General features: G+C 45.9%; 1 protein-coding gene and 1 long non-coding RNA gene across 2 annotated transcripts; both read left to right on the top strand.

Annotated features, from left to right (window-relative positions):
• Nucleotides 1–25241: 25241 nt before the first annotated feature.
• On the top strand, nucleotides 25242–31592 carry LOC142798913 (uncharacterized). The gene is made up of 3 exons (XR_012893903.1): nucleotides 25242–25416; nucleotides 28121–28376; nucleotides 30949–31592. It is a non-coding gene; the product is annotated as an uncharacterized LOC142798913 (long non-coding RNA).
• Nucleotides 31593–38513: 6921 nt separating this feature from the next.
• On the top strand, nucleotides 38514–46639 carry LOC142798897 (uncharacterized). The gene is made up of 7 exons (XM_075887404.1): nucleotides 38514–39596; nucleotides 40496–40930; nucleotides 41388–41447; nucleotides 41519–41578; nucleotides 41642–41746; nucleotides 41802–41915; nucleotides 42212–46639. Exons 2-7 carry the CDS (start codon nucleotides 40756–40758, stop codon nucleotides 44371–44373), a joined length of 2676 nt encoding a protein of 891 aa, XP_075743519.1. The 5' UTR covers nucleotides 38514–39596; nucleotides 40496–40755; the 3' UTR covers nucleotides 44374–46639.
• The last annotated feature ends 25450 nt before the right edge of the window (nucleotides 46640–72089 follow it).

Raw genomic sequence — 72089 nt, 5'->3', positions numbered from 1 at the left:
ATACCATACCATTTTTGCAACATGCCAAGTGAACGAAACCACCACAAGAGCTGCAAAACCATGAAAAATAAATTATGACATTCATGACATACATATTATTTTCGTGTTTGACTGGTCAAATATGTTCTTCATATGGTCATGGTATGCCATACTAAGTTCGGTATCGTTACCATTATCGAAACGGCCAGGAGAGCCAAAAATTATTGGCGTATAGATAGATAGATAGATAGATAGATAGATAGATAGATAGATAGATAGATAGATAGATAGATAGATAGATAATTGGCACATCCCACGTACAGTCGGAATCGATGATATGCGAAGCATGAATGAGAAATGCTGATATGTCACTGTAAATCAGCACGTTACGTGGAGGAAGTGAAGGACGCCGTACATGACTTCCATGTCATGGTTATCATGTTTGGATGGGTCGTTTGCCGTCGTCATCTAATCACGTCATGTCACACAACATTCAGTATGTGTGGAGCTATCAAAACGGCAGCGAGCATGCTATGAGCATGGTATGTTGTTATGTTCTAATATGACACGCGTGTCAGGATTAAAATGTTTGCACCAGTCATATATTTCGTCATCGATTAACGTCCCGTAACACCAAATTGGTATACGTGGAGCTAGCAAAATGGCCGCGAGCGCATCATAAAGGGCCCAGTATACCCCATTGTAGCATTGACGCGCGCGCACTATGGACAGCGCTGCATTAGCAAAACGCGAGCACTCAATAGTTTGACGCCAGACGCGCCCAGCGTCCGTCGGCGCGGCCCAACGGCAACCAGCGCTAAATCATACCTGCTGCATTTGGCGCTGATGCGTTACCAAGACAACACTGCGTCTCCCTCTTTTCGTGACGCAGGGACGCCGGACGCACTGAAACGCGCATGCGCCAAAGCAACGTAGTGCGGCGCGCGCTTGCGAGTATACGACAGGACCGGCGCCGGGCGTGGCATCGCCAGCGTGACGCGACGAAATGAACGCCGGCGAGCACGCACCCGTGTAACTGCGTAATGTATTAGCACCTTGTCTGTGGCATGTAGTCATGTTCTCACATGACAAGCATTTCATGATTATCATGTTTCCACCAGTCACATACCTTCGTCATCTATTCATGCCCCGCAATACCAAATTTGGTATAAATGAACCTAGCGAAACAGCCGCCAGCGCATCTGAGCGCCACATGTAGTCGTCTTGTTACATTACACGCATCTCATCGTTATCATGTTTGCATCTGTCATATACCTACGTCATCCATTCACGTACTGTATTACCAAATTTGGTGTATGTGATGCTAGCGAAACGGCCGCGAGCGCATCATGAGCGTGACATGTAGTCATGGTAAATTACACGCATGTCACCTTTTCATTTTAAGGTCCATCGCTTGTGTTCGCCATGCAATCATGCCATACCATACCAGTTTTCCAACATGCAATGTGAACGAAACTACCGCAAAAGCGGCAGGACCATGAAATGTAAACCATGACATTCATGACATAGGCACCGTGATTTTAATGTTATTACTAGTAAAGATGTTCTTCCTCAGTCATGTAATGTCGCACCAAGTTTGGTATCGACGCCATTATCGAAACGTCCAGGAGAGCTAAAAGTCATTAGCAGAATGATAGATAGATAGATAGATACGCTCAAAGTCACCGTAGTTCGCTAAGAAATGCTTCGCATTCAAAAAGGACAGCATATCCAAGGGGTGAATGATGGAGAGTGGAGCGAAGCTTGGCCCACACGACGCTGCTGCGCCGCTTCGGCCTCCCGTTGTCGAACGCCGGGTCTTGTCGGCGCCGCCGCGCAGATTCACAGCACGCTTCTTCTTCACGCGCTCACAGATCAGGGTCCCATCTTCGAGAACAAGCCACGGCCACCTTGCACGCACGCCCTCTGCAGCTTTGGTCATCTGCCGACCTCCAGAGTGCGCGCGCCCGCCTAGACGGGCTTTCACTTTACTACGCCATGCCCGCTAGCATACGGCGTCGCTGAAAAACATGCGATCGCCAATGCCTTCGTGTGACGTCATTCACACTTTGTCGCGTGCTCGAACATCAAAGTTCCGTCTTCGAGCGTGAGCCGCCGCCGCATAGCGTGTATCTTACTTTTTATCGGCAAACAGTGCATCATCCGCTGGCCACGTTCGTCCGTAGTCTGTCTGTCAGTTTGACGCACGGAAGGATCAATGGCAGCATGAACAACGCAAGGATGGGTGCATGGATGGATGGACGGACGCGCGGGTGGACGCACGAGAGGACGGTTGGACGGACGGATGCATGGACAGTTGCACGGATGGTCAGATGAACGCAGATGGATGCACAGATAAACGGAGAGCACATTGACGAACGCCGGAATGGACGCACAGACGGACTGATGAACGCATGGACGAACGCAGGTACAAATGAACGGACGCACAGATGGGCGCATGGATAGGCGCAGGACAGGACAGATGAACGGATGAATGGACGCACGCATGGACGGATGCACGAATGAACGGATACACAGACGGACGGACGAATGCACGAATGGACAGAAGCAAGAACTAACGGAATGACGGACGGAAGTGCAGAACTACTGATGGACGCTTCGACCCACTCATCATCCCTCACTTTATGAACATACATTATATTTTTATTATTTATCATACTCCAAGTAACGTTCTTTAGTATCTTACCATATGCATTTTTCAGCAGATATGTATATCGTTATATGAACGTGTACAGCCCTCTACGGCCGGTTCAAGAACTATGAGATGTGGCTGCATGCGATTACGACGGGATGCTTAGCCCACGCTTTAAGCAGCTTCGCTACTAAAACGATGTTTTCTCTTTGCCGCGTGCATCTTGGCACATCTAAGTACGAGGCCATCACCGCTGGCACTCGCCGTCCACTGACAGGTCAAGTACAGCGCCGCGGTATGCTTGCGGCAGATGACTGTCGTTGGCCTTGGCTCCTTCCTTATCTTTCGTTGATGCTCACTCACTCTATTTCCCTGCATTTTATTATCCTTATCTCTATCTCAGTCTTTGAGCAGCGCTGTACTCTCTCTTACTTTCCCCGTTCCTTTCACCACTTCTCGTTTTCCGCATCCTCATTTTCCCTATGCTCTGCGGGCGTGCCTAAATAAGCAAAGGCTTTCAGTGCACGTCTTCTGAAAGACAGTATGCGGGTTAGAATGCCGCCTCGTGAAGAATTTCATTGGCGAATTTTTTTTCCATTTTCTTTCGTTATTATGATTTCTATTTTCTGTGCAACCTTGCCTGGACACTGCTCGCGTTTGGTGACCTGGGATCCCTCACGTTGCAAGACATCGTTTGACACCAGACTCATCGCATTGAGTGTATTTTTTACTAGATATTGAACTCTAAACCTATTGTGCCTGTTCGCTGGAACGCAATATTGCCAAGGAATTCAGAGGACGCGCTGTACGTGAACGCCGCTGTGGCACGGAAACGGGCCTGCGAAACAAGCTGGACGCCAGCGTCTCGTAGGTGCACGAGCACGCTGCTCGCGCAACACAGAGACGCAGCGTCTGAGGTAAAGAACGCTCTCATGAAAACGCAGACGTCTAACCCACGTCAAGAAAACCCGAGTATGATGCAAGTGGACAACACGGAGGGTAACTCAAGAACAGCTTCACAATGGACGTTTGATGAAAATAGTGGCAAAACGACAGGCAAAGCCCACATTGAGTGCCTTCAAGCTGGCCGTAAAGGCAGGACAGCCAAAGAAGAAAAGTCAGCCGAAGAACGAGCTACGCAACCTTTGAAGCCAGACGCCGAATCTCAACCGCAACGTTCACGCAGCACTAGAATGCGGCCAATCCCTACTGATGACTTCGAAATTGTATTCCGCCCGCAACCAGGACTACATCTTTCAATACGAACACTCATCGAGGTTAAACATGGCATCGGAAGATCCAGTGGCTTGGCCCAGCAGGACTTCTATGACCATGTGCGAGTGCAGGTGCAGAAAGTAGAGAATGAGATCATCGCAAGCACAGAAACAACTGAACGAGCTTCCAAACTGCAAAGTATAAATGCTATACACTGTAGCTCGGTGGAGTAATATATCAAGTGAATCCACACATTCGACACCCCGATGATGTGTGCCGCGGAGTGATCTACGGCCTCGAACCAGGAACAAGCCCCACGGAGATTGTTGCACGGCTTCGCGTAGACCCAAGATACCACGTCCTTGGCGCGTGCATGCTGGGATCTTCCACAGCTGCAGTTATCACTTTCGACGGGCAGCACGTTTCTTTTTACGTGACGTACCTCAGTGGAGACCACCGATGAAAGCCATACCGGAAGTTCATCCAATATTGCCGAACCTGTGGCGCCCTAGGTCACCGACAAGACATCTGCCCTCAGCCGAAATTGAACTTCTGCTACAAATGCGGCCACGACAAGGACACAAAACCACATGACTGCCAACCGATGTGCAAGATCTGCAGAGAAGAACATGAAACTGCTGGAGAGGAATGCAAGAAGAAACTCCGCAGCAACCCCCCTCCTTATCAAGTAAGAAGCCAGCAGCTCGATAACGCCCGTGCCCGTGAGAATCCCTGGAGTGCTTGCACCAATGATTTACCCGGGTCAGTTATCACACCAGAAATTTCACGAGTCCCAACTTTTCCTCAAAAATTTGACCGAAGTCGCTCTCGCTCTAAGAAAAAAGGTCGCTCTGGATCCAGCACGCCATCACGGTCTCGCTCCGTTAGGGGAATCAGTTACGCCGCTGTGGTGACCGGTAGTGACGGGCCCAGTTCTCTAAATACTACAAGTGCCTCTACCATCTCGCCTGCTCAGGCAGCGACCATCCGGGGTCTAGAAAATTATGTCCAAGATCTTCAACGGGGGGTAAAACAACGCCCACCTGCCGAGTGTAGCACACTAGAACTTGACGACAGCATACTAAACCGATGGAAGCCAGAATAATGAAGCGGGTAGAAGAAAGGCTGCAAGCACATGAAGCGAAGATGCTCGACCTCGTTGAACGACGCCTTGAAGCTTTTGAGAAAGGCCTCACTGCGAAACTTCTCGCATCCATAGACATAACCATAGAGAAAGTGGTTACTAAAATTATGGAAGAGGTAGACACACTGACCCGTACTGTAAGCACGCTCGACGCCAAGCTTGATGGCTTCATGGCACAACAGCATAACTTCATAACATATCCATACAAAAATTTCGTTACCCATGAGCAGCTGGTGGAACAATCAGGGACCAAACAGAAAGAGCGAAAGACTTTAGGGGATAAAACTGCAGCGGAAATTTGATCGACTGCATCAAACGACTAGCACCAGTCGGGAATCAACTGCACACACATGCTCACCCAGCACTGCAATTCTGGTCAAGAAGACTCTAACAGCACAGACTCTTGAAATTGAAGACATTGGCATCGAACACACCATCGTGGAGATTATCCCCATCAGAAGACTCAACAAAGCTTATACCTGGCCAACCTTTACAGCCCCCCGCGGTAGCAGTTACACCAATATGACCGCTTCGTCCACGATCTCGTCAAATGGTTAACGGCAACCGATTCGTCATAGTTGGGGACTTCAATGCTCCACACGCGGCCTGGGGCTATCACAGCACCACCAAGAAGGGGGTGCGTGTTCACGACGCTACACAGCAACATTGTCTGACGCTGTGCAATGACTTGCTACATCCAACCCGAGTGGGCAACAACGTATCGAGGGATACTAATCCTGATCTCACGTTCACTAGAGACGTGCACAACGCAACGTGGAGAAGGCTACCAGACACTCTAGGAAGTGACCATCACATAATTTAAATAGAGGTCGAACAGGCTCACTGCTCGCTCAAGACAGGGAGAGCTCGGCTCATGGACTGGACCGGCTACACGAATGACCTTGATGATGATTCGACTATCGAAGACATTGAAGCCTGGTTAAACAGTATTGTAAGTGTTGCTGACAGACATACCAAAACGATACACTTGAACGAGGACAATCCGGCAGTTGATAATCATCTCCTTCACCTATGGGAAGCTCGAAGATTGCTTATTAAACGATGGCAACGGCAAAAGCTCAACCGCAAGCTGAAGCGCCGCATCGCCATACTCACTAGACAGGCACAGGAGTACGCCGAAAACCTTGCGAGCCAGAACTGGCGGTCCTTCTGCGACAAACTTCAAGAGATATTGAGCACAAAGATAACTTGGCGCATTTTTCGAGCCCTGATCGACGACACCCACACCAAAACTAATGAAAGAAATACAATTAAGCAGCTCATACACAACTATGAGGACACAGAGCACCAGTTACTCCAAGAACTTCAAGCAAAACTGCGTGGCTCGGTTAACCAACAAGCTACCTTCATCAACAATTCGACACCCAGGGAGTACCGAGGAGCACCGAACGAAGAACTAGATAAGCCTTTCACGCTGTCAGAGCTACGCGCGGCCCTTGCTAAGCTTACGCGCAACATGAGCCCAGGAAAAAACGAAGTGACCAATAAGCACCTACGACAGCTACCGCCCCGGGCGTTGACGGCGCTCCTTCGGCACTATAACGACTGCTGGAGGAAGGGCGAGCTACAACAAGCCTGGAAGCACTCAGAGGTGACCATGGTACCCAAGCCAAACAAGCCAATCTCGATTGCGCCCCGCCACGGTGGTCTAGTGGCTAAGGTACTCGGCCGCTGACCCGCAGGTCGCGGGTTCGAATCCCGGCTGTGGCGGCTGCATTTCCGATGGGGGCGGAAATGTTGTAGGCCCGTGTACTCAGATTTGGGTGCACGTTAAAGAACCCCAGGTGGTCAAAATTTCCGGAGCCCTCCACTACGGCATCTCTCATAATCAAATGGTGGTTTTGGGACGTGAAACCCCACATATCAATCAATCCAATCTCGATTGCAAATCTTCGTCCCATTTCCCTTACATCTGGCGCTGGGAAACTCTTTGAGCACATGGTAAATGAGTGGCTCACCACACATCTCGAAGACAATGGTCACTATCTGAACACTATGTTCGGCTTCCGCCAAATGCTCAGCACACAAGACGTCCTCTTGCAGATAAAGGAAGATATTCTTCTCCGCTTGAGCAAGCACAGTAAGTCATCTGTTCTACCTTTGGACGTAAAGGGCGCATTTGACAATGTGAGCCACGAACCATTCTGCTTAGCCTGGAAGATGTCGGCTGTGGTGCCAAGATGCTGGCTTTTCTCACCAACCGCACTGCCACTGTAGAGATTGCCAATATCAGGAGCGAGCTTTTTCAACTCCTTAACAAAGGCACGCCACAGGGCTCAGTGATATCACCAGTGCTTTTCAACTTGGCCCTCCCTAAGCTCCCACGTCTCTTGGACGCTGTCCCTGGGATACATCACGCGTTATACGCCGATGATATCACTATGTGGACAAGAGGTTCAAGCACGGGTGAACAGGAGGACCGACTTCAAGAGGCGGTTAACATCAATGAAGGATATCTCAAGACCTGCGGCCTCCAATGTGCTCCCGAAAAGTCGGAACTGTTAGTACTTGCGGCACACACCCGGGGTTGACCACCAAGCTACGACACTCCTGACCCACAAGTCTTTCTAGAGGGAGTCAAAATACCAAAAGTTGATACGCTTCGAGTCCTTGGACTACACATAAAGATGGGTCTGGCTCCGCTGCCTTAGCCCGGCTGCAGAACACTGTGACACAGATCACCCACCTAATCCGAAGGGTGGCTAATCACCGCAGTGGCTTCAAAGAGCATGACACCCTAAAATGTTACAAGCTCTCCTTTATAGCCGCATAACGTACGGAACTCCCTACCTCAACCTGAAGACAGCGGAGAAACAATAACTTAATCTGCTGATACGAAAGGCTACAAAGCTTGGCCTAGGACTGCCGCCAGCCGCCTCCACTGACCGACTGCTTCGCATGGGAGTTCATAATACGTGGGAAGAACTCACCGAAGCACACCTCACCAACCAGGTCAAGAGACTCAAGCTGTCACTCACAGGGAAAGCCGTCCTTCGACACACAGGATACCAGACCACCATAGAACCCAACGAAGAACGCAAAGGCAAAATACCGTCACAGCTGCGCGAAAGCCTTGAAATTCAGCAGATCCCTCGGAACATGCATCCTCAACATCACCAAGAAAGGCGGCTCGCCAGAGTCTACATGATCCGGAAAAAACATGGCAATGACCCGCAGGCGAGATACGTGGACGCAGCCAAATATCCGGGACGTAATGCCTTCGCGATTATCGTCGCAGATTACAAGGGCGCGGTACTGGCATCTGCGACTATCCTCGCCAAACATGCGGAAAGAGCTGAAGAGGCTGCTTATAGCACTCGCCACACAGACTAGTGAGGATCCCATCTTGCTGTTTACCGTCTCACAAACAGCGGCACGGAACTACCTGAAAAGCAGGGTCTCCACGGTGGCGATTAGGCTTCTAAAGCGCATGGACAATCCTCGTCCCTACACATGCATTGTGTGGATTCCAGGTAATGAAGGTCTCGAGGGAAACGAAGCGGCACACACCGCAGCCCGCGAATGCGTCAACCGGGCATTCCCATATGAGATCCGAGGCACCTCCCACTCAACAACAAAATCAGAGGCAAGAGAAGTCATACCACTAACGTACCACGCATTACTGCAACCTTGTCGGCTCGAACGCAGGTTATACCCTCCGCCACATCCAAAACTCACAAGAGACGAAGAGACTGACCATAGGCGTCTTCAAAGCAACACGTTCACCCAAGGCGTACTATTGCACCATATGAGGCCAACGTTGCACACACAGACACTCTGGCGCACCTCCTACTGCAGTGCAAAGTAAGCGTCCCAAGACTACGAACAGCAGCACCAGATGCGGACCAAGACCTCCTCAGTTAAGCGTGGGAGGCTGCGATCTCCCTGCCGGACCTGGTCGAGCAGCGTCAACTCGTCGCTCGAGCTCGGTGGGCTGTCCAAGCCAGAGGGTTCCTGGAATAAGGGAACCTCCCACCTTCACTCACAAGCTTAATTCACAAAATGTTTTCTCTCTCTCTCTCTCTCTCTTTCGTTATTATACTCCACTTATTGTACTCACTGTTCTGCGCTCAAGCATTATCGTTAAATTTTGAAAACTGCACATTTCCACAAGCTACACATCTAGTTGGTTTTAGAAAAATAAATAATTATAAATTTCTGCTATAGAACATTTAAGACTGAAGGAAGAACGTGATAAAAAAACCATTTTATGGTAGGAAGGATGGGAGCCTAAATTCAAGGGCTCAGTTTTCATAGAAGACAAACTTGTCTCGACCGCAATCATACAAGGATGCCAAGTAAAGTAGATGGGCTGTTGTTGTGAATGTGAAAAGAGAGAAGTGGGCAAAAGCTCAACCTTGCCATTGGCTGGGACCCAACCTGTGACCATCACACGTAAATTGAGGAGGCGTTCTTTTACCCAACGCGTCATTTTCCGGGTGCGTTCAAGCACCGCCTTCCTGGACTGATAACACTGCCGTGTTGCATACGTATGAAATAAACTGTGACGTTGAACTCATGCGCTAGAGAACGCTTGGGCCAGTAAGTTCAGCGTTTCATGAGCACGTTATCATTTTACGACATAGGAAACCGGCAAGACAATTCCTTATCAGTCAAAATGGCTGCACCCTTGAATAAAAAATTATCACGTTAGAAGATCACCGCCGTAGCTCACTCGCAGAGCATTGGAAGTGTCTTTCAAAAGCTGCAGGTTGGGTTCCTCCGGTATCAAGTTATATTTTTGTACACTTCTCTTGTTGCACGTTTTTACAATATAACTATTCTGAATGTGTGCGAATGTTCTTCCTAATCCAGCACTTGGCTTGTTTTTTCTTGCTGGCAAGATCTCAAAATCAAAAAGACAATTATCGTGAAAATATAATAATAATGATAATAATAAGAATAATTTATTATTATTATTATTATTATTATTACATATTATTATTATTATTATTATTATTATTATTATTATTATTATTATTATTATTATTATTATTACTATTATTATTATTATTATTATTATTATTATTATTATTATTATTATTATTATTATTATTATTATTATTATTATTATTATTATTATTATTATTATTACGTAGGCTTTACCACACAGCCAAGGCAAAGCAAAAAACTGCTTCGAAATAAAAAAACACCATGAATGTGGCGTAGTGGGAGAAGTCTTCTTAACATATCTAGTGTTGTGTTGCAGAAGTGTAGAATAGCGCGAGGCGTGAATATAGAAAGAAAGGTAAAGGAAGAACAGGAAGGTTAAGCAGGTCAAGACACCGTTTGCTACTGCGTGCCTAGGAAAGTGGGAAAGCATGTATGCAAAAGCAGAACAGGAGTTTGGGACAACAAGAAAAAAAGGAAAAACAGGAGCACTATCCAAGTCCAAGATTGCAAAATTGTCCGCCAACAGACACAGTATGTCTCTCAGTGTGGTTGCTTGTAGTCATCGCAAAAACAACTTCATAGTAGCTCGCAATGCAAACCAGATAGACCAGGGCCCCAGGGTTTTGTCATTTGTCAAGGGGGTCATTTTCCAGCTGGCCTAGTGCAGTCGAAAAGGTTGCTTTTTCTTTGTTGAGGCGGGAGAAGTCACAAAGAGGGTGCATCCCTTTTTCGCTGCACCTGCATACCTTAATGACAAACAGGCGTTCAAACCTGTAAAAAAACACAAGGAGTAGTTTTTTTTTTGTAAGCCCACCCCTTAAAATCACTAAGGCTTATTTATTCATAATCAACAGTAAAAGCATTAACATTTTGAACAGCTCTGTAGGTTCGTGTGTTGCCTATAGTGGTCAGTATGTCCACATTTTGTAAAGGTAAGAAGTATTGCGCAGTGGGCACTTTGCAATGCCACTTACAGTAGGCATCCTAGAAAAATTTGGAACTTCCAATGTTTCACGCACAGACATTTATTTCCTTGCGGCATGATTGAAGCATCGCCCAAGAACCGAGGTGAGGATAGAAAAGTGAAAAGCGATGTGCATGGTGCCCGATCACGCTGCCAAGCGTTCTTCTTTTTAAGCTCAAGAGTTCTCTATAATTTCACTAATATTGAATTGGCAGAAATTTTGGTATCGGATAAACAGCGGACGAGGTGCGTACGACATGATTAAAATACCAGCTATAAGCTGCAGAGTTGTGGCACATTCTTTTGTGCATTAGTTTAAAAAATTGGCCCAATTCTGCATGTTACACTGCATATGTTGTCGAAAGATGATAGTCTTGCGTCTGTAGAGAGTGAAAAAACGTTTATTTGATGCTCTGCGCAAGAAAGCCAGTAAATTGTATTCTGGAGGCGCCGCGTTAGAGTGCCTCGAGCGTGTAGCGGAGAGGAACGAGTGCATCGAGGCACGTAAGACACGAGTGCCATCTGGCAGTTCTCTTCAAAAACGAAGGTGTGCGCGCCCGCGGAGAAAGATGCGCGCCAGCCTCGGAGATGATAATGTGTAGAATGCAAAGTGACGGGCAGGTGCCACCCCAGTATCATAGCAAAGCGTTGGAAACACACACCTTTTTGAGCATCACGTTGCACTGTCAGCGCAGCGCGATAAACGCTACAGTCGTTAGGGTTACTTGTGTGTTTTCTTTCAGTATAAAGGAAGACATACGAAACATAGACTGATTGTTGTGGTGCTTATATATGCACTATATTTGCTTTTTACTGACAAGCGCACAACTATGAACGCTAAACCTTGAGGAATATTGGTGGGCACTGGGAATTGGGCTGGCCTTTTAATGACGTTTCAGGTATCGTTAAGGGTGAACAAACAGACAACAGTGCAGACATAACGAAGGACCCAAATTTTTCTGTCGCAGGTCCGCAAGAAAGACTATTGTTTTTATTATATAACGCGAAGAATCGCGACCACAGAGGAGCCACGCCAGGTGCCACGATTCTGCTAATATGCGTAATATTTCAGGAAATTTTGAATCAATGCGTCACTAAAAGAAAACAAAAAACCCAAAGTTCACTGTGCCTATAGCATTCAACGAACCTATAGCATTCTGTGAGGCAATGAAATATTAAACTACAGAGCCACACCAAATGTTCATGTAACGTCGATTGTGGTTTCAGTGCCAGCATAAATTTTTTATAAACATTACACATGTACTCCTATGATACAGCTGTCATGTCGGGTTAACCCAAATTGTTGTTAGGCGCCACGCGCTCAAGTTGATTTACGTGGCAGTGTTAAGGGCTACCATCTTTGCGTGCACCAGAGCAAGCCCGAGCGCTTCATATCAGCTTACCGCTGCTGGTGTTGCTAATATCCTTGTTGCTGTTGGTATTCTTACGCAACTGCAAATAAGTTTTAAAATAAAGTCTGTGTGGCTATTTCAAGAGAAGATAAGGAAGAGAGCGAGGCATAACATAGAAAAAAAGAAAAATCAAGAGAACGAACGCTAGCAAGAGAAAAAAGGAGAAAAATAGTGAACCAGTGAAATATAAACAATTTGAAAGGGCTCTGCCACACTTTTTTCATATACACATGTAACATATAAATAAACGAGCTTATTGCCTCACGAATTCACCACCGCAAATATTTTCCTAGGCTTCTATTACAGGCGGAGCTCGAAGACTCATCGCACGCTGTAACTGCATTCTCTCTTCTCACGTCCCAATGGTACCGCTGGAAGCATGACAGAAAGGGATGAAGCACGACAGAAGAAAATACGTCACGCTCGCCTTGCGACCTTGGGTAGTTTTCTTTTTTTATTCTTCTTTGAATGAACGGCTTCGCAGTGCGCTGGCGCGCGCGTGCGTGAACAAGTCGCGGTTGTCTGCAGGCGCCCCAGCAACAACCGAGAACGCCATGCTCAAAACAGCCAATGGCTGACGCTTGGCCTGTGACGCGGTTGTTTTTGAGCTTGCAGCGTCATTTTTTGAGATGTCGAGAAAAGAGTAGAAGGCGAGGAGCTGTTTTTGTGAATTTGTTTTAAATTCCAAGCATCGTGCTGCGCTAATACGTTTTGCTCGCTAGTTCTCCGTGGTCTCGGCTACCATTCGGCAGTGTTTCCTGATCATGCTCAAAAGTGTTACAGGGCTTTAAAGAAAGCAGCCATGGAAAACTGTAGAGCGAAAGACAATGTGAAAAATATTTATTCTCAGTTAAGGTCACCGAAGAAAGAGAAGAAAGGAAAAAAAACACCGATAAACGACACGAATAGAGACACAGAGCAAACTGTATATTAACAAAATAAAGAAATATACAAGAAGGAAAGAAGACAGAAAACAAAAGAAAAAGAGAACTTGTGGTCATTTTTACTGTAGTTTTTTATCACAATTACTTATCTCGATGCGGTCACTTTGTCGGAAATGAAGACGCATTCATATTATATTCAGTGTTTCCTTTTTATTGCCAGAGCAAAACCTCTGGATCTGTTGACGGCCACAGACGCATAAACCGTAGTTCCCTGTATGCCGTTGTGCCAAGCACTGACTTCCCAATTTAGGCACTGAAAACGCTTCCACTCATAAAAAAAGCCAAGGCCCCACTTCTTCCTGTGGGGGAAATTGAGTAATTGCGTTTCTGAGGGGTTGAGGGAGGAAATCACGTTAACGTTGCTTATGAATCGGGATTGCCTGATTGTTAATTTGAAGTTATTGTTTCTATTTATTGAAAGAAGGAGCAGCGTTGATTTCAACATAAGGAGGGACGGTGATGTTGGGTTTTGCCTCACGACTGGTACTGTTGCTTCCATCGCATCTACTCGAGTCAAAGAAAGCGGCAAGCCAAACAAAAGCCAAATAAGGGCACCATTCAGCGAATTCCAAACGTGCGATTGAGTGCCTACATGTACTGTGTAGCCAGTTTATGGTAGTGCAGCACGAGTACACTATTTTGAATGCAGACGCTGGCTGCGTTAGCCTTGTGAGGCGAGAGGAAGGAGGGAGCGGCAGCAACAGTTTGTAGGAGACGTGAGTGTGCGCACTTGAGTTGCCGACGACATCGCCGACACCGAGTTTGGGAGTAGACGCGACAATAAAATGTTCCTCATTTAAAAGGAAACGTTTCTTCTATACTCTAGTCTATAATTACTTTACGCCATCTGAATGTACTGCTGATATTGATGACCAATTCTTGATATACATCAAATAGATGTCTGTGGTAAAAAAACACTATCATTAACATCATCAAGGTATTGACGCACGAGCTTGCCCCAGCGCGAGCGTCTCGAGACCACCATGAGCTGCTATCAGGCTCCCAAGCATAGCCATTCAGATGGTCCTTTTGTATGGCCGTTGCAGCGTGACAGTTTGGGAACGGCCACTGCTTCGTCGATAGGAGCATCTGTACGGGGCCTTGCCTCGACCGTTGTAGTTCTCAAGGAAGGCCTGGTTGACGAAGAGCCTTGGATCATGAGACTGTGTTCACGCAGCCACCCGTGTCGAGGGTCGTTGATGGACCTGGTGGACATCCCACAGCCATTGATTGTTACTATCCAGGAGAATATCACAGGTATAGTTTGTTTATTTACATATATGAACTACGTGACTGAGACACTTCTTACGAATGGGTCTATCTTTAAATTTGAGAAGTTGAATGTTACTCTCAAGGAGAGTCACATGTATAGTTTGTTCATTTACATATTTGAGCATACGCTAACTGAGACGCTCCTTACGAATGGGTCTATCTGTAAATTTGAATAGCAGTTTGACAAGTATGTTGTAATAGAGATGGGTTCGTGACCTCACCTTCCCTTTCTCACCTACACAATTTACGCACGCACCTGAGGACGATGGCGTTTTGAAACAACGCCGAACTTTTCCTAAAAAAGTTTTATCCGCGAGAGGACGCTGAGTGTCTTAGCGCGCTTTCCCAATGACGGCAATATTTTGTGGACAGCATATGGCCGTATGATCGTCCTTAATATCCAGTTCAATTCAGTAGAGAGAAATATTTCGCATGTGTGTTTTACATAATTTAAAGTGTTCGTAGTGCAAGTTTACGCAGACTATGGCCACCGCCAGTGCGGTGCCTCGTTCGAGCGGGTCCTGTTAGCCGTATTCGACCAACGTCAAGGAAATATCCATTCTCTTGACTGCATAATACACGTGGTCATATTGCTGGCTTTTTTTCAAGCTAGCATATTGCAATCACAACATTGCAGGAAGGAAGCCAAGACCACCGCAGCTTGATGGCCGATGTTTATCAAAGCCTCAGCCACAGTGGAGAGCGCACAGAGTGGTCAACTGTACCGGTGAACCAAGCCTTCGTTGGCCCTGGCTGAGGCATCGAGATGCAGATGGCCATGCCTACCGCCGTGCATCGCCGTATGGCGAAGTTGTTGCTTTCTCACCCAAAGCGTAGCCATTTAGAGTGTGAAAATGGCGTTGGCCTTGCGCCCGCTTGTCATGCCCAACGTCTATTTTCTGTGCTATTCACACACGTTATTCATTCGCCTAATTGTATTTCACATCATATTTACTTAGGTATTGTTAATAATAAAATTGTTCAACGTTTAATTTATTGCGTTTTACTAATCTCTCAAAAACAATTTGTTGAATATGGAGAAGAGTTCTGAAAGTTTTGTGGTGTGAACACGTTTCGAATATTGGCCTTGAGAACAAGCATGAATAAATGTGGAATTTTAAATGGAACAGCATGCGTCTACATTATCGCGTAAAGGACAGGTTAACCCACAATGTTGTTGCGTTGCGTTTTGTCATAATTCTATAATAATTTCTCTTCAAGTTGCATGTGACCAATGTTCGCCCTGTAGGAAAGTGCAGCGCAGAAAAGCGTTTTTTTTCTCTCGTTCACTGCCTATAGAGCATTTCAAGTTTGTATTCTCGCAATGTGTTTAAGGTATTCAGTGATCTCATTTATGAATAAAAGGAAAAAAAAAACCGACAGTAAACCATTACGGAAACCTCAAAGTATGAATAAATGAGGATAGACTGGTATATGGAGGTACAAGAAAGTTATCTCTGCGGCAAAAAGAAAAGGGAATGCTACAATAATACAGAGCGTTAAGGGGATACTATAGGCACAAGGTGTTTCGAAGTGCGTGTAAAGAGGTAAAGTTCCGGAGTTACATTTGAGAATTAGTGACGTGTATGAGGTGAGAGGTGCAACCAGGAATGAATATGAATCGAACTAAAGTCCCTGAAAAAAAACTAAAGAAGCATCATTTGTGTAAATTTATTGTTCTTGTTCTTCTTGCCCTTGTGGCTCATACCCACTGTGGGGGATCGGCCTCTAACTGAGTGGTCTTATAAAGTATTATTCTTTACTAGAGCAAAGGAACTTCAAAATTGAAAACCTTACAAATTTTCTAATGAAATTTTGATCATCACTGATCGGTACTTACTATAGGGTTTTTGTATCAACAATAGATAATAACCTAGATAAAAACCAACCTTTAAAAAGAAGAAAAAAACGAAGAAGTTTTGCGTATGTCACAACAGAAGAATATTATTAGTTTGTTAGTCTTTTCGTTTCATTCAGATAGTTCCGTACTGCCTCGCAAACTTTCGCATTGGCAAGCCCAGAAATAGAGGCTCAGAAAAACAGAATCACGGGCATGGATAAATTCATTCCAATAGCACGTAAAGGATTTTCTCACTTGGCTCTACGAGCTGTAGTAAATCGTCTATCTGACAAAAAGTAATGATCCATAGTTTCTGGCTTGCCACAGAAAGCGTACAAGGGAGAAAGAGCCTGACCAGACCTGGGTTGATGGAAATTTTGTTTAGGCACTCTAAAGCTCAGCCTGGAATTTGCAACATCCCGTTTACGTGTGTCACAAGAAAATCCGCGCCAGCGCAATAATAAGTGCCAATATTCAGTCGGATTTGCGAGCGATGTACCTGTGGAGCTTTCTATAATTGTACACCTGCGAAATAGCGCAGCCGTTACATAAGCGAGAGCTAGAAAACACGGTAAAATTGGCCCACTTATTGCTGACTTCGCTAAAGAATCGCCTATTTCGTTTAAGAGCAAGCTTTTATGGCGCGGCACCCAAACTAATCTAAGTTTTCTCAAATGGGGAGGGGGGGGGGTGTTGGTGCATAAAACGCATTTATTATGTGCGAGTCAGCACCAACCGAAAGTGCAGCGCAAAGAGACAGAGAATCTGTAATTATAACAGCCGATGTATTTTCCGCGTTTCATTTTCGTAAGGCCAGTACCACTGCCAGAAACTAAGCCACAAATAATTGGCGGATCCCACGTGCTGTGGTAATCAGTGATATGTGAAGCACGAATGAGAAATGTTAATGTGTCACTTTAAAATCAGCCCCACGTTATGAGGTGGAGGTATTTAAGGCCGTACGTGACTTCCGTGTCATGATTATTAAGCCTAGATAGGTCCGGTACCTTCGTCATCTATCCACGTCGCTTGATACCAAGTGTAGTATATGTGAAGCTAATGAAACTGCCTCGAGCACGCTATGAGCGTGGTATGTTGTCATGTTCTTAGATGACTCGCGTGTCAGGAATATCATGCATTGCCCCAGTCATATATTTCGTCATCCATTGACGTAACATAACACTAAAATTGGTATATGTGGAGCTAACAAAACAGCCGCGAGCAAATCATGAAGAGCCCAATATATTCCTATGAAGCGTTGACTGGCGCGCACACTGGGCACAGCGACGCTGCGTTAGCAAAACGCGAGCTTTCCATAGTCTGACGCCAGGGGCGACCAGCGTCTGTCGGCGCGGTCTGATGGCAACCGGCACGAAGTGCGACATGCTGCATTTCGCGCCGATGCGTTTTCCAGACAACACTGCGTCTCGCTTTTTTCGGGACGGAGGGACGACGGACGCGCTGAAACGCGCATGCGGCAAAGAAACGCCGCGCGAGGCACGCCTCCGAGTATATGGCAGGACCGGCCCCTGGCGTGGCAACGCCGGCGTGACGGCACGAAATGAACCCCGGCGAGCACGCGCTCCGCGTCACATCAAATGTATTGGCGCCTTAACTGTGACATGTAGACATGTTCTCACATGACACGCATCTTATGAATATCATGTCTGCAGCAGTCACATACCTTCGCCGTTCATTGGCGTGACGTATTACCAAATTTGGCATATGAGAAGCTAGCGAAATGGCCATGAGCGCGTTATTAGTGTGGCATGCTGTCATGTTGTTACATGACACGCATGTCGTGATTGTCATGACTGAATGTGTCATTTACCTATGTCGTCCGTTCTCGTCGCGTAATACCGAGTTTGGTACATATGAAGCTATCGAAACGGCCGCGAGCGCACCATGAGCGTAGCATGTCTTCATGCTGTTGCATGACACGCATATCATGTTTATCATGTTCTAACCAGTATCATACCTTGGTCATTCATTCATGTCCCGTAATACCAAATTTGGTATAAGTGAAGCTAGCGAAACGGCCGCCAGTGCATCATGAGCGTAGCATGTAGTCATGTTTCTTGATGACACGCATCTCATTGTTAATATGTTTGCACCAGCCACATACCTTCGTCTTCCATTCACAAACTGTAATACCAAATTTGGTATATGTGACGCTAGTGAAACGGCGCAAGCGCAACATGAGTTTGGCATGTAGTCATGTGGGGACATGACACGCATGTCATAATTTTCATGTTAGGTTATGTCGCTGGTGTTCCCCATGCAATCAAGCCATACGATACCAATTTTGCTACATGCTATGTGAACGAAACCACTTCAAGAGCTGCAGGATTATGAAATGTAAATAATGACAATAATGACATATATATCATGATTGTCATGTTAGGACTCTTCAAGTAGGTTCTTCATACAGTCATATTATTTCATACCAAGTTTGGTATTGATACGATTATTGAAACAGCAAGGAAAGCTAAATGTCATAGGCGGAAAGATAGACCGTTAGATAGATAGATAGATAGATAGATAGATAGATAGATAGATAGATTAGATAGATAGATAGATAGATAGATAGATAGATAGATAGATAGATAGATAGATAGATAGATAGATAGATAGATAGATAGATAGATAGATAGATAGATAGATAAGCTCAAAGTCGTAGAATTTCGCTAAGAAATGCTTCGCTAGTAAAACGGGTGTGATATCAGGTAGTCAGGGCGAATAGGACCAATCAAAGTTCGGGCTGAATATACTACCAGCTGGCTTTTCGAATGCATCTGTAGCAATAATTACACTTGTTTTGATGTCATGCAAGTGTTCTTGCAATAAACCATCTAGAGTGTGATGGGTGAGCAACTCTGCATTGTTAGGAAAATTGTCGTCAAATGGAACATCCACAAAGGGTGAATTATCGCTAGTTTGCTTATCTCACCGCTATGTACATTCAGCGGGTTAAGTAAATGTGGTACATATATAATTTGTGGGGTGTGAAACTGTGGCCATCTAGCACCAAAAAATAATTACGAAGAGGACATAAATACTGTCTGCGATGGCTGGAGTGGTGAGTCATAATTTTTTTAAAAACGTCTGAACGGTCAAGATACGAGACCCGCACGAAAGAGAACGAACTCACGATTCTATGTATAAAAGCGTTAAGAAACTGTTTTAGAGAGACGAAGGGCCTAACGCAGGGCCCTTAAGGGACAATAAATCCTGATGATGATGATGATGCTGATGATGAAGGCATAGGCGTAACGATTCTCTTATAGATGGCGCTGACTGTCACTCCTACTTCTAAATTCACATATAAACCCAAAAAAGTGGATGGAGGAAAGGCCGCTGTGGTAGCTCAGTGGTTAGAGCATCCAACGCGTTATTTGAAGGTCGTAGGTTCGATTCCTGCTTACGGCTGGTTATTTTTTCATCCACTTTTCTTTCTTCTTATTTACATTCCATTGGTTCTAATAACTCCCCCTGTACATTCCTCGGCATTACTGTCTGTTAGATGTCATTAATATTGTGTTAAAACACGGAAAAACGAGCCCTTAGGTATACACTTCTTTCCCTTATTTCATTAAACGAGGGTCTCGTACAGGCAGACTTGGTGTGCTTAGGTTGTATAAGAGGGACAATTAATCAGCTTCCCGCTCATGATAAGTTCACGTGCTACGTGACGCCAAACATGCGCATAAGAGTGTTTTCACACTCGTCGTTTGGCTTATAAATGGCGCTGACTGTCACTCCTACTTCTAAATTCGCATATAAACCCAAAAAAGTGGATGGAGGGAAGGCCGCTGTGGTAGCTCAGTGATTAGAGCATCGAACGCGTTATTCGAAGGTCGTAGGTTGGATTCCTGCTCACGGCTGGTTACTTTATTATCCACTTATCTTTCTTCTTATTTATCTTCCATTGGTTCCGATAACTTCCTGTGTACATTCCTTGGCATTACTGTCTGTTAGATGTCATTAATATTGTGTTAAAACACGAAAAAACGAGCCCTTAGGTATACACTTTTTACCCTTATATATATATATATATATATATATATATATATATATATATATATATATATATATATATATATATATATATATATATATCTGGCTGTTGCGTGACTAGCGTCATTATTACTTGTGCGTGTCGAAGGATTTGGTCGGCAGAAAGATGACGACAAACTCGCGCTGCTCGATCGAAGCTGTTCCGCTGTTTGCTACACTGTTACTTGATGATTTTATTGCCGTGACAAACTCGTGGAACGGCTGGGTACAATCCCCATTCAATAGTTTTACTCAAGCCGCTTCAAGCTTCTGCCACCATTTCGAAAATTCCGGAGGAAAACCTGGCACTTCGCCTCAGCCGCCCCTTGCTAGGACTTCCTCCTGAGTTTGGTTTCTTGAGCTCGGCAAGAACTACCACCACAATGGCAAGTCAAACGCAAGAGAGCAACGTAGACCAACTCGCATCCACCCCAAGCGTCGTCTACACAGCACACACCCCGAAGCGGTTTCATGGTGATGTATTTGAGGACGTAGATGACTGGCTAGACCACTTCGATCGGGTTGCAGCCGCGAACAAATGGAACGACACCAAGAAGCTTCGCTACGCCTATTTCGCACATGAAGACTATGCTCGTATCTGGTATGAGAACCATCAGTCGTCGATCACCAATTTTCCAGAATTTCAGCGACAGCTATCCCAGGCATTCAGAAATCCCGAAAGGAAAGAAAAGGCCGAGCAGGCTCTGCTGAGCCAGGTTCGGAAGCCAAATGAAAACGTGGCGATGTTTATCGAAGACATTTCACGCTTATTAAGCGCGCTGACCCAGAAATAGATTAAACAAAAACATGTACAGCGGGAATCAATGATAAGTGAAGCACGAATGAGAAAAGGTAATATGTTACTTTACAATCAGCACAACGTTACGAGGTGGAAGTAAATGATGCCGCACATGATTTCCGTGTCATGATTATCATGTTTGCATGTGTCGTTTACCTTCGACATCTATTCATGTCACGTGATATCAATTTAGTATATGTGGAGCTAGTGAAACGACCGTGAGCCAATTATGAGCGTGGAATGTTGTCATCTTACACGACATGCCTGTCAGGATTATCATTTTTCCACCAGTCATATTTTTTCGCTATTCATTGAAGTGACGTAACACTAAATTTGGTATATGTAGAGCTAGCAAAACGGCCGCGAGCGCATCACGAAGGGCGCAATATACTCCAATGTAGCGTTGATGCGTGCGCACGCTCGGCACAGTGACGGTATAGGTTAGCAAAAGGTGAGCAGTCTATAGTCTGACGCCAGGCGCTGCCAGCGTCCGTCTTTGCGCCACGACGGCAACCGGCGCGAAATGCGACACGCTCAATTTCGCACCCATGCGTAAGCCAGACAACACTGCGTCTCTCTCTTTGCGTGACGGACGGATGCCGGACGTGCTGAAACGCGCATGCGTCAAAGCAATTCAGCGTGGCGCGTGCCTGCGAGTATATGGTAGGACCGGTGCCTGGCGTGTCAACGCCGTCGTGACCTGAGGAAATGAACGCCGGTGAGCACGCGCACCGCGTCACGCCTAATGTATTGGCGCCTTGACTGTGGCATGTAGTTATGTTCTCACATGACACTCAACTTATGATTACCATGTTTGAACCAGTCACATACCTTCGTCATCCATTGACGTCACGTAATACCAAACTTACATATGTAAATCAAGCAAAACAGCCACGAGCGCATCATGAGTGTCGCAAGTAGTCATGTCATTACACGATACGCATGTCGTGATTATCATGTTTGTATGTGTCATTTACCTATGTCGTCCGTTCGCGTCACTTAGTACCGAGTTTGGTACATGTGAAGCTATAGAAACGGCCGTGAGCACATCAACAGACATCGCAAGAACGTCCTCAGAGTAGCTCGCTATGCAAACCAGATAGACCCCCACGGCCCCAGGGTATTATTCTTCTTAAGGGGGTTATTTTCCAGCTGGCCTGGTGTAATCGATAAGGTTGCTTTTTCTTTGGTGAAGTGGAAGAAGTCACAAGGAAGGTGCCTCCCTTTTTCGCTGCACCTGCATACCTGAATGACAAACAGGTGTTGAAACCTGTAAATTACACGAGAAGTAGGTTTTTTTGTAAGCCCACTTATTTATTTATTTGTTTGTTTCCAAATACTGCAGCCCAATACAGGGCTACTGCAGGAGTGGGGTACATTTAACACTGATTATACCATGAACATGAACAAAATACACTGATTACAAGGTTGACATCAAAAAAAATTATTATAACAGTGTGTCTACAAATTCCGACAACGATAGTTCACGAATACTACCGGGTAAGTCATTCCACATTTCAATACCTCTAGGAAAAAAACTGTTGTTGAAAATATTCGTGTAAAGAAAGGCTTTAAGTTGAGGCTGTGGTGATGTCTAGTTGAAAGAGCATCAGCATATGAGATGTAATCTTCTGAAGATAGTCGACAAGATGAGTGAAGAAATGAATGCAATAGCTTCATAGAATCGGTATCCCGTCTGGTGAATAGGAGAGGGAGTTGCAAGGAAGTCATTGCTGATGAACGTAAAAGTTATAATCGTAGCGATGGCAAATGAAACGAACCGCCTTGCTTTCAACAGATTCAATTTTGTTGACATTGCATGTTATATACGGGTTCCAGAAACATGAAGCATATTCTAGTATAGGGCGTACGAGCGTTTTATACAAAAGTAACTTGGTGCATTTCGGAGATTTAGATGACGTAAGACGCAGGTAACCTAATTTTTTCAGTGCTTTGGATGTGATGTAATCAATACGCCGCGACCAATGTAAGTTGTGTGATGAGATAACCCCAAGGTATTTATACTCTTGTGCCCGGGGAATTATTGTATTCTCGGAAGTGTAAGCTTGCAGCAATGGAAAACGGCTGTTTGTGAATGATACCACTGCAGTTTTCTGAAAGTTATAGCGCATCTGCCAAAGCCTGCACCATGTGCAAAAGCTGCTGAAGGAATCCTGAAGTAAGGCATGATCGCTAGGAGAAGAAATTACTTGATATAAGACGCAGTCATCGGCATAAAGACGGACCTGAGACTTCAAATTGTTCGGAAGGTCATTTATAAATATTAAAAGTAATAAAGGTCCTAGAACAGATCCCTGTGGAACACCCGAAGTTACATCGACATTTGAGGACGAAGTGGAGTGGAATGACACATATTGAGATCGAGATTTAAGAAAGCTAGCTATCCAGTTGGTCAATCGAGGGTTGTTTAAAATAGCATCAATTTTACTTAGCAGCTTATTGTGTATTACGGTGTCGAAGGCCTTGGAAAAGTCTATGGATAACGCCTCAATCTGATTGCCAATATAAATATTGCTGGATATGTCATGTGCAAATTCGACCAGTTGTATTAGTGTGCTGAAACCACGACGAAAGCCATGTTGAATGTTCGAGAGTAGGTTATCTGACTCAAGATATTTCAATATATGACTGTGAATGACATGCTCAAGCAGTTTACCAGAATTTGAAGTAAGCGATATCGGTCTGTAGTTAGACAGAAGTGGCTTGTTACTAAATTTATGCAAGGGCAAGACTTTGTCTAGTTTCCAGGACTGGGGGCAGTGCTTGAAAATACGGATTTTCGAAAAATGATTGACAAATAACGTGCACACCACACAGTAAACCGATTCTGACCCTTAAGGGTGCAAAAAGGGTGCCGACACCCTAAGCACACCCTTTGAGCACCCTATTCGCGTCCCAGCACCCTACAAGCGGAACCTAAAGGGTGAACACATCAAAAGGGTGGAAACTAGGGTGCAAAAAGGGTGCAACAACTAATGGGTGCTGATGAGCACCCATTAGGGTGCACAGTCGCCGACAAAGCTTTGTGAGTAACGTGGTCATAGAGCATAACCAACAGCTTTTAGATGTCTAGTGGTTAGACACCATGGTCTCATTAATAGCCCCACCGCAGTAACTGATATCTGAATAGCGATAGTGCCCGGCTGAACGTAAGTTCTGCACTGGTTCTTACATTCTTGCTGCCTCTTTCTCGTCGCCTCACGGCCGGCGCTGACCAAGCCATGCGCTACAAGCTCCTTAGCCAATGGCGGTGTACGCAGCTTGTAGAGCTACAACAGGATTGTGACTTACACATAGCCTCGTTTGCGCCTAACACTGAAAACAAAGCTTCGTCCATGACAGTATATATAAATCATACTTTTGTTGATGCAAAGAAATACAAACCAACAAGACCGTGGTAGATAAAACAGTTTTTGTGTTGTACAAATATTTGTTAACCTTACAATGTATCAGTTGACACGTGTTACCAATTTTTATGGCGGGCTATGGACTTTGACGTTCTAATATTATAACATTAAAGAAACGTTTTCTTGATTTTGTTCATAGAAATATTCTTCAAAGCAAGTTAAAATGAGCCTTGACTAAAACATTTTCCTAAAGAAAGTTCACTAAAGACAGCTAAAATATTGTTTGCCAACTAATACGCTTATTTTGATGTGACAAATTTTGCTTGCTGCCTGTACTTTGTACTAATATACAACCGCTTTGACACTGTTTTTAACAGCCAGCTTAAGCACTCAACCAATGTACAGATGTTAACAAGGTATCGGTATAAGAAATACACAAGCAAGCAAACGTTTCAAATTTCGCGCGCTCTTTCACATTTCAAATTTTGCGCAATTACGCGTAATGTGATTTTGTCATTTTCAAAGGTAAAAAAATATTCTATGCAATACGCACTAGCGTATCTTCTACCTTCACTATTTTTTACTTAAAATTTAAGCAGAAATAATCTATTTACTCATCATATAAAAAGTTATGTGCGCAAATGCGGATCGGTGGCGTCAGCAGGACAAAAATGGCGGTATCTTCCTGGAGGCCGCAACGGCCGAGTGCCGAGCGTTTAAAGTCGATTTTTCAAGTTGTTCAAAGTGTGCTTGCGCTGTCTTTCGTGTTCTGTCGGTGCTGCTTGTTACGAAGATGCACTATACTCAAGAGAGGACCGGCTGCTTTGTACCGTCGAGCGCTCGCCAAACTAAAAAGGTAGGTGGATGTTTCTGCTGTCGACGCTTTGTTTTTTGCTTCTCCGGCCAGGCCGCGGCGTGCCCGATCCAGGCTGTTATGCTCCTCCCGCGGTTAAAACCGAAAGCGCTATAGTATAATAACGTTGTGAACTAAGGTTTTTCTAGCTGGTAGACGATAAGTGAGTTTTTATTAACGTAGAGAGCCTGCTGGCGTGTCTGATTTCATTAGGCTCAAGTCTAAGCTCAGGGACGTTACGCGCGGATGAGTTTTTTCTGTGAGGAAGGAGGTTAAAGCAATGTGCGCTGTGATGCTGTAAGTCGGCGGGCGATGCTCTTCACGCTTATTTTTGCAATGCCGTCGGACGCCGTTCGGGGACGGCGCATGGAAGCCGTAAGCGTCGTCTGTGTGTCGCGTGCGTTGGAGTATTCTGGTGATTCGCGTTGAATTAGATCTTTCCGTATTTAATTTAGAAAAATGGAGAAGAATAACGTGGTGTCCGCGTTGGTATTTACGCGGCCTTGTTCGTTTTCTGTGCCAAAGAAGTATATGAAGAAAGTTTTATATGTTACTCGTCCTCTTTTCAACAGCTACATGATCATTAAATGTGTGTGACTACTATAAGGTAGATGTGTTTTCCCTTGTGACCAAATTTGTTTGCATCCACCGGGCACGTATAACATTGAATTACCATGATATTCAGCTTAATTAAGTGTGCGTAAACTTGACACAGCGTGCTGTAGGTGCGGTTCTCAAAGCGTGAAAATACGCCTGGGTCAATACACTTTCTCTATGAGTGGCCGAATATACGTACCTTAGCTGTGCAAGCGCTAGGTTGAGCAGTAGTTCACTCGTTCGAGTGCAATTTTGGTGGTACTGCTTGTTCCCCCTTGCTCACATATCATTGCATTCTTCTGGTTTGTAAAAGAATTGTGGGCCCTGCAGCCCGCTTTAGAGTTAAAACTTTGCCGAATACCTATATGTCTACAAACATTCTAAAACTAAGTTATACCAAAACTTCCGATGACACTTTCGAATACAAGTGTAATGCTTTATCTGATATCATAAATTCTTTATGACCTCGCTGCAGATTTACAAGTGACCTGTGATATGTGCAGTGTATGAATGCCTAATTTATTGCTCAAAACACAATAAGGTTATACACCACAGTATGCGTGCATATGTTGCTGCTGAAATGCAAACTTAGACATTGTATTTATCTAAGAATGAACAAATCTAAACTGCCGTTTTTTGAAGATGTACGCATCAGACCAATTGAATAATATCAAAAATAATGTTCACCAAGTGATTGTTGTTTACTGCCTTGCACCAACGTCACTAAAACCGCCTTGTTGGTACTTAGACCACATGGTAGGATGCACGATTCATGACGTCATATTGAATGTTAATGTCACATGATATGCAAGGTAAATTGTTATTAGCATACAGAGGCCAATAACGTTATTGTCTCATCGTTATCATAATGAAGCAGGTTAGGCAATATGTGATTCTGCTGCCTTTACGTCATGTTGGGAAACCATTACGTTATGTAGCTATCTGCAGTGTCTGAGATCCTGGTTGCCGGTCAATATTGCAGAAGATTGCCTGCTTCATTGTGATGGCATGGGGTTCAAGATTGATGTTTTGTCTTAGCGTTTCCACTTTTCCTCCCCTATGGTCATTAGACAGCTTGTGCTGTTTGATTAGAAGTGAGGAGTAGTGCCTTTTTAGCCAACTAGAACAATTTAGATCGATGATCACTATGAAGCAGCACACAATATTCATTTAGTGAGCTCAATTTCAGGCAAATTATAAACGTTCGAATGTTAGCCATTTGAAGGAAGCTTCATTCGTTGAACTCATGAGAATAAATGGTAGAGGAGGAAAGGCAGGGAGGTTAGCCAGACCAGCAAAGACGGTCTATCATCCTACATGGGGGAACAGGGAGATTGAAGTCCTGTTGGAGTGGTCTGGTCGCTAAGGTACTCGGTTTCTAACCCGAACGTCGCAGGATGATATTGCGGCCTTGCTGGCTGCTTTTTCGATAAAGGTGAAAATGCTGTAGGCCTGTGTTCTCGGATTTGTGTGCACGTTAAAGAACCCCAGGTGGTCGAAATTTCTGGAGCCCTCTACTACCTTGGTAAAAAATTCATGTGTCAGTATTGCTTTAATTTTATGCTTTATCTGCAGTGGATGCATATGCGCATATGGACATGTATATGTAGTGGTATTGCAATTTTACGGAATAAAATATTCATATGGTGCATATTGCATGGCATTTACTTAAGAAACACATCACATGGGTATCATAACTACAGAAATGCAAATGTGCCTCTATGGATGCACTCGTGCATATATTTGGTCAGCTTCAAGAAAAGAATTTATCGATTGCAGGCAACAGCATTACTCACGCATGCTTATCTCTTAATTACGTGCAGTCGATACAGCTAAAAGGGGTCTTCATCTAAAAGTTCTAACTTCATCTTCGTGCATGAGTGAGCTATAAAGGTGAATGAAAATTCACATGTATGACATCGACATGAAAAGCTCTGCAGCAGCATGTTTTTCGTTGTATTTATACTGCAGCATGCCCTTTTTGTATTTCTCAGTTGCGTGCCACTAAATATATGTTGGCCATGCGTTTCTAGCCATTCACTGCAATTCGGCAAGCAGCGCATGCAGTCTAGACAAACCTCACTAAAATAATTTTTTTGCACTGGTGCAGAAATTCTTCGGCACGGTCTGTCATTTCATTTGAGTGAGGCTGCTCAAGGAAATTTCCTGACAAGGTCAAGGAGCCCAAGCACTAGCGAACTCTGAACCATTGTTTCAAACATCAGCTCTGTTCAACCTGCTTATGCGCTGTGCCTCACCAAGCTACTGGACGCTGCCTCCTTATATGAAGTGCTCTTCATATTCTCCTCAGTTTGGCAGCAGTGTGTGTGGTCTTCACAGTGCTTGTCCAAACAATTTTTGCACAGGTGAGACACTTATTTCCTGCTTTAATTGTGTTAGTATTACTGCATGCACTCCTGCCAAGCAAGAGTACCAATGTTTCCTGTGAATTGTTTGTCATGGTAAACAGAGGATTTCAAGCATAAAATTCATACTGAACTTTGGTCCTTCAAGAAGTGTGGAATGAAGGTGGTGACAGTGTCAACGCGCTCTCTTTAGAAATAAAGGCTTTGCATGAAAAGCCTGTCGCACCTTGAAACAGGCACAAAAAACTTCCAGGTGAAAATAAGCAACTTCAGATGAAAATTGAAGAATTTACACTGTATTCAAGGTTGAACTATCCGACATCAAAGGCGTCCCAGATGAGGGTTTTCTTTTGACGCTGTCCGAAATTTTTGGGCGATGATGAAAAAACCATTACTCGTGATGATATTGACACTGCAGACAGAGTAGGAACAAACAAGCCTAGTTTGAAAAAAATAATAGTGCATTATGAACGATGTTACAAATGAAATGTTCTGGATAAGACAAAAAACTTACGTCTGTCTACAGTGGCCTTTCCTTTTAGATCAAGTAGTCCTACTTATGTCAACGAACACTTGACAAGACAAGGTAAGCAGTTAGTGAGAGCACGAATGCAAAAAAAACAAGTTGGATGGAGGTATATTTGAATGCAAAGCACGAAATTTATAGCAAAAAAAAAATGGAAACATTAGCAATTTTAAAGACTGCCTTCTTAAAAGATCTGGCAAAATGCTGTGTTGATGCCTTCAGAGCCACACTTTTCTTGAGCTTGCAATGTCAGTAAACTATGACTGACATGGCAGAATTTTGATACCTAGATAGTGAAAAATTGATACCTAGATAGTGAAAAAGGCCACCAGCTATCTTCAATGCCTTTACCTTAAATGCTCTTAGCTATATAAATAAGACTAGTAGCCTGTGTCTCTATTTCGATGACATGCCGGTAAAATTTGATGCCATTCTTTTGACATAATCCTTGTATTTTTTGTGCGATATAGCCCACCAAAAATACCAGGGTACAATTATCATGGCATTGTGTAGTTCATGAAATGGGGAAATGGAATAGCGCTGTACATCTAACGTTAATTTTTGGCCGATGTCAATAGACTTCCGTGTGTTAAGCCCTGTGTTGAGTGTCTAGTAGTCAACTTGGGGGTTTCGTTTTGCAGCAATTAGCGCGTCTCCATTAGGTCATAAGTAGGAATTTTGAGTTTCTGGAAACTAGGTAACTTGATTTTTCGGTCACAGATGCACAGTCGATTTTTCGCTCACAACCAACGGGGCAGACGTCGGCGGCGGGTTTTCTGCGACACGAGCTCTTCAACGCTATCATGTTAAAAAGCTGACATAGGCAGCATTGACCAAATGAATGCAAAGAATAAAGTCAAGTGTCCTAGCAGGAATCCAAACCTAGTATTCCGCTTGGTAATTAAGTATTCTACCACAGAGCCATGCCCGGCCTCGGTTATACTTTCCAAATAGTCTCAAATGTTTGTGTAACCTCAACTGCCGTTGCAGTACTGGCTATCAAATTTTATAACTATCACATGTGCACTCCTATGATGCAGCCGTGAGGTTGAGTCAAAGTCAATTGTAGTCGGGCACCATCCTGTGAAGTATTTGTGTAGCAGTGTTGAGGGCTACCATCGGCGCGAGTGCCAGCGCAAACACCAGTGCTTCATACCAGCCTACCACTTCTAGTGTGGCTAATATCCATGTTTCTGTTGGCATCGTTACGAAACAGCAAATAACTGCTAATGTTGTCAAAGGTGTGACATCTCCCCATAACAAATGAAACATATGCCGCTGTTTAACGTATGTGTGTGCGAGACTTTGTACTTATATTGAGCTCCACTTCATAAGATCGCTCAATAAAAAAATTAAAATACATGTTATGCATGTTTCGCATAACATCGATTACCAAAGTATGTGGGGTCTGCCAAATTTTTAGCATCAATTTTGTAACCTAAATGCTATCATAAACAATTATTTATTGAACATGAACAGCTGGACTGCAATATAATAAGTTTTAGGTATTAGGAAAACTGAAGATGTTCATGACTACAGCATACCTAACAGGCAAATACTAGTACTACATACATGACACACTATTGTAGAGCTAGACTAGAATATTGCTTATTGGCACTTTACAATTCTTTAAAGACCCTAATTAACTTCAGTGCCTTCTTCGATTTGTTCAAATCGGATGTGCGCAATCACTTGATGAATAGCTTTTTTACTCAAACCTAACTCATGTTTCACGTGTGCATCATGCTGAATCATTGCTCAGATGTTTCTTGTGTATAAATTTCCTTTCTACTATGCTGTTTGTTTTTTATGTGAAATTTGTTGTACGTGCTACCCTCTGTAGGCCCATAGGTACTGTCATGTTGTTTACACAGTTTTTTGCCTGGGGGACCTCCAACAAGCATGTTTTCCGTTGAAAACAAAGCGAATTTTGATGCTGACTTCTACTCACATCGAACTAAGAACACTCCAGCATGACAACGCATATTGTATCTTGGACAGTCTGTCTTGTGAAACTCTTAGTGATTACTTCTGTCTTTATTATAGGCTTCCGGGTGCAGATGTGCTGTAGAGAAGGAGCACCCTGACCACACTTTTGTAAAAGGAACCAAAGTCGCCTGGGCAGCTGAAGATGGATTGTGCAAGTGTTTGAATGATCACATTATATTAATCCAACACCACTTGCATTACTTTGCCAATATTTGTGATTTTGTAACACACAAGTTTAGAAACACACACACATATATAAAAGGAGAGCTGTAAATAGGCCTTGAGCAAGTTTGTAGTCAAGGCTTTTAGCATGATGACCAAAGCATGTTATATAAGCCCACATGTTTTACCACACACCTACTCTCCTATCTATTTTCTTTTTCAATTTTGTGGGCACCGGCAAAACCCTCAATAAGCGCCTTTGGACTGCTGGTGCCTCTAACTTATATTTTGTTGTTCTAAATAATTTATTTCTTACATACTATGCAAGGAGGGAAGTCAGAATGCTAAAAGTTAAAAAAGAAGTCTCGTCACAAAAAAGATGTCTACTCGTAAGAAAAAAGATTTGAAAAAACAGAAGATTGATCCTTACTCACAAAGATCTCACCATTACAATCGATGCAGAAGGTCATGGCTCATGTTTACTATTGTCAATCTTTTTTGGTTGTATGCTATGTACAATAAAATAGTGACTATTGGCATCATGTAAATTTATTTTTCATAAATTTTTGTTGGGGCCTAATATCTTGCATTCTCACATGCATAAAAGCTCACGTCTGCTACACATAATTTAAAAGAGCGCAATGTGGTAAGGTTCTGTATTTAGTGCATATTATCTGTGTGTCTTTCAAAGTGAGTATATGGCATTTGAAATAATCACCAGTATTCGAAACTTGTGAATTTTTAATTTGCAGGCATGCATGTTTGTATGATGACCAAGCATCCATAAATTGTGCATGCATGTGTGCAGCAAGGGGCCTTGGAATAGATTACATTCATTCTGGACCAAAAATGCGTAGCACAGGCCATATATGCACTCTGGGATCAATTTCATGATTATTAAAACACACATATTTATTCAATATAGCTTGCTTTAAGGTATATATTTACATATTGTCTACTTCCACCTTGAACATTGCACCATGCATCCGGCACTCTGCCGAGCGCTTCTCGAGGGCACTTTGGTAACTAGTACACAAACGTACAGACAGCTGTAAGTGGGCCTCCACTTTGTTGACTGCTGGAGAACTTGGTTTCGCCAAATCACACTTCCTTTGTGGTGAAGCTAACTTTGCTCTTGCAACAGTACCAGCTTATCTAAAATTTGACACTGTTCTTTAGAAGTGCAGCTTGTTCTATCCAGAGCAGCCAAAAACGAAAACATGAACAGCACCTGGACAGGGTAAGGCACAATTGCAGCACTTCTCGATAACAGTGCCGGATTCTCTATTTGCCTACACATAGAGAAAGCAAAACACTGGAGCCAACTTACCAGTAGCTTCACTGCAGAGACACTGTGTTTTAAAAGACGATGATGCAAAAGCCCCACCTAGAGCTGTCACTGTGTTTCAGTGCTAGTTTCATAAGCGCCTGCGGAAGGCACTCTGTGGAGGGCCGGCCGCGTGCATGGTGCACGTGTTCAGGGTGGAATGGACGACTTAGTACATGTGTTCAAGTACTAACAAACTGTATGTGGGCTGTCACTCAGCATGGTCTACAGAGTATACAGCAATCTGCATTTTTAGCCATGTCCAGCGTCAACCCTAGATTTGGCCCACTGGTACGTCGATGTGGAGCACCTTTCCAGCACCCATTTGAAAGGGTGTTATGACATCACAGCACCTTTTTTAAAAGGGTGCACTCATTACACCCTTCAAAATTTTTGCTCTGCACCCTTTCCTTAAGGGTGCTGAGCTCTGCACCCTTTCTCAGCACCCTTTTTTGAACACCCAATAGGGAGCAAAGGGTGTTCGTCTGGCGACAAGCTCATTTACACCCTTAAGGGTCAGAATTGGTTTAGTGTGCACCGAGAGTATCGTACAAGAAATCTGTTTGAAATGTCGTCGGGACCAGTACACTTTGTTGTGTCAAACTTAAGTATTATGCTAAGGATGCCGTTCTCGTTAATCAACACATCATCAATAGCGAGCTCAGGATTAGGGCTTCTGAATATTGGGAGAGAACTGTTGTCGTGCGTGAATACAGACTGATAGTAGACATTGAAAGCGTTAGCTATTTCAAGTGGGTCTGAAATAGCCTTACCGTCTAGCATGAACGATATGGTATCAGTTTTAGTTGGTGATATGGAAGTCCAAAATTGCGTGGGTTGGATCGAAGTAATCTTGGAAGCTCAACTTGAAAATAGAAGTCTAGCTTTTTGCAATTCGGTACGTAGTTGCAGCGCGGTAGTAATAAATCGAACGATACTGTCAGGATCTTGCGGCTTTTTTTTTGCGCCGCAAACGACGAACGCGACGTGATGTATGCAGTGGAGTGCGATTCATTCATGGGACTTTGGAATTTCTTTTTTTTAGAGTTAAGGGGGACAAAGTTATAAATGGATAGCTCAACGATGCGCTCAATTTTTTCAACTAGTCTATCAACGTTTTGTCTTCGCGAACAACAAGCGCTTGAAAAGAATCAAAATTAAATGCAAGGGTGTCCGTTATTGACGCGTCATCAGCACGAGAAAAGTCAGAGAAATGAGTAAAATTGGGCTGTACTTTAGTCATTGGAGAGGGGATTGAAACGAACACAGATTTGTGGTCAGAAATACCATCGATTACTTCGTACTGAAAACCAGTTTCAACTAGATGAGAACTTAAGAAGACCAGATCAAGGACAGATGTGTTTCGGGTAAATGTTTGCACAATTTCAGTAAGGTCAAGGGATAATGAAAGAGATAAAAGTTCCCTACAAATGACTAGATCATGGCCGGTGCTACGCCGAGTTTGCCAATCAATACCCAGAGCATTGAAATCCCCCATGAACACAATCTCCGAGGTGCCAAAGTCCTGTTCGTGCATGAACAAGCTGAGCTTTTCTAAAGTTTTTATTGGAGAAGCAGGCGCTCTATAGCACACACCAACAATCATAGACAGCCCTTTTAAACATAGCTTACACCAAGTAACTTCGACATAAGGCGTATTAGGGAGCACAGGAAATTTTATTTCCGAACGAAGAAGAAGAGCGACACCACCCCCTTTACCGCAAGATCGGTCGTTCCGTATTGGTACATAGCCTGGGGGTGTAAATTCGAAATCGTACACGTCGCTGTGTAACCAAGTCTCTGTTATCGCAATTACATGGGGTGAATATGATGATACAAGTATGAGTAAAGGTAAAAGCTTGTTCACAATGCTTCTTGCATTCAAACACAAAAAGCTGTTACATGGCTGCAGTCAACGCGAACTTTCTCCAGCCGTAGAAGTAGAAGTGTTTTTAGCAACTTTGTTGGTAACGCGTTTTAGCGTGTCTGTACCAGTGTCCCACATGTAGCGTACATCATCATTATAAGCATGATCGTAGCGTAGTTCAACTCTGCATCCCTTATCACGTAAACTTCCTCCTGTAGCGTCCCACAGTTTCTTACGTAAGGCGCGCATGTTTGGTGATAAATCCCCAGTGATATAAAAACCAGAACCTTTCAGTTTCGTGACGTTTTTTATAACCCGCATTTTTTCCCTGAAGTCAAAAATTTTCAGTATAACAGGACACGGTCTCCCATCCCGTGGTCGGCCCACACGGTGACAGCGCTCAATATCTGGACATGTTAATTTAAGATGCCTCGTTAGTATTTGCGAAACAGTATGCAATAAAGAGTCAGTATTTTCGTCGCGAGTTTCTGGTAAACCATGCAAAAGGATGTTGTTCCGGCGCGAACGGTTTTCTAAATCGTCGGATTTCGAAGCGAGTATACAGACTGATTGCCTAAGAGAGAGACAATTTCAGAGTTAAGCTTGTCGTACACTGCACTGCAGTCAACAGCAGCTGTAGAAGATTCCAGTAAAGATACGGGCACTTCAAGGACATCAAAGCGAGATTTAAAAGACTCTTTTATATCTGCAATGTCACTAGCAATTCGCTTTTGACCAGCCAACAATTGCGCGAGGAGATTAGCCGTTTCTGGAGTGGGACTGTCTGAGCAGTCATTGACACACGTATTATTTGCATTAGCCCTCTGTGCCTTTGATGTATTTGTTGAAGGCACCCCCCTAGGCCCCGGGTTAAGCTCAGCGTCCCCACTCAAGAGAAGGTTATCATAGCAATGCAACATACGAAAACAGAAATCAACAAGACTGCTCGGGCAGAACAGCAGTAACAAAAAGCGGTCATCTGATCGATAACTATAGGCATGCTGGATGTATGATACCTGCACGAAGAACAAGCAGTGATTAGGCATCTTTCCGGCGTCACCGCTGTTCTGCCCACTGAAGGAATGTGCTGATCGGATGTCCTTTAGAGTCTCCCATGTAGACGTCGCTGTCCGCAAGTGACCGGTACTTGGCTAAACAACAATGGCCTCAATCAATATTTCAGCACGTGGCAGGCCGTTCGAAAAGCCACAGAACACGCCATGGCCATCACCGAGACGAGTGATGGGGCAGTCCGGAGGCACTCTATCGGCAGGTTCCACGTGTCGCAAAAAAGGCACCCTGGACGATAAGGCAGCGCCGTCGCAGAAGAAGCCATGGAAAAATCCGAGGAGCTGCACGAGAAACCAGCAGTGATTGGGCATCGTTCCGTAGTCACCACTGTTCTGTCCACTGAACGAATGTGCTGACGGGATGTCCTTTATAGTTTCCCATATAGACGTCGCTGTCCGCAGGTGACCGGTAATTGGGTGAACAACAATGGCTTCAATCAATAATTCAGCACGTGGCAGGCCGTTCGAAAAGCCGCAGAACACGCCATGGCCATCACCGAGACGAGTGACGGGGCAGTCCGGAGGCACTCTATCGGCTATGTGTTTATCGGCTAAATGCACTCAAACCTATTTATGCATAAGCAACAGTAAAAACATTGACATTTTGAGCAGCTCTGTAGGTTCGTATGTTGCTCATAGCGGCCAAACTGTCTACGTTATGTAAAAGTAAGAAATATTACGCAGTGGGCATTTTGCAATGCTATTTGCAGTAGGCATCCTAGAACAATTTGTATTTTCCAATGTTTCACGCACAGACGAAAGCTTTCCTTGCGGCATGATTGAAGCATCCACCGAGAACCGAGGCGAGGATAGAAAATTGAGAAAGCGATGTGCACGGTGCCCGATTGTGCTGCCACGCGTTGTGCTCTTTACACTCAAGAGTTCTCGACATTTTCACTATTATTGAATTGGCATAAATTTTGGTATCGGATAAACAGCGGACGAGCTGCGTATGAAATGATTAAAATACCAGCTGTAAGCAGGAGAGTTGTGGCACATTCTTTTGTCCATTTGTTTGAAAAATTGACCTGAATCTGCATGTTACACTGCTAATGTCGTCGAAAGACGATAGTCATGCGTCTCGAGAGAGTGAACAAAACGTTTATTTATTGCTCTGCGCAAAAAAATCGGTAAACGGTATTCTGGAGGTGCTGCGCTAGAGTGCAACAAGCGTGTAGCGGAGACGAACGAGCGCATCGAGGCACGTAAGACATGACTGCATTCTGACAGTTATCTTCAAAAACGAAGGCGTGCGCGCCCGCGAAGAAAGATGCACGCCAGTCTCGGAGGTGATAAGGTGTAGAATGCAAACAGACGGGCAGGTGCCACCCCCGGGTCATCGTAGCAAAGCGTTGGAAACACACACGTTTTTGAGCATCACGTTACACTGTCAGCGCAGTGCCATAAACGCTACAGTCGTTAGGGTTACTTATGCGTTCCTCTTTTAGTATAAATGCAGACATACGAAACATAAACTGGTTTTTATGGTGCCTCAAGTATGCACTATATTTGCTTTTTATTGACAATCACACAACTATGAACGCTAAACCTTAAGGAATATTGGTGGGCACTGTGAATTTGGCTGGCCATTTAATGCCGTTGCAAGTATCGTTAAGGGCGAACAAACAGCCAAACGTGCAGGCATAGTGAAGGACCCAAACTTTTTCGTTGAAGGTCCCCAAAAAAGACTATTGTCTTGAATATATAACGCAAAGAATCGTGACAACTCGGGAGCCACGCCAAGTGCCATGATTCTGCTAAGGTGTGTAATATTTCTGGAAATTTTAAATCAATGCGTCACTGAAAGAAAAAAAAAACAGAGTTCACTGTGCCTATAGCATTCAAGGAACCTATAGCATTCTGTGTGGCAATGAAGTATTATACTACAGAGCCACACCAAACGTTCGTGTAACGTTAATGTTGGTTGAAGTACCAGCATGCAATTTATAAACATTATACAGGTACTCCTATGATGCAGCAGTCATGTCGCCTTAAGGTAAAATGTTGTTAGGCGCCATCCGCTCAAGTTGATTTACGCGGCAGTGTTGAGGCTACCATCGTCGCGTGCACCAAAACAAGCCCCGGCGCTTCATGTCAGCTTACCGCTTCTGGTGTAGCTAATATCCATGTTGCTGTTGGCATTCTTACGCGACTGCAAACAAGCGCTAATATAAAACTTATGTGGCTGTTTCAAGAGAAGAGAAGGAAGAAAGGGAGGCATAACATAGAAAAACAAGAAAAATCAAGAGACTGAACGCTAGCAAGAGAAACAAGGAAGAAAAGAGGGAAGTGAGTTAGCAAACTTTATTTAACCAGCGGATTGAGGCGTGGGCCTAAGCCGCCCCAGGGGTGGTGGAGAGACCCTGTCTCTCAGCCGCCTCCCGTGCTCGCTGGCAGGCCCATATTTGATCTGTCCGATCTGAGCTGATCAGCGCGGCTCTTCACCGCGCCCCAAGCTGTTCTGGGGAGAGGGAATCAGTGAAATATAATCAAGTTGAAAGGGCTCTGCTATCTTTTTTTTCAAATACCCATGTAACATATTTATTCAACAAGCTTATTGCGTCACAAATTCACCACCGCAAATATTTTCACAGGCTTATATTACAAGTGGAGCTCGAAGACTTATCACACGCTGTAACTGTATTCTCTCTTCTCATGTCCCTATCATAGCGCTGGAAGCAAAGCAGAAAGGGATAAAGCACGAGTGAAGAAAATACGACACGCACGCCTCGCCACCTTGGGTAGTTTACTTCTTTTATTCTTCTTTGAACGAACGGCTTCTTAGAGCACTGGCCCTCGCGTGCGTGAACAAGTAGCGGTTGTCTGCAGGCGCCCCAGCAACAACCGAGAACGCCATGGTCAAAACAGCCAATGGCTGACGCTTAGCCTGTGACGCGGTTGGTTTTGAGCTTGCAGCGTCATTTTTTGAGATGTCGAGAAAAGAGTAGAAGGCGAGGAGCTGTTTTTGAGAATTTGTTTTAAATTCCAGGCATCGTACTGCGCTAATATGTTTTGCTCGCTAGTTCTCCGGAGTCTCGACTACCATTTGGCAGCGTTTACTGATCATGCACAAAAGTGTTATAGGGCTTTAGAAAAAAGCAGCCATGGAAAACTGTAGAGCGAAAGACAATGTGAAAAATATTTATTCTCAGTTATGTTCGCAGAAGAAAGAGAAGATAGAAAGAAAACACAAATAAACGATACGGAATAGAGACAAAGAGCAAAATGTATAATAACAAAGACTAAAGAAATATACAAGAAGACAGAAAATAAAAGAAAAAGAGAACTTGTCATCATTTTTTACTGTAGTTTTTTATCACAGATACTTATCTTGATGCAGTCACTTTGTCGGAAACGAAGACGCATTAATATTATATTCAGTGTTTCCTTTTCATTGCCAGAGCAAAACCGCTTGATCCATTGGCGGCCACAGACGCATAAACCGTAGTTCCCTGTATGACGTTGGGCCAAGCACTCGCTTCACAATGTAGGCATTTCAAATGCTTCCACTCATAAAAAAAGCCAAGGCTCCGCTTCTTCCTGCGGGGGAACTTGAGTAAATGTGTTTCTGAGGGGTTGAGGGAGGAAATCACGTTATCGTTGCTTATGAATGGGGATTGTCTGATTGTTATTTCGTATTTATTGTTTCTACTTATTGAAAGAAGGGGAAGCGCTGATTTCAACATGTGTAGGGACGGTAATGTTTGGTTGTGCCTCACTACTGGTTGAACGTACTGTTGCTTCCATCTCATCTACTCGAGTCAAAAAAGTGGCAAGCCAAGCAAAAGCCAACTAAGGACGCCCTTCAGTGAATTCCAAACGTGCGATTGAGTGCCTACATGTACAGGGTGGCTTGTGAATGGTAGTGCAGCACGAGTACACTATTTTGACTTGCAAACGCTGCCTGCGTTAGCCTCATAGAGAAAGGAAAAGACAAGAGACGACACTCCGCGAAACCTGGCCTCAGGAAGTGCGTCAAGACTACGTAACGAACTAGTGCTCTCACCAAACGTCAGAGAGCGCAAGCGCAAAAAAAAAACAGTTATAATCAATGCAACAGAATTGTTTTTACAAAATAATAATTATACGCCCGAATTTGGTATGTTTTTTATACATATAAACAATTTATTCAACACACCTTACGCGATTATTTTTCTTCAGCCGTACTGTCATAAACACCACCCACCCAGCGACAAGGCCATGCATGACTGACAGCGGGAAGCTTTCGTCGCTTTCGTCAACGTCGGCTGCGTCGGCGTTTTCGTGCGTGAGATAACAGGTGAGGCACGTTTTCAAGCGAAGCTTGTTGAATGACATGTTGTTGGGCTTGTTGGGTCATTGTTTCAGAAAACGGTTACACCTGCACGAATAAGACACTATGTGCAACAATCATAGAAAGATGCACACACACACGTTGCGCTTCGTGTGTGCGAGTTTGTTTCTTACCTGGCGTCTCATTCACGCAGTTGTATCCTTTTTCTGAAGCTTGTAAGGACGGGGAGGTTCGCTAAATAGAAAGTTTGCGGCTCTATGCGGCGGCTAGACGGGAACATTGTGCAACGTATGCAGTATAGCAAAGGCGACGCGTGCTGCGTCTGCCACGGACGCGAGCGTCTGTGCGCTGAGCATAGCTGGGCAGCTAGGTCATAGGCTCGGTGGCTCGGTGCAAAATATTGAGAAGCGTTCGCTGGGCCTCGCAAGCTTAACAACGCGTTTCCCGAAGACTCGGAACACGAATAATTCTTGGTGTGCCGGAGGTAAATCTGGACTAGCCAAGTGGCCACCATCTTCGTTTCTTCGCTAGCCTTATGCCACTAGTGCAAGCTGCCCACAATTTTTTTGACGTTTCCAATATAATTTTACCGCACAAATTTCAACAACGATTTTTCTTCCTAATTTACTGCTGATACTGCGTACGCGCGAAGGTGTTCTAAAGTTCCCAGGCCGCGATACCATTGCATTACAAGGGATAGCGGCCTGGAAACTTCTGAAGATCTTTGTACGTGGTCTTGACGTCTATCTTTGTAAGTCAGAGTTTTATGGGTCAGAGATGTATCACTGGTTTTGTATTGTGCATCGATTAGCTAATCATTCAAAGGGGTTTGCTGGTACACTTATGACGTGCACATATCTTTTTCGTAATTTGACAGCGAAGCATCCACTTACTAACATTTTCAGACCGCGCTGATGCCATGCCATCCAGCGGTCCAAGCTACGGCAGCTACTGCTGTGTTTCGTGGTGCTTCAACAATGGCAGAACCCACAAGAAGCCTGGGACGAGTTTCTTCCGCATACCACGGGATGGCAGGTGTGTTAAAGCTTTTGTATGGTTTGCATGTCTTTAGGCTTACTGTTCGTACTTGCTCAGTGAGGGTAACAATAAAAAATCACTATTCAAGCACTTCCCCTTTCAGCTGATAGTTCATTGCCAATGCAGGATGAAAGCATGGATGCAGTATGCTGGACGCGATGATCTCCTTAGTAAGCCGGCCAGCCTATTGTACGCAACGTACAGGGTTTGTAGCGACCATTTTACTGCTCAAAGTTTCATGGACCCTGGGCACACAAGGCTTACAAGAATGGCTGTTCCCAGTGTGCAACCAGCTGCACCATGTAAGTGATTGACTGAAACTCAAATATGTGCAATAGCAGCCACTTGTATTGAATAAGTGGCGACAGTTAACCGTGAAGATCTTTGTAGCCGATCGAAAAACCTCACTATAAAAGTAACACTTGGAAAGTCTTACATTTTGTGAATTGTGGGCTATTACCTTCCTAACAGCAGCTTTACATTTCTGTCATTTTTTGATGCTTTTGACCTGCGCAACTTGTTTTGAAAGACTTTAAAGGGCTATTTCACGTTATCTTCAAGCCTGAGTGCACATGTACGTATACCTTTCATCAGTGAAAGCTAGAATTGTTGATAATTCCAAAAATCACAAATTACTTGTTTTCTAGTTGGTGCCTTCTCTTTTCTTCCACGTTCGACCAATTTATGCGTTTGAAAGAGCTGTTTAAGTTTCCCCATGCTACAAGCTTTATAACTTGTACCAACTGCACATATATGCAGGTTCTCTGAGCGTCGCTTCAAGTAGTGACTGTGACATAGCTGCAGAAGCTGCACTGCAAGGTGCGGATGAGCTTCAGTTTCTGTTATTTTAAGCCTCTTACTGACACATTGTCGTAATTTCATTTCTTCAGGACATGCGGTAGAGGCTTCAAAAAGCGGCTCCCACACATTGAGGTGCCCCGATGAACAGGGTGCGTTCAGTGTCGCGATTTCTTTTTTTTTACCCAAATTGACTGTTGACCAAACCTCTGCAGGTGGCAGCTCCCTTGTAGCTGGTGAAAGAATTTCTGCTGACTTCGTCTTGCCGGAGAAAACCTTAACCAGTCGTTCAGCTGTCACAAAAGGAACTTGTGTGACCGGTAAGTTGTATGTTCACTTCAACACCAGAGTGCATTGATATAGAGACTTCCGCAGGCCGCTCGCAAGATTGTTCCGACAGAACTTTCCGAGGCACTGAACAAGCTTCACAAGACCCTCCAGAAGACGTCTCTGCCAACAGCTCCACGCCTGAGTGCCCTAGAGAAAATGGTGACTATGCTTTTATTGCAGCTGTTTTTAATGTGCTATTTTATGTTTAGGACACTCTGAGGAAACTATCCTCAAAAGGACACTACGTGTGCACTTACAAAATGTAAGAGTGGGCTTTCAGTGATTTTTATTTTTTTTGTGCATTGTCAACATTGTGAATGGTTTGTTTTTAGGTAGTGGAATCGAAAACTTTGCACCGCAGAAAGTTGTGCACCTTGGGTCTGAAAGAGCGAGGAAAGTGCTCGTATGGGATTAATTGTTCTTCGCTTTTACACCCATTTTTTTGTTTATTGCAGTGCGTTCCTGTTTGCCAGCGACAATGTCTCCATCAATGAAGTACAAGCAAACCATTAAACATCTGCAAGCCAAAGTAGCAGCACAGCGGAAAACTATCAAAAGACTGCGGAGACACCCTCACCAAGCACCGTCATTGACTTCAAAAGCCCTTGGAGTTATCCGACCGCACGTCACCGAGGAGGTTTTTAAACTTCTTTCTGCACATGTTCGCTTGAGGCCCAAACGCAAGGGCAAGCGGTTTCCCGTGTGGTTCAAGAAATTCACTCTTCACCTAAACTTCCGAGGTCCGCGAGCATACCGATTTCTGGCTCCATATTTTTCTTTGCCCTCCCAGCGTTCATTAAGGAGGTGGCTAGCTAATGTAAAGATGACTCAAGGCATAATTCTAGGAATCCTTTCTTCCATTGCAACAAATACTCAAGCTTGGAATGAACGGGACCGAGTGTGCGCTTTAGTTTTCGACGAAATAGCACTCAAAAAGAATGTGTACTATGATGCTGCAAGAGACGTTGTCCAAGGTTTTACAGATGATGGCACTCATCGCACTTCAACCATCGCTGATCGAGCACTGGTTTTTCTTCTTGTTGGCGTTTCGAGAAAGTGGGTTCAACCGGTTGCTTTTACTATAGGGCACACATCAACACCATCATCTGTTATGCATACCTTGCTGGTGTCACTCTTTTTGGAGCTTAGGAGCGTTAGTATTGCAGTAAAAGCAGTCATTTGTGACCAGGGCAGTTCAAATTTAAGTCTCGCTAACCAACTAAGAGTGACTGTAGCAAAGCCTTTTTTTGAAGTTAATGGTGAGCGGGTATATTACATTTTTGATGTTCCGCATTTAATTAAAACAACGCGCAATAATGTCCAAGCACACAAGTTATACATTGGGGATGACATCGTTAACTGGTCGCACATTGTAAGCCTTTACCGGTCCTCACATGAGTTGCGGTTGCGATTGGCTCCAAAGTTGACTGAACGGCACGTTCATCAGAAACCTTTTTCTAATATGAAGGTCAGCAGAGCAACTCAGGTCCTCAGTGCATCAGTTTTGATTGCTATCAAGGCAATGGTGTATGCGAAGGTGCTGCCTGCCTCGGCCATCACTACAGCTCATTTTTGTGATCGTATGGACAGGATTTTTGATGCCTTGAACAGCTCGAGTAAAAAAAGAACTTCGCAAAAGCTGCGGCATGCAATCATGAAAAATGATTCAGAGCTGATTGACTTCCTCCGAGGCCAGCTTCCCTGGATTGCATCATGGCAGTTTGTTGGCAGACGTCAACCACAAACCATCGTAGGTTGGCAAATTACAATTCAGGCAATTTGTCAACTATGGGACGGCCTCTTCAAAAATTACAATTTTGAATACCTGTTAACACACAGGCTTAAACAGGATCCTCTGGAGAACATATTTGGCCACATTAGGCAAAAACAGGGTTGCAACACCAACCTAAATGTAGCACAATTTATTTGTGGCCTGAAGCACATCTGCATAAGAAAACTCTTCAAGCTGTCAGAATACGGAAATGTCGAGGATGATGAATGTGACCTCCTCCAGGAGCAGCTCTCGCCATTCTCCCTCACCAGTCCGTCTCTTGTGGATAATGAGGAGTGTGCACAGCCACAGCCTGACGACTTTCCCGCTCTAGACGATCTCTCTGAACTTGCGACCAACATTCACTCCCATATTATCGATGACTCCACTGCATATTATGTAGCTGGTTTTCTCATCAAACACTTCCTTCGAAATGCATGTGACGGTTGCAGTTGCCCACAGTTACTGAAAGACGACAGTGAGACGCTTAAGGGTACCCACCAGTATTCCACAATGCTCAAAGCATACCACGTCCCCAGCAAACTTTTTGGGAATCTCACTGTGCCATCAGAAGCAGCTTTTACATACGTACAACAACTTGAATCTCACTTTCTTGCCATAATTGAGGCCACTGCACATCACCTGAAAGTGTGCGATGTTTTGTATCAACATCTGTCAAGTGTTGGCGATTTTCATTTCTGCTCTGCTGGGTGTCGCGCGAAGTTTCTGAAAATGTTTTGCCGGGTTCGTTTATGTTGGCATGTGCGTTTTGTGAACCGAAACTTAGATAGGGTTAGGTTCCAGTCTTCAATATCAGGCATACAGCTTGACAAGTTCAAAGGTTAGCAATTAGCGGCGGGTTTACACTAAAGTATTCGATTTGAGCCGAATCCTGCAATAGCTTTGTTATGTTATTACTTCGTTACAGCAGACTTCATTATGGTCTTATATGCTTATATTCAGTTCAACTGGACTAACCACTCCTTCGTTGCATACATGGTTTTGGTTACCCGCTATGAGGAGTAGGGACACTCTGTATTTGCTCGAAGTGATTTGCATAACCTTAAAAAGAATGTTGGGTATCCTGTTTGTATTTTTGTAGCAAATGCGGGCGAACTGTGCACTTTACTGTGGGTCGCTTGGTCACTGTGTATGCTTTATCTCTCCTGCTCAAGTAATATATCGATAACAAAACCGCTTGTTGAAATGTCTTCGAGCGGGTAAGGAACACAGTATGAAGTGGGCACGGTTCACGTTATCACGCTTTTTGTATTTTAGCTTCTCATCAACCTCCTCATCTCACCCATCAAAATTTTCAAAAAAATACCCAAACTTGTAGCGTTTGATGGGACTGCGGACGCTGCCATTTTATTTTTATATAGCTTGTGAGTGATAACGTACGATGTAGAGCCTTTGTGAAAAATAATGAACCAAAGTGGTTTCCTTCTGCTATTTATTAGCCCTGTAATACCGCTCTCGTAGCACCAATTAAGGTCCACAATTCTGGATAAGTGATGACTACAATCTATTTTAGCTTGCAAGCGTCACAGCAACGCCCACACGCAAATCACTTGGGATCTTAAGTTTTTGATGAAGGCGACGCATAAGAAGAGCCACAAGACCTGCCAGTGTTGTAGCATAAAGTTGCTTTCACGTAGTGAGCAAGCTGCAAATCCCTACCTTTCTGAGAACAAGCAGGCATCAAGTCTGCTTTTTTTCATTTTGGGCTAGCTGTTCTTAAGCACAGCCAGCACACTGCACCTTTGCCTTTCTGCTATATTGTGTTGTGTGGTTTCTGTGCGCTCTTTTTTCTATGCATTATTTCGGTTAACCCCAGGCGTGATTCGCGACTTCATTGCTGTGTATAAGTCACTTCTTCCTTCTTCATCAGCATTGTGCGCTGTGTTTTTGCCATAGATTTTTACTTACCCACTGGCCCGGTGTGTCATACCTCACCAGCTTCTCGGCTTCTGCCAACTCTAGCGATGTGTGCGTTGCCTGTGTTCTCTCTGTATTTGTTACAATATTTGTTACAATTTATTTGTAAGGCGAGATGCATTTGTTGTCTACCTTTGTCATATTGTGCTTTTTATATTCTCGGACTCTACCTTGCCTTTGAATAAAACATTGCGGATACTCTGTCTCTTTGACTGATATATACATTGATCACTTGTTCCAAAAGAAAAACACAAGCGCGATGAATAAAACCCTAGTGAATTATCATTACCTGCATGTCTTTTTATTATAACTTAATCGAAATAAAAGTTGCGTCACGACTTATTCGCACGAACCACTGAACAAAACAAAGCAGGAAATCTCTAAATCAAAACGACCTACAAAAACTATTCATTTGGGCGATGAAAAGTGGTCTGAAATTATGAACTTTCGTCAAAGCCAAACGTCGGTTACGCCAAATAATTCAAAATTTGCGCCAGTGAAACCGAAACAGGAAGCGCACGCTACTTGCTCTCACCAACCACCAGGTGTGCTAGGGTCGATTGGGCCGCTGGGGTCTATGGGAGTGTCCGCTCTTAAGCTTTTTTTTATTTCTCTATGTTAGCCTTGCAAGGCGAGAGAAAGGGGGGGCAGCAATAGTTAGCACGAGACGTGAGTGTGCGCAGTGCAGGTGTCGACGACATCGCCGACGCCGAGTTAGGGAGTAGATGCGACTATAAAATATTCCTCATTTAAAAGGAAACGTTTCTTCAATATTCTAGTCTATACTTTACGCCATCTCAATATACTGCTGATATTGATGACCAATTCTTGATATACATCAAATAGATGTCTGCGGTAAAAACCACTATCAATAACATCCAGGTATCGACGCACGAGCTTGCCCCAGCACGAGCGTCTCGAGATCGGCATGAGCTGCTATCAGGCTCCCACGCATAGCCATTCAGATGGTGCTTGTGCATGGTCGTTGCAGCGTGGCAGTTTTGGAATAGCCACTGCTTCGTCGATAGGAGCAACTGTACAAGGCCTTGCCTCCACCGTTGTAGTTCTCAAGCAAGGCCTGGTTGATGAAGAGCCTTGGATCATGAGACCCTGTTCGCTCAGCCACCCGTGTCGAGGGTCGTCGATGCACCTGGTGGACATCCCACAGCCATTGATTGTTACTCTTCTGGAGAGTATCACAGGTATAGTTTGTTCATTTACATATATGAGCTGCGTAACTGAGACGCTTCTTACGAATGGGTCTATCTTCATATTTGAGCAGTTGATTGTTACTCTCCAGGAGAGTATCACAGGTATAGTTTGTTCATTTGCATATATGAGCTACGTGACTGAGACGCTTCTTACGAGTGTGTCTATCTTTAAATTTGACCAATGTATTGTTACTCTCCAGGAGAGTATCACATGTATAGTTTGTTCATTTACATATATGAGCATACGCTGGCTGAGACGCTTCTTACGAATGGGGATATCTTCATATTTGAGCAGTTGATTTTTACTTTCCAGGAGAGCATCACAGGTATAGTTTGTTCATTTGCATATATGAGCATACGCTGGCTGAGACGCTTCTTACGAATGGGTCTATCTTCATATTTGAGCAGTTGATTGTTACTTTTTCGGAGAGTATCGCAGGTATAATTTGTTCGTTTACATATATGAGCATACGCTGGCTGGGACGCTTCATACGAATGGGTCTATCTTCATGTTTGAGCAGTTCATTGTTACTCTCCAGGAGAGTATCACATGTATAGTTTGTTCATTCACATATATGAGCATACGCTGGCTGAGACGCTTTTTACGAATGGGTCTATCTTTAAATTGGAGCAGTTGATTGTTACTCTCCAGGAGAGTATCACATGTATAGTTTGTTCATTTACATGTATGAGCATACGCTGGCTGAGACGCTTCTTACGAATAGGTCTATCTTCATATTTGAGCAGTTGATTTTTACTTTCCAGGAGAGTATCACAGGTATAGTTTGTTCATTTACATATATGAGCATACGCTGGCTGAGACGCTTCTTACGAATGGATCTATCTTCATATTTGAGCAGTCGATTGCTACTCTCGAGGAGAGTATCACAGGTATAGTTTGTTTATTTACAAATATATGAGCTACGTGACTGAGACGCTTCTTATGAATTGGTCTATCTTCATATTTGAGCAGTTAATTGTTACTCTCCCGGAGAGTATCACAGGTATAGTTTCTTCATTTACATATATGAGCTACGTGACTGAGACGTTTCTTACGAATGGGTCTATCTTTAAACTTGAGAGGTTGATTTCTCCAGGAGAGTATCACATGTATGGTTTGTTCATTTACATATGTGAGCATACGCTGGCTGAGACGCTTCTTACGAATGGGTCTATCTTTAAACTTGATAGGTTGATTGTTACTCTCCAGGAGAGTATCACAGGTATAATTTGTTCATTTACATATATGAGCATACGCTGGCTGAGACGCTTCTTACGAATGGATCTATCTTCATATTTGAGCAGTTGATTGTTACTCTCGAAGAGAGTATCACAGGTATAGTTTGTTTATTTACAAATATATGAGCTACGTGACTGAGACGCTTTTTACGAATCGGTCTATCTTCATATTTGAGCAGTTGATTGTTACTCTCCAGGAGAGTATCACAGGTATAGTTTGTTTATTTACATATATGAGCTACGTGACTGAGACGCTTCTTACGAATGGGTCTATCTTCTTATTTGAGCAGTTGATTGTTACTCTCCAGGAGAGTATCACATGTATAGTTTGTTCATTTACATATATGAGCATACGCTGGCTGAGACGCTTCTTACAAATGGGTCTATCTTCATATTTGAGGAGTTGATTGTCATATTTGAGCAGTTGATGAATTTGAATAGCAGTTTGACAAGTATGCTGTAATAGAGATGGGTTCGTGACCTCACCTTCCTTCTCTAACCTACACAATTTATGCACGCACACGAGGACGATGGCGTTTTACAACAACGCCAAACTTTTCCTAAGAACATTTTATCCGCGCAAGGACGCTGAGTGTCTTAGCGCGTTTTCGCAATGAAGGCAACATTTTGTGGACACCATAGGGCCCTATCATCATGCTTAATATTGACTTCAAATCAGAAGAGAGAAATGTTTCGCATGTGTGTTTTTACATGATTTAAAGTGTTTGTAATGCAAGTTTATGCAGACTATGGCCACCGCCAGTGCGGCGCCTCGTTTGAGCGGGTCCTGTTGGCCGTAGTCGACCAACGTCAAGAAAATGTTCATTTTCTTTACCGCATAATACACGTGGTCATATTCCTGGCTTCTTGTCAAGCTAGCATATTGCTATCACAACATCGCAGGAAGAAAGCCAAGACCACCGCAGCTTGACGGCCGATGTCTATCGAAGCCTCGGCCAAAGTGGAGAGCACACAGAGTGGTCAACAGGACCAGTGAACCAAGCCTTCGTTGGCCGTGGCTGAAGCATCGAGATGCAGGTGGCCAACCCTACCGCCGTGCATCGCCGTCTGGCCAAGATGTTGCTTTCTCACCCAAAGCGTAGCCATTTTATGTCAAAATGGCGACGGCCTTGCGCCCGCTTGTCATGCTCAACGCCTATTTTCTGTGGTATTCACATGCGTTATTCGTTCGCCTATATGTATTTTATATCATATTCACTTCGATATTGTTAATATTGATGTTGTTCAACGTTTAAATTTTTGCGTTTTACTAATCTCTCACAAACAATTTGTTGAATATGGTGAAGAGTTCTGGAAGGTTTGCGGTGTGAAGACGTTTCGAATGCTGGCCTTGAGAACAAGCATGAATAAATGTGAACTTTTAAATGGAACAGCATGCGTCTACATTATTGCGTAAACGACAGGTAAACCCATAACGTTGATGCGTTGCGTTTTGTCATATTTCTTTAATAATGTCTGCTCAAGTTGCATGTGACCAATGCTCGCCCTGTCTGAAAGTGCAGCGCAGAATAGCGTTTGTTTTCTCTCGTTCACTGCCTATAGTGCGTTTCAAGCTTGTATTCTCGCAATGTCTTTATGGTATTCTGTGATCTTATTGATGAATAGAAGGCCAACAAATACTGACAGTAAGCCATTAGGAAAACCTCAAAGTATGAATAATTGAGGATAGAGTGTTATATGGAGGTAAAATAAAGGCATCTCTGCGGCAAAAAAAGGAATATTACAATAATACAAAGCGTAATGGGGATACTATAGGCACAAGGTGTTTCAAAGTGCGTGTAAAGAGGTAAAGTTCCGGAGTTGCATTTGGGAATTAGTGGTGTGTATGTGGTGAGAGGTGCAACCAGGAATGAATATGAATCGAACTAAAGTCTCTGAAAAAAAACTAAAGTAGCATCATATGTGTCAATTTCTTGTTCTTGTTCTTGTTGCCGTTAACTTGTGGCTCATACCCACTGCGGGGGATCGGCCTCTAATTGAGTGGTCTTATAAAGTGTTATTCTTTATTAGATCAAAGGAACATTCAAACTGAAAACGTTACAAATTTTCTAATTAAATTTTGATGATCACTGATTTGTACTTACTATAAAGTTTTTGTATTAGCAATAGATAATAACCTAGATCAAAACCAACCTTTCAAAAAAGAAGAAAACAATGGAAAAGTTTTGCGTATGTCAACACAGAAGAATAATATTAGTTTGTTAGTCTTTTCGTTTCATTCAGATAATTCCGCACTGCCTCGCAAAATTTCGCACTGGCGAGCCAGAAATAGAGGCTCCAAAAGACACAATTGTCAGCGGCACTCGTGTTCGCACAGCTGAATTCTCCGGCAGCATCTCGTTTTCCGGCTGCGTCTTCTTCTCCGGCAGCGTCTCCGTGCTTGCACGGAAAACGATGCACTGCATTAACGTGGACTCCGAGCCCTGAGCGCGTCCACTTGGCGAGGTTGCCCATTGGTTCAACGAACATTCAAAAAACAAAAGTGAGCCTTCGAGCCGGGACCGCATAGCAACGCGTCGCGAGAGAGAGGAGAACGAGCCGAGATTCGAGCCGGGACCGCAGAGCAACGCATCGCAGAGCGAGCCGAGACGCGAGTGGCGTCGAACGTAGCCGATCGAGCTCCTGCACCGAGTCCAGTTTCCTTATACATGCAACCACTGTCGATTCACTTGTAACTTAGAACAATACAGTTTTTTCTTAAAATTGAACCTTGCCTTGACAACATTCAGGGAGACGCTCTAGGTGCCGACCAGTGCAGACGCGCGAAGATGGGCTCCTGCTTTCAAGAATGCTTTCCTGTGGTATTCACAAAATTGTCGCCGAGTTTTTAGTCCCATCGTGTGCCAAAGTTCTCAAGAAATCAGCAGATACCATCTTTGTGCTGGTGAGTGGACTTTTAAACCGTTTTTGGGACATTTTTACACGGCAACGCCACCGGGGGATTTAAGCCTAACCAAGGAGGCGATTGTCGCCGATGCGCCGGCGCGGCGCCAACGCGACTCAACGCTCTGCGCGTTCCAGGATCTGCAACTGAGAATGGAATACCAAGTAGATGGAGAGGACATCTCTCCAGAGGATTGCACGGAAGACATGGGTTGGAAGGAAGCCGAAACGAGACGCTCAAGGAATAAGCAAGCGGCGGTTAGCGTTCATGCTGCCAAGGGTTCGACCAAGGCTGGCGTTGCAAGAGACGCTCGAGCCAGTCGTAATAGGTATGACACCAAGCATACAATCGTGCGAGCTGGACGCATGCCACTACTACCTAAGGATTTCAGCAAAATTGTGCTACGGCCACGTGGAGGATTAAATATCTCGAGAATTGGCACTGGAGCCGTGGCAGACGCGATAGTACTGGCGGCCGGCGTCAAAGAGAAAGAGGCCATGCAGGACATCATCTATTCCAACTTGCAGCAGAAAATTATGGTGGCAAGCACTCCGGACCAAGACAGAGCTTCAAGATACCTCAAGGTCAAGCAAATTGACAATGGAGGCAAAGTTTTCGAGGTTAGCGCGTACGCCGCCGCACCCCACGATACTTGTAAAGGAGTGAGTCACGGGATCCCCGAAAGCGATACTCAGGACATTTTGACCCGAAAGATTGTGAACGCGAACAACCCGTTCGCGCTGCAGGCCAAGAGAATCAAGGACACCGGGACAATCATCATAGCATTCGAAGGACACAAGGTGCCCAGATTTGTGAGATATGGACCTTCACTTTTGCAGTGCTCCCTTTACCACAATAACATCGATATTTGTTACGTCTGTGAAAAGCTGGGACATCGGTCTGACGTCTGTCCGAACCCAGCTGAAACAATCTGCAGAGGCTGCGAGATCAAAAACCCAGATAGCCTGCACCAGTGCAATCCAAGATGCAGGCTGTGCGACGGTCACCATCCCATGGCAGACAAGGAGTGCAAGAAAAGGTTCTTAGTGCCATAGGTCGTCAGACGCAGACGTTGGGAAAGATCGCGAGCAGCCTCAGAAGCTCGGGACACATCAATCACATCGAGTCCAGACATCAACGACAAGCAGCTTATTCCAGCCTACGGGACCCAGAGCATCCAGACTACACAAGAACAGGAAAGGCGGCCCCACTCCAGGGGGAGGTCGCGTTCCAGAAGAGGTTCTAGACCCAAGGCCCGCTCCCAATCACGGGGGCGCTCGAGTTCTCAAGGTCACCATCAGGGTCGGGATCAGCCTGGGCGGCACCCGAATGGCCAGCTGCCTGGCGTTAAGTTCGAGATAACGGCTTCACACCCGGGGAGGACGCCTGCAGTTACTTCGAAAGGCAGCTGGGCTGAGCGAGTGCGCAACGGCGGGGCAGAGGTGATGACAAATAGGCTGCCAGAGCATGATAGAATTGCACAGCTAGAGCAAGAAAACGCGAGACTTACAAAATCGAATGAGAGGCTATCAGCTGAGTTAAAGGAAATAAAAATTCTTCTCACTAAGCTAACCAGCGCGCAATCTTCACAGCCAATGCCTCAGCCAGTTGATGTCCCTGTGGCTGAAAACGCGGGGGACTCGAGAACCACGAAAAAGAGGGCAGTCATGGCAGAACACGTGGAAGCCAACCAAACGACCATGTCAGATATGAAAGAGGTGTTTGACACGCTCAGAAAAGTAGTAGCCAATCTTAGCGAGCAGATGGGTAGGCTACAATCAAGCGTGGCGGCACTGGAAGAGCATATGACTTTGCGCATTACAAAGGTCGAAGCATATCTGCACAACACAGCAAGGCCTCCTCATGCACCAAGCTCACCCCTTCACCCACCAATACTAGTGGTTCCAAACCTGTCGACAGGTGCAGCATCAGGCTCTGGCCGCCCATGTAATAACCATGTTGGCAGCGCTACGTGAAGCATTTCGTATCTGGCAATGGAACTGTAGAGGTTACCTTAAAAAGAAGGCAACCCTGCAGCAGTATATCAGGAGCAGCCAAGAAAAGCCTCATATTATATTATTACAAGAGACGCTTTCACCGCAAGCAACGTTGCCTGGATTCCGGCCTGTAATAGGGGATACCGAAGGGAGGGGAGTCTGCACCTTCGTATGCAACAAACTAAGGCACGTAACCCACGACCTCAAGATAGAAGCAGGCCGGTTGGAACACGTCTTGGTAGAGATTGTGCCGGGTACCAGCAACCGTCAGAGCATTTTCATTCTTCATATATACAGCAGTCCAAACGAACAAAAGCAAGGGTTGAAGACTGTTCTAAAGAAAGCTGTTATATCGCCGGGGAATGTCCACTCGTCATAGCAGGTGATTTCAACGCCCGTCATCATACAGACGAAATCTGCAACTCCGTCGATAGTCAGATGCGCAATGGCAAGACATGGAATATGTTAAAGCATCTCCTCAACGAAAACACCACCAAAACAAATCAAAAGCATGTTATCGCTCGAATTTTGCATAAAGCGATAGGGCACACTACAGAACAGCAAGTTGTCCAGCAGCTCGTGCACAAGTACCTCCCAATCAAAAGATAATTGGCACCACCAAGTAGACAGTACCAGGATACGCCAAATTCAGGTCTTGAGGGCGACTTTAACATCGAGGAGATCAGAAGAGCCTTGCATGATCTCAACGGCAGGTCGGCCCCTGACCCGGACGATATATCAAACAAGGCCTGCGTATACCTGATGACGATTCAATAGAAACCCTGAGGGATATGATCAATTCAGCATGGAAAGATTGCAGGGTGCCAGAGCAGTGGAAGCTGGCCAGCACGATCCTTATTCCTAAGCCAGGAAAGCCCATTAACTTGGACAACATGAGGCCAATATCCTTGACATCATGTATCGGCAAGGTCACAGAACATGCCATACTGCACAGGATAAACAAGTACTTGGAAGATAACGACATATATACACACACGATATATATATCTACGATATATATATCTATATATATATATATATCTATATATATGTATATATCTACGATATATATATATACACACGATATATATATCTGGTTGGATTCAGGGCAGGGCTATCCACACAAGATGCATTGAAGCTTAACAAACACCAGGTCATTGACAATGAAACCAGAGACGTGAGAGCCATTCTGTGCCTAGATCTAGAAAAAGCGTTTGACAACATCCACCACTCATTTATACTCGAAGCAATTTCCAAGCTTGGTCTGGGGAAAGCCTTCTATGACTACGTATGGTCCTTTCTTACAGATCAGAAAGCCGTGATGAAGATTGCAGATATCGAGACCGCAGCAATCGAACTAGAAGCAAGGGGCACGCCACAAGGGGCAGTGATTTAACCAATGCTGTTCAACATTGCCATGATTGGACTGTCAAAGAAATTATCGAGCATTGAAGGATTAAATCACAGCATCTACGCAGATGACATTACCATCTGGTGCACAGGTGGAAGCGAGGGGCAGATTGAGAGCGCTCTGCAAGAGGCGATTGACACCGTAGAAGACTACCTTCGCCCTTCTGGGCTCAAGTGCTCCTCGAGTAAGTCAGAACTTTTGCTTTATCGGACTGCACGCCGGGGACCGAAGCCCAGGGGATGGAAGCCATTAAACCAGGTAGACATCCACCTCCGTACAAATCAAGGGGATGCCATCCAGAGGGTCGACTCCATCAAAGTCCTGGGAATGCTGATAGAGTCTACCGGCGCCAACAGCAAATCTATAGCTAAGTTAACTTGAAAAACAGACAGTGCGGTGCACCTCATACACAGAGTGGCCAACAAAAGAAATGGGATCTAGGAAGACAACCTCATCAGGTTGATGCATGCGTTTGTTCTAAGGTACTTCACATACGAGGCAGCAATGCACAACTGGTCAAGAGCAGAGTCCGAGACACTGAATGTGCTCCTCAGGAAAATTATCAAGAAGGTCCTGGGCCTACCCATACATACCAGCACCGAGCGTCTGCTTGAGCTTGGCATTCACAACACGCTCGAAGAAATAGCAGAAGCCCAAGAGAGAGCACAGTTTGCAAGGTTATCTACAACAAGGTCGGGGAGAGTGATCCTGCAGGAGCTGGGACAACACCCAATGGCAATCAGGCACAATTACAATGATATCCCCGACAACATCAGGGAGAATATCACGGTTTCTCCTATACCAAGAAACATACATCCAGAACACAACGTCGGAAGAAGAGTAGCGAGGGCCAGGACTATACTTCGTCAAGTCTCAAACGAAGAACGAGGGGTTGTATTTGTTGACGCCGCTTCCTACACCAATCGGAAAGCGTTTGTGGCAGTGGTGGTCGATGGAGCTGGCCATGTCGTCAACTCAGTGAGGTCAAGACGAAAGACCCAATCATTGTGGAACAGGTAGCCATCGCCTTAGCACTCAAGATGGATAACATTGAAGTCGTCTACAGTGATTCCATGGCATTACTACGGGCGTTCGCCAAGGGGACGCTCTGTGAACAAACGCTGAAAATACTGCAAGGCAAGAACATAACACATCATCTTCTGAGTTGGTTCCCAGCTCACCATGGACAAATCAACGATTCCCCTCCCAATCTCAACGAAGCAGCACACGAGGCTGCGCGAGAACTCTCCAACCGCGCCTCCCCGGAATGCGTTCTACCGGTGAAGGGGATAACCGGGAAATTCTTACAACATATAACGAGCTCACTAAACATTTCTACCTGTCTAGAAGGATTTTCCCTCCACCTCTCAAAAATCTAACCCAGCCTCAAGCACTTACATTAAGGCTTTTGCAAACACGGATGTACCCTACTTTGAAAATGTTACACATCATGTACTCTGACCTATACCCAAGTAATCTTTGTCCACATTGTGGGGAAATAGCTTCATTAGAACTCATGCTCTAACAGTGCACCAAATTCGCTCATTTATCGCACATCACCTCTGCCAGATGGGAGGCGGTAATCCGCAGCTCGTCCTTGGCAGATCAGCTCTGGGCTGTCCACCAAGCCCGCGAGGCGGCTGAGGAGCTTGGCATCTCAGTCCCCACGTGGGAGCTGCCCGCAACACAGTGATCTGTGTTTTGGAGGACCAAATAAAAGTTTATCCAATCCAATTGACTACATTCGTTCGGACATCGCTGACATGGCGCAGCCGACAAGATGTGAATCGACCGAGCTGCATGCGGAGGAGGAAACGACGCCACGAGAAGGAGCGATGCCACGCCGTACATCGTCTCGGGACTCCGAAACTACCATCGTCGAAAGCTTGTTCACGACCCTCGACGACAGCACGATGGCCAGTGCAACGAAAAAGCAACTCGTCGACGAGCTGAGAGCACGATGTTTACGGTGCTGCGGACGAAAGGACGAGCTCATCGCAAGAATCATCCGCGACAACATCACTTGCCAAGCCCTACAGCCGACGAACTCGTCAACGAAGGGTCAGGCTGTCTATGACGATGACAGGCAGGCGCACCTGGAGACACTGTCCGCCGACAATTCGAGGCTTTGCGCTGAACTGAGCAGCCTGCAAGCACAGCTTAACCGTGCGACCACGAGTGAGCGTGAGACATTGCACGAAGCCCACCAGAACGCTGCGCTGCCAACGGAACGGGTGACGACTCCAACCCTCGGGCTGCACTACTCCATCCCTGCTGACATAACGATGTCCTTGGATTCGACGCGGCTACCGTCACTGAACGACGGCACCAACCAAGACGCGGCACGCCCCGCCGCGCCGACCGTTTCAACGCACGAGGGAGAACCTTCCATGGCCCAGATCCTCGCCGCGCTCGTGAACACACAAGCCCTGCTCGCCAACACGCTGTCGAGAGGACCACCAACGATGAGCCCGATCCAGATTCATTCCACAAGCGGCACGTCATCCTCAATCCCCTTGTTCGATGGGACGCCGAAAAAAAATGCTCACGAATGAATTACGCAAGTGGAGAGAATCGCAGCGCTCGCCCACTAGACGCCATCGCTGACGTCGGTGACAGCAGCAAGCCGCTTGACGGGATCTGCCAAGGATTGGCACAGTGCCTACGGCTCACAGTATGACACCTGGGAGCAATGGAAGGAAGCGCTCATTCTCCGATTCGAACGAAAGCTGACAATGCAGGAGTTCCTCGAACTGCAGACGAAGCGACGCCTTCAGAGCCACGGGACCATCGTCGAGTACATGTACTCGAAGAACGCCATCCTGAACAAGGCGCCGTACCGTTTAGCAGAGGAAGAACGTATTTCCCTCATTCTCAGCGGCATCGAGGACGACACATGGGCCAGCCCACTCGCAGCGCAGCTGTGTGGCACAGTAACCGAACTCATTGACAGAGCGGCTTTGCTCGACGCGAGGCGTCGCACGACCGTGTGTGCCGAGAACGACAAGAAACCATCATCGTCTACAGCGAGCCGTGGTCAGGGTTCGAACCAGCGGGAGCCAGCCAGCAGCTCTGCCAACTTGCCGAAGTCCAACCCGCGCAGCGATTTCTCGGGAGCTCCACACCCGCGGCCCATCTCTGCTCGTTTGTGCTTTAACTGCGGCGACATCGGTCACCTGTCCCGTGATTGTAGAAAGCCGAAAACGCAAGCAACGATCAGAGCGGACGAGAAACGAGCGAAGAGGGACAATAGCAGCCACGAAACAGGGACTACGTCCCCTAGGCAAGCGAACTGTTTTTTTTGCATTCGACGGGCGGCACACTACCAATAGTGTCCGGTACTGCTAACAACCGACCCGTCCGCGTGTGCATTGACAGTGGCGCCAACTTATCCATCATCAGTGCCAATGCCTTAACGAATGACATTCCCACGCACGCATGGGTATCGCGCGAGAACATTGAAGTTCTCAACCGCAGCATATGCCCAACTCTCGCTACAACGCTTGATGTGACACTGGGCACCACGAATGTGCGACTCGAAGACGTCGTGGTAACGGAACTGCCCAGCGGCATCGACCTGATTCTGGAATCAGACTGGCGACGAGTCGCGAACGTCGACGTAACGTTTCACACGTCAAACGATGTGACTATCGTTCCAGTCGAGCCCTCCGGAAAACTTTCATCGTCCGGAGTGCCACCCCCGAAACAAGGCACACCACACCGCACCGGGGAAACGCTTATTGCGACGTTCTGCCGGCAATCGAACGAGAGTGTTTCCAAAGACGAAGGGTACGTGCGCCTCAACACAAAATGTCCCGCACCCGACGAACACTTTACGAGTCTAGTCGAAGACGCCACACGGAAGATAACGAAGGATGCCACCGAGTCAGAGAGGGAACAACTTCACGCAATTGTGTTAAGGCATCACCAAGCGTTCACTTCCAAAGGCGACACTTTGGGCGTGTGTCCTCACACTGAACACAGCATCGAACTCAGAGACAATATACCAGTGTCATCGAGGCCGTACAGGTGCTCACCGGCTGATCGCAAGTTAATCCGAGAACAGGTGCATGACTACCTCTCCAAGGGCATCATAAGGCCACGCGAAAGCGAGTACGGTGCTCCAACGATAGTCGTCGACCAACCGCACCACCCGACGACTCCACGAAGAATGGTACACGACTATCGCAAGCTCAACGAAAAAACCATCAACCCTTCTTATCCAATGCCCGTCATGGAAGACGTTATTGACGATGTCATGCGCGACGGATCGGCTTACTTCACTGTGTTGGACGTGAAGACGGCATTTCTGACTATACGAATGAAGCCGAACGACGTACACAAGACCGCATTCGTCACTCCAGACGGAAAGTACGAATACCTTCGAATGGCCTTAGGGTTTTGCAAGGCCCCTTAGACCATGCAAAGAGTCATGCGTGGCACGTTCGATGGCTTACCAAGGACAGCTACGTACATGGACGATGTCGGGCAGGGAGCCACAACAGTGAGGGAGGCTTTGGATTTGCTGAACGAAGCCCCCAGGAGAGTCGTGATCAACGGCTTGAAGATGGATCTCCGGAAATGCCAGTTGATTCAAGACAAAGTATCTTTCCTGGGTTACGTGATCTTCGCCGAAGGACGAACACTGGACGAATCCAGAGTTGCCGCTGTCGAGAAGTTCGAGCCGCATCGCAACGCAAAGAAGCTGTACTCCTTCCTGCAGTTCGCTAACCACTACCGAAAGTTCATACCGGAGTTTGTAAAGGTCACGCACATGCTACGGCACCTTCTGGCGAAGGACGTTCCTTTCGTATGGACTGACGCTCATGAAGCAACCGTCAACGCCATAAAACACGCCTTGAAGAACCCGCCGATTTTGGCGAGCTTCCGCCCAGACTGCCCGACTAACGTTCACGTCGACGCTTCGCAAACCGGGCTGGGCGCGGTGCTTTCTCAAACTCAAGACGGAAAGGAGCGAAACATAGAGTACGCAAGGAGATCACTAAACGAGCACGATCGTGGTCTGCACTCTAATATGCTCGAGTGCATGGTGCTCCACTGGGCGATCATTGAGAAGTTTTTGGTCTACCTGAGAAGAGGCCCTCGTTTTACAGTGTTCACGGACAACTTCAGCTTGTCATACCTCGTCCAGAAGGGAGCCAGCAACCGCAGATTTGCGAGGTGGACGCTCGACTTAGCAGAGTACACCTTCGACGTCAAGCACAAGCCAGGACGCCAGAACTCCGCTGCTGACGCACTCTCGAGGCAGTCGGAATCTGCAGAGGCTTTCGACCAGGGCGTTTCGGCCCGAGACCTCCACTGTTACGCAGTAGTGGTCGGCAAACACAGTCACCTACGCGAATTTCAGGAGAGGGATACTGACTGCAAAAGATTTCGGGAGGAGGCTAAGCACAAATCTTCAGACTACGAGATCGAAAACGATATACTGGTGAAGAAATCTCTCGAGAGAGGATGGGTCCGTCGCAGAGTGATCATTCCCCCTACCATCCAAAGCAGTGTGATGATTGTTTTCCACGACAATAACGGCCACCTAGGCGTCGAGAAGACAAGAGACCTGATCCAGCGAAAGTACTGGTGGCCATCGATGAGAAAGGACATACGCGAGTATGTTGACTCCTGCCACACGTGCCAGACTATCAACGCCCGCACGACACGGAATGAAGGTTGCCTCATCCCACGCGATATTCCTACTGAGCCAAACGTGGTGATATCCCTGGATCACATTGGTACGCTAAACGAGAAGGGAGACCACATCCTCGTGTGTATCGACCACGCCACGAGATACATGGACGCCGTGACCGTACCGAACACTTCGTCGACGCACTACCTTGACTTCATGACAAACTGGTGGATTCCGCGATTCGGAGTTCCCAGCGTCATTATTACGGACCAAGCCAAGGGATTCGTGAACAAGAAAACCAACCAATTCCATCACAGACTGGCAATCGCTAATCAAAACTCCCCACCGTACTGGCCACAATCAAATGGACTGATTGAGCGAATGGTAGGAACGTTGAAACAGGTGCTACGCAAAATGCTAAACAACAAGGACAAATGGCAGAAGGAACTACCTCGAGCAACGCTAGCAATCAACGCCACCAAGCATCGTCACAGTGGCCACAGCCCATTTCGACTCATGCACGGCTACGACCCAAAACTGCCAGGAGAACTCAACCTCGCCTCAGTCGAGGGAGACATCGACGAGTCTCATAGACTGCACGACTTGGCAAGGGGACTTGCAGAGACAAGAGAGAGGCTACTGCAGAGTCAGCGCAAAACAACGGTCCGATTCGACAAGAAGCGGCGAACTCCGAGGTTCATAACGCGGACCTCGTCCTGCTTCAGTTGAGCGCTCGAGGCACATTAGATCCTCGCTATGAAGGTCCGTTCGAGATAACGGCCCTCGTCAGAGGAAGCAGGGCCGAGATCCGAAGAGTACCTCACACACCGGGCATGATCAACCAAAAAATCATCAACGTCGAGCAGCTTCGTAGATATAAGGAGCCGCTCCTAGAAGTTACGGAACCATCGCCATCTAACGACACGTACGCCTGAGGACAGGCGCAATTTTCGGGAGGGCCGTGTCAGCGGCACTCGAGTTCGCATAGCTGAATTCTCCGGCAGCGTCTCGTTCTCTGGCAGCGTCTCCTTCTCCGGTAGCGTCTCCGTGCTTGCACGGGAAACGCTGCACTGCGTTAACGTGGACTCCGAGCCCTGAGCGCGTCCACTTGGCGAGGTTGCCCATTGGTTCAACGAACATTCAAAAAACAAAAGTGAGCCTTCGAGCCGGGACCGCATAGCAACGCATCGCGAGAGAGAGGAGAACGAGCCGAGATTCGAGCCGGGACCGCAGAGCAACGCATCGCAGAGCGAGCCGAGACGCGAGTGGCGTCGAACGTAGCCGATCGAGCTCCTGCACCGAGTCCAGTTTCCTTATACATGCAACCACTACCGATTCATCTGTAACTTAGCACAATACAGTTTTTTCTTAAAATTGAACCTTGCCTTGACTACATTCATTCGGACATCGCTGACACAATTACGAACATGGATATATTAATTCTAATAGCATGTAAAGAATTTTCGCACTTGGATCTATGAGCTGTAGTGAATCGTCTACACGTCAAAATCTAACGATCTAAAGTTTCTGGCTTGCCACAGAAAGTGCACATTTGAGAAAGAGCCTGACCAGACCTGTGTTGGTAGAAATTTAGTTTGGGCACCCTACAGCGCAGCCTGTTACGTTTTCTAGTTTACGTGTGTCACAAAAAGATCGTCGCCAGCAATATAATAAGTGCCGATATTGTGAGCGATGTACCTGTGGAGCTTTCTATAATGGCACACCTGTGAAATCGCGCAACCGTTACACAAGCAGATGCCGGAAAACACGGTACAATTGTCCACTTTTTGCTGACTTCACTAAATAATCGGCTATTTCGTTTGAGAGCATCCCTTTGGGGCCCGGCACCAGAACAAATCTAAGTTTTCTCGAATGGGAAGGGGGGGGGTTGTTGGTGAACGAAACGCCTTTATTAAGTACGAGTCAGCACCACCGAAACTGCAGCGCAAAGAGGCAGAGAATATTTAATTATAACAGCCGATGAAATTTCCACGCTTCATTTTCGTAAGGCGAGTACCACTGCCAGAAACTCAGCCACGAAAAATTGGCAGAACCCACGTACAGTGGGAATCGGTGATATGCGAAGCACGAATCAGAAATGTTGATATGTCACTTTAAAATCAGCCCGACGTTACGAGGTGGAGGTATATCAGGCCGTACGTGACTTTCGTGTCATGATTAATATGCCTAGCTAGGTCGGGTACCTTCGTCATCTATTCATGTCACTTGATACCAAGTTTAGTATATGTAGAGCTAATGAAACGGCCGCGAGCGCGCTATGAGCATGGTATGTTGTCATGCATTTACTTGACACGCGTGTCAGGAATATCATGCATTGCACCATTCATATATTTCGTCATCCATTGACGTAACTTAACACTAAATTTGGTATATGTGGAGCTAACAAAACGGCGGCGAGCGCATCATGAAGAGCCCAATATATTCCTATGAAGCGTCGACTGGCGCGCACACTGGGCACAGCGACGCTACGTTAGCAAAACGCGAGCATTCCATAGTCTGATGCCAGGGGAGACCAGCGTCTGTCGGCGCGGTCCGATGGCAACCGGCACGAAATGCGACATGCTGCATTTCGCGCCGATGCGTTTTCCAAACAACACTGCGCCTCGCTTTTTGCGTGACGGAGGTACGCTGGATGCGCTGAAACGCTCATGCGGCAAAGAAACGCAGCGCGGCGCGCACCTACGAGTATTTGGAAGGACCGGCTCCTGGCGTGGCAACGCCGGCGTGACGCCACGAAATGAACACCGGCGAGCACGCGCACCGCGTCACACCAAACGTATTGGCGCCACCTGTGACATGCAGACATGTTCTCACATGACACGCACCTCATGAATATCATGTCTGTACCTGTCACATACATTCGCCATTCATTGGCGTGACGTATTACCAAATTTGGCATTTGGGAAGCTTGCAAAATGGCCACGACCGCTTCATTAGTTTGGCATGCTGTCATGTTGTTACATGACACGCATGTCGTGATTTTCATGACTGGATGTGTCATTTACCTATGTCGTCTGTTCTCGTCGCGTAACACCAAGTTTGGTACATATGAAGATATGGAAACGGCCACGAGCGCATCATGAGTGTAGCACGTAGTCACGCTGTTGCACGACACGCATATCATGTTTATCATGTTCTAACCAGTATCATACCTTCGTAATTCATTCATGTCCCGTAAGACCAATTTTGGTAAAAGTGAAGCTAGCGAAACGGCCGCCAGCGCATCATGAGCGTGGCATGTAGTCATGTTTTTTTGATGAAACCCATCTCTATATTATTATGTTTGCACTGGTGACATACCTTCGTCATCCAATCACGTACTGTAATACCAAACTTTGTATATGTGGCGCTAGCGAAACGGCCACGAGCGCAACATGAGTGTGACATGTAGTCATGTGGCTAAATGACACGCATGGCATAATTTTCATATTAGGATATGTCGCTGGGGTTCCCCATACAATCATGCCATACTATACCAGTTTTGCTACATGCTATGTGAACGAAACCACTTCAAGAGCTGCAGGAACGTGAAATATAAATAATGACAATAATGACATATATGTCATGATTGTCATGTTACTACTCTTCAAATATGTTCTTCATACAGTCATGTTATTCCATACCAAGTTTGGTAAAGATATTATTATTGAAACAGCCAGGAGAGCTAAATGTCATAGGCGGAAAGATAGATAGATAGATAGATAGATAGATAGATAGATAGATAGATAGATAGATAGATAGATAGATAGATAGATAGATAGATAGATAGATAGATAGATACGTGCAAAGTCACCGAAGTTCGCTAAGAAATGTTTCACATTTAAAAGTTTGACTCCTCCTGCGGGGTGTCAAGGAGCAACTTTTTTTGCTGGACTCATATGCAAGCCCGCAACAAATGTCGATGAGTCCATCACGGAAGCCGCTACCATGGAACGGGCACTTTAGCAAGCGGCTCTCTTCAGTACTACTGCCAAGCTTCTGTTGCCACGGTGTCAACTTTCACCTGTGGACAGAACTTATCAGCACTCCGTGAGCTTGTATGGAGCGTGGTCCGGAGGAGGTCGAAAAAGTCCGTCCCACTTCTCACCCAAGTGCGACGATTCTGGGAGACATTATTCGTGATGAACTCAGGAATGTGACTCAACCATTCCTCCCAATGCGTGCGGAAGCTACTGCTGTGTTCTACGCCGAAGCATTGAGAGTCTTCAACTTTCTACCGGACGTCGGCTACCCTCTACTTTCTCATTATTGCCCCGTCAATTCGCACCTGCAAATAACTAAGACAGCGCTTTCCAGTATGACGTTCCGAGTGGAGTGACCCGTAAATCTGACGTATGGCGCACCTCTTACAACAGGCCTCTTTGCTACCACTGCGGCGAAGCGGGCCATCTGTACCGCCATTGTGCGTGTAGCAGGATGGGCCTTCGGCAATTTCACCCTAACGCGCCTTGACCCAGCGACGGGGAGCGTCGTCGCGAGATTCAGCAATACCTTGTAGCACAGCAGCCGTTTCTTCCTGCACAGAGCCACCGGCCACGCTCACCTTCTCCTGGGCGCTTCGGATCACCTAGTCCTTACGTCACGTTCTCTGGTGTACAAAACAGGTCCCCAAGACCTGGCCCACGCAAAGAAAACTGTGGCATAAGCCTCTGGGGGTAGGCCGCTGTGGACCGAACTGACAAACATCCTCCACCACGACATGTTGACAACGCCGATATTTTTGTCGCAAAATTTTCTTACCGAGATGCAGCAATTTCCGCCGATACTTCTATAACCATCGACAATCATTCGACCACGGCCCTCGTGGATACTGGCGCTGATTACTCTGTTATGAGAGGTGACTTCGCAGCTCCTCTACAAAAAGTGGTGACGCCATGGAACGGTTCACAGCTCCATACCGCGCGTAGTCATCTAGTGACGCCGGTTGGGAGGTGCACTGCCCGAGTACATATTGGCGCTTCGACCTTCATCGGGCCTTTCGTCGTACTGCTGGATTGCTCCAGACAGGACATCTTGGGATTAGACTTCCTTCGAGAATATGGGGCTATTACAAATCTCCGAGAATTGCTGGTGACGTTTTTACGTAACGAACATTCCCAGGATTGTGAATCGCGTATGATGACGTTGCGTGTATCCGACGATTCGGTGAGAGTACCGCCCCGTTGCAGTGTTCTGGTTAACGTGCTGAGTGACATCAACCGGACGGCTTTCGGAGTTGTGGAAGGCAATGTGTCCGTGCTCTTGTCTCGTCAAGTATGCGTCGCCCGTGGTCTCGTAGAATTGACACGTGAGCCTGCGAAACTTCTACTAAAAAATTTCAGTCATGAATGCCAGCACTTCATGGGGCAGTGTGCCATCGCTTACTTCGAAGAAATCGGAGACTCGAAAGCCACCTTCTCACTCGCGCAACCCTCTTCCGGTCCTCGCGACGATAAACAGTCTCCGGTTAAGCTTGATGTGAACTGCGCACTGTCGACTTTATAGCAAAAAGTCTTCGCTTCCTCCTGCTTTGCTTCAGACACTGATATGCCACGACGTCTCAAATCAAACAGACACCTGTCGCAAAGCACAGATTCATAAGAGAGCCCAGCGAAAGGCCTATTCGACAACATGCTTATCGAGGTTTCTGCAGTGAACAAGACGCCATCCATGACCAAGTACAACAAATGCTTGCTGATAACATATTTCAGCCATCTACGAGCCCATGAGCATCACCGGTTGTGTTGGTGAAAAAGACGGCACATTGCGTTTCTGTGTTGATAATCTCAAACTGAACACCGTGACAAAGAAAGACGTTTATTCACTTTATCGAATCGACGAGTCACTCGACCACCTTAAAAACAGCCGATATTTGTCATCCATGCATCTACGCAGAGGTTATTGCCAAATTGAGGCCGAGGAGCGTGATCGGGAAAAGACCGTCTTCATTACTACTGACGGGCTCTTAGAATTCAAGGTGCTTCCTTTAGGACTGTGCTTTGCTGCCACGTGTTTTCAGCAAATGATGGACCCAGTTTTGTCCGGTCTCAAGTGGCAATCGTGTCTTGTCTACTTAAATGACGTCGTCGTCTTTTCATCGACTTTCTAGCAGCACCTTCAGCGTCTTCGTGTAGTAATTGACGTGCTACGAACAGCTGGCTTGTCGTTCAAGCCGGTAAAATGCCACTTCGGCTACGAGGAGCTCAAGTTTCTCGGCCATGTCGTGAACAGTGACGGAATTCGCCCTGACCCCGAGAAAACACTGCCTGTCGCTGTCTTAACAACTCTGACAAACAGACATGACGTACGCCGTTTTCTGGGCCTTTGTGCGTACTATCGTCGCTTCGTTCCAAACTTTTCCAAAATAGCAGAACCCTTAAACCAACTCATGAGAGACAACGTTGCTTTTGCGTAGGCCCCAGAACAACACAAAACTTTTTGCGAGCAACGACGACGCCTCGAGACTCCTCCAATCTTGGGTCGTTTCGACGAAAATGCCTACACTAAAGTGCATACAGATGCAAGTAATGTCGGCCTCAGAGCCGTCCTTGTGCAATGGCAGGAAGGTATCGAGCGAGTGATCGCCTACGCTAGTCGTACGTTATGATCGGCTGAAACGGGCTATTTCATCACAGAAAAGGAATGCCTAGCTGTCGTGTGGGCCATAGCCAAGTTCCGACCGTATATGTACGGGCGACCGTTCAGAGTAGTCAGCGACCACAATTCTTTGTGCTGGCTTGCAGGTCTCAAAGACCCCTCAGAACGTCTAGCTCGATGGAGTCTCCGATTACAAAAATTTGACGTTACGGTGGTTTACAAGTCAGGACGCAAGCACACGGATGCTGGCTGCCTATCACTTGCCCCAGTCGAGTCATGCGGTCATCTAAACATCGGCTCCTGCTAGTTCACCTTTTTTTCTGTGAAAGGTAGCTATGTGTTTTATGCCTTTTGCTCCAGTTGACGCCTGAAGTCTTGAGGACCACGTGGCAACACTTTTATCTCGGTGGGTGGATCTTCCAACAAGTTTTGAAGGACTTTCTTGCTCTGCCACGCCATGAGTTGCTACGCCTAAGGTTAGGCCTAGCTATGCCTAACGCTAGGCTTAGCGCGTTTGAGCTATCAAGATCGCTATGCAAGTCACTGTGCAAGGAGAGGACAATTCTCCCGAAGAATTATAGTGTTCTGGATGAACAACGGCGTTTTCTAAGCGTAAGTCAAGTAAAGAACCCGTGGCGGGCGCTGAAGTTTAAGGCCCACCATACGGCAAGAACGCTGGCACCCAATCTCCCGCCAGCGTGAAGAAACGCCTCGCTAACGCGTCAAGGCCGCCTCATCTACCAAGGGAGCATTTACAAATCATTGTTATGCCTCGGGGAGGCCTGAACGTAAGAATACCAGTAACATCCAGATCTCTCAAGCCCTCACCACAGCGGCGCATCTCTCCGCTGCGTATATTACAGAAGACATCATTTGTCCTAACGCTATGCAGAACATTGTTGTGATTAGTACGCCATCGCAAGCCAACGCCAAGGCATATGCAAGCCTAGAGGCCATCACCATTATAATGAAAGATACAAGGTTAGCTCTTACGTTGCTGCGCCCGACAACACATGCAAGGGCATCATCAGAAACCTTGTTATGAAAATTGATGACGAAAAACTCAGAAGACTTCTTATTTCACCGAGGAATCCCACTGTTCTGTAAGTGCGGCGAATCAAAACTCTACCACAGTCGTTATCCTCTTTGAAGGACTTCGAGTGCCAAATTACGTCATGTGTGGTCCCAGCATAGTCACGTGCACCCTCTACCGACGGCAGACGGAAGTCTGCTATTTCTGTGGTAGACTCGGCCACAGAGGCAACGTGTGCCTCTCTCCAGGAAATGTTATCTGTCGAGGTTGCGGAATGACCTCCCCTGGCGACCAGCACGTTTGCTCACCGAAGTGCGCCTTCTGTGGGAGGCCATTTCAACGGCCGACAGAACCTGTACACAAACATTCGTGATACCTTACGTCATCAGACAGCGCAGAAGAGAGAGACGCGACTTTGACAAGGACTTCCCACCGATACATCACCTGTCCGAACCAGCCAACAAGTCCAGGTCCCCGTCCAGGAGCTCGAGGGGGCACTCCCGATACAGGAGCGGCCCCCGATCCACAAGCCGTTCTCAGTCCCGGAGCTGTTCCCGATCACGAAGCGCTGCCGTCAGCATTCAGGTGCCTGCTGCCACAGCGACCGAGTGGGTTGACCGCGTCAAAGGATCCCAGAAACAGGCAACGGGGGACATACTGCCAGAGCAGAACAATGATAGAAGTATTCAGCTGGAAAGGGAGAATGCTGCACTAAAAGAGGCGATCGCGCAAATTAGAGTCGAGATAGTTGCACTTAAGAATGCTAATAACGCTAAGAGTGAGGCTCCAAAACCTGCTCAGGTCCCTACACTTAAAACGCCTGTTGAAACGCCTATGGAAATGCCTGTGGAAACACCTATGGAAACGGCCATGAAAACGCCTATAGAAAAACACACGGAGACGCCCGTCGAAACGCCCATGAAAGTGCAGTGTACTGTTCATTCAGCCAAAAAGAAGGATTTGACGAGGCCCGCGTTTGATGAGGAACCACATAGTTTTAAAACAGAGACCAGAGAAATGTTCCAGTCGCTTAGCCAAACAGTCGCATTAGTTCATGTTAAGGTCGATACCTTGGCGGACAAGTTCAGCGCACTGGGTGCCAAGGTCAATACGTTGGACGCTAAGTTCTGTGCGTTGGACGCTAAAGTCAACGCGCTCGAACGCAGGCACTTATCTTCCGAGTCTAATCATGGCGCGTCCGCGTAAAGAGTTCAGGATTTGGCAGTGGAACTGCTGGGGGTTCACCCGCAAGACAGCAGTTTTTCAGCAGTTCATTCGTTCTGACTCTGAAAAGCCGCACGTCATTTTGCTTCAGGAGACGCTTTCCGATTCTGTCATTCTGCCGTGTGGCACATCTCACGCTCTTTATGGAGACGGACGAAGGGGCATTTGTACGCTCGTATCTAAGGGTTACACCAATTTCTTGCATGATCTTTTTATGAACAGTAGTAAAGTGGAACACTCATTGTTCGAAATTATTCCAGGGGGGTCATTTAAAGAGTAGCGTTTTCATCCTGCATATTTATAGTTCACCAAATAACTCGAAACAAAGGTTGGCGGCACTCTTGAGTAGGGCTGCTGCCAGGGCCCGTATCTCCCCGCTTGTGGTGGCAGGTGATTTCAACGCTCATCATCAGTTTTGGGGTTATCTGCGGTCATCCCGTAAAGGCGAGGATTTGTGGCAAGAAGCGGCGAACTTGAACCTTACCCTGGCCACAGACCCAGCATTTCCTACCAGGTTGGGTAACTCCTGCACGAGGGACACCACGCCGGATCTTACCTTTGTTAATAATGTTGAATCTGCTACTTGGCACAACTTGCACGTGGATCTGGGTAGTGACCATAATGTCTTAGCTACCCAAATCAGTGTACCCGTATGAGAGCTTAGTTTCACAGATTGGGATTACTTCCATCATATTAGAAAAGAACGCGCGCAAGCTGAAGACTCCTCCCCAGCCTGGATCAATGGGCCAAACAGCTCGCGGGAGATGTTGGTGATGCGGCAAAAATATACACACATATTTGGAAACGAATAGGATGGACAGCCGCCTTGCGCACCTCCTAAAGGCCAAGAAATCGTTACTGAGTAGGTTGAAGGGGCTCAATCGTCGGCTCCGCAAGAAAATTGCAGAACTTTACCACTGCCAGACCCTCTCTAGGCAGCAGTGCGATGAGTTGTGCAATTCTGTTGATGGCCAAATGAGAATAGAAGGGAAAAGAATTTTGCTAAAGCACCTTTTGCACGAGTCGAATTTCAAGAGTAATCAAAGGCAAGCCATCGCTAAACTGATACATGCCACATAACAGTCTGATGTTGAAGACGCTGTACTGTATAGTTTGACTCACAGATATTTACCTATTAACTCCTCGAGCTGTTCAGACTATCCGTCTTACACTGGACCCCCTTACAATTAGTTCGGAGAGCCCTCTACCACCAGCGACGTTTGGGAAGTTCTTCAAAACCTTAAAGGACGATCGGCTCCGGGGCCGGATGGCATCGCGAACAAGGCCCTCAGGAACCTGGAAGGCGAATCCATCAATTTCCTTACCGATGAGATAAATAACATATGGAGAGAAGGTTCTGTTTCAGACTCTTGGAAAATGGCATTGGTTGTCTTCATTCCCAAGCCGAGGCGACCTCCAGGTTTAGGCAATCTAAGGCCCATATCGCTAACGTCCTGTGTCGGCAAGGTGGCGGAGCACGTCATTTACAACCATGTCTCCAAGTACATGGAGAAGAAAGATCTTTTTTTCTTAAACATGGTTGGGTTTCGTCCGACTTTGTCCGCACAGGACACAATGAAGCTGCTCAAACTACGAATCATAGACGTGAACACAAGGGACGTAAGAGGCATCCTGGGTCTTGACTTGGGAAAAGCGTTTGACAACATCTCCCACGCGCACATCTTAAACTCCATTTCAGACCTTGGACTAGGCGAAGCCTTCCACAGATGCGTCAGCTCCTTTCTCGAATCCAGGAAGGCCACGCTCAATATCGGAGACCTGAAGTCATTTCCCATAGCACTGGACCCTAAAGGCACGCCGCAAGGAGCTTTGATATCTCGCTTCTCTTTAACATCGCTATATGCAAGTTGTCTACACTACTACCTAACGTGAAGGGCATCAACCATACGCTTTACGCTGATGATATTACCTTCTGGTGTCCCGGAGGTAGCGAAGGGGAAGTCGAGACTGCAATTCAGGAAGCCATCGATCAGATAGAGCTCTTCCTTGCTGCCACAGGGCTGAGGTGCTCCTCGAGTAAATCGGAGCTGCTTTTATACAGGCCCAATGGAGAAGGAGCCAGGCCAAAAAACTGGAAGACTTTATTAGAGATAGACATTGTACTTCACACCGGAAGTGGCGCCCCCCTTCCGAAAGTGGACGCTATAGAGTGCTGGGTATGATTAGAGTCGCATGGGTACAATGAACAAACCATCGCTAAGATTTCAACCAAGACCGATAACATGATCAGCTTCATTAATAGGGTTTTGAATAGAAGGGGGGGCACTCAGAGAAGACAATCTACTGAGGCTCTTTCATGCATTCTTCATGAGCCACATAACATACGTTGCTGCCATGCACTCTTGGTATGAATTCGAAAAGAAGAAGCTGGAAACACTGATCAGAAAAAGTGTAAAGAAGGTGTTGGGCATCCCCGTGCGAACTAGCACTGAACGGCTTATGCAGCTAGGAGTTCATAACACCCTAGTTGAGATTATTAAAGCCCAAGAGACTGCACAGCTAATGAGCCTGTCGTCTACGCCAGCTGGTAGGAAGATTCTGTCTGTCCTAGGCCTCAGTCCGATGTTCGTAGAGGATCACCGTCTTCAACTACCAAAGGAACAGCGTACTGCCATCCAGGTCTCCCTATTTGCGCGAAACGTCCATCCTCAGCACAACGTAGGAAGGCGCCGGGCTAGGGCCATCACACTTCTGAAGAACATCAGAAACAATCCTCATTCAGTTTGTTATGTCGATGCCGCTCAGCACGGTCGCTCGGCTAGGTTTTCTGTTATTTCCGTCAAACATAAGGGCTATATTACCAATGCTGCGTCAGTTAGGGACTCTACTCCCTCAAGAGCTGAACAGTTGGCTGTAGCCCTTGCCCTTTTGGATGACAGTAGATCGCAAATCTTCACCGACTCTAGGCCAGCGATCAAGGCTTTCGCCCCTGGTTCCGTCTGTACTGAGGTATTTAAACTACTTGAAAATAGACACTTTCTTCACATACCATTACCTGGTTTCCTGCTCATCGCGAACCGCTACTGGACCCTCAAGTAAACCTGAATGACTCTGCTCACTCCCGGGCGCGCGCACTAACTCTCCGCGCTGGGGAGAACGTAGGTCCGCAGGTTGGCAGTGAAATGTTCAGGGACGCTTTATTGCATTCAGTGAAGTGGCTAAACACTAGCAGTTGAGTAGGCGGTCATTTCCTCCGCCACACAACAAGTTGCCTAGGCCTCAAGCCGTCATGTTTAGATTGCTCCAGACCAGGTCATATCCAAGCCTAGTTTTACTTAGCATAGTCTCCTCAGAGGCTTTTGACTCTGCCTGTCCTGATTGTGGTGAGGTTAGTGACTTAGCACA

The sequence above is a fragment of the Rhipicephalus microplus genome, chromosome 1, assembly GCF_043290135.1.
Source record: "Rhipicephalus microplus isolate Deutch F79 chromosome 1, USDA_Rmic, whole genome shotgun sequence".
Taxonomy (NCBI): Eukaryota; Metazoa; Arthropoda; class Arachnida; order Ixodida; family Ixodidae; genus Rhipicephalus; species Rhipicephalus microplus.
The sequence above is the reverse complement of the archived record's forward strand: the minus strand, read 5'-3'. Positions and strand labels throughout refer to the sequence as shown.

Coding starts and splice junctions, on each gene's coding strand:
- LOC142798897 (XM_075887404.1), top strand. CDS start 40,756: ATGAAAGCATGGATGCAGTATGCTGGACGCGATGATCTCCTTAGTAAG. Junction 41,448..41,518: donor TGCAGAAGCTGCACTGCAAG/GTGCGGATGAGC, acceptor TCATTTCTTCAG/GACATGCGGTAGAGGCTTCA. Junction 41,747..41,801: donor AAAAGGAACTTGTGTGACCG/GTAAGTTGTATG, acceptor AGACTTCCGCAG/GCCGCTCGCAAGATTGTTCC.